We start from the raw sequence: 53,622 nt of genomic DNA, 5'->3' as shown, positions 1-53,622 counted from the left end.
AGTTTGTTTTGGTTGGGTTTCAGATTATTTGAATGGTAAATAATGTATTGTGTCATGAATTACATTGTAAATAAGAATAGAATGTTTCTAAACACTTCTGCATTAATGTGGATGCTACCATGATTACAGGTCATGCTGAATGAATCTTGAATAATGAGTGAGGAAGTTAGAGGGTCAAAGATCATACCCTCCAAGACATGCTAACCTCTCACCTTTACCAATAACGGGAGGTTAGCATGTCTTGTGGATATGATCTTTGAACCCCTGCAACTTTCTCACTCATTATTTACAATTCCTTCAGGATTATTGACATGACTGTAGAAGTGTCTAAGAAATAAAACAAAATCTATTTTTCTGAGCAATTGTATGAGTATAAAATAATTTCCCAATTTTTGGAGCATTCAATATAGCTCAGTATTTGAATTTTTTTTTTTTTGTCATTATTGCTCATCTTTATCAAGGGTGTCAATTTCAGACCCCACTGTATATAGTCCTATGGTCTTGGTACTGGCTTATGGTCTTGTGCTCTTAAATCCACTTTCCACATCTGTCTAGTAACACCACACCTACTAAATGTTACATTATGAATTGAACGTGAACATTAAACAAACATTCATTGGGATTCTGGGATGTCATTTCCTGTTCCTGTCCCAGGTTAGTTATCTGAATGAACGTATGGAGCGGGATGAATAGGTGTCCTCTGCTCTGGGTTCTGCCACTGAAATGACAGGAACTGATAGACTGAAATGGCTGCAGGCCATGAGTTGCTCAGAGGACAGATGCTTGGTCGATGAAGGTAGCCAGAGTGATGTTTCTCTGGGAGAGGCCCCCGCAGTCATGTGTGCGATCTGGACCTGGTGGAGAGGATAAGAGACTGCAGGAAAGACAGGGTAAATCAAGTCAAAGTTTATGCAGGTGGAGACCTTAGTGAAATGCTTACTTACAGGCTCTAACCAACAGTGCAAATAAGGTATTTGGTGAACAATGGGTAAGTAAAGAAATAAAAACAACAGTAAAAAGACAGTGAAAAATAACAGTAGCGAGGCTATATACAGGCACCGGTTAGTCGGGCTGATAGAGGTAGTATGTACATGAATGTATTGCCTAAAGTGACTATGCATATATGATAAACAGAGTAGCAGTAGCGTAAAATAGGAGGTGGTGGGTGGCCGATATGCGGGGGGGGGGGGAGTGGCGGTGGCACTGGTTGGTCGGGTCAATTGAGGTAGTATGTACATGAATGTATAGCTAAAGTGACTATGCATATATGATAAACAGAGTAGCAGCAGCATAAAAGAGGGGTTGGGGGGGAACACAATGCAAATAGTCTGGGTAGCCATTTGATTACCTGTTCAGGAGTCTTATGGCTTGGGGGTAAAAACTGTTGAGAAGCCTTTTTGTCCTAAACTTGACACTCCGGTACCGCTTGTCATGCAGTAAGAGAGAACAGTTTATGACTGGGGTGGCTGGGGTCTTTGACAATTTTTAGGGCCTTCCTCTGACACCGCCTGGTGTAGAGGTCCTGGATGACAGGCAGCTTAGCCCCAGTGATGTACTGGGCCATACGCACTACCCTCTGCAGTGCCTTGCGGTCGAAGGCCGAGCAATTGCCGTACCAGGCAGTGATGCAACCAATCAGGGTGCTCCCGATGTTGCAGCTGTAGAACCTTTTGAGGATCTGAGGACCCATGCCAAATTGTTTTAGTTTCTTGAGGGGGAATAGGCTTTGTCGTGCCCTCTTCAAGGCTGTCTTGGTGTGTTTGGACCATTCTAGTTTGTTGTTGATGTGGACACCAAGGAACTTGAAGCTCTCAACTTGCTCCACTACAGCCCAGTCGATGAGAATGGGGACGTGCTCGGTCCTCCTTTTCCTGTAGTCCACAATCATCTCCTTAGTCTTGGTTACGTTGAGGGATAGGTTGTTATTCTGGCACCACCCGGCCAGGTCTATGACCTCTCTATAGGCTGTCTCGTCGTTGATCAGGCCTACCACTGTTGTGTAGTCTTCAAACTTAACCTGTCTGGGAACCCCTCGCCAACAGCCAATGAAATTGCAGGGCGCCAAATACATAAACAGAAATCTCATAAATCAAATTTCTCAAACATACAAGTATTAGGCACCATTTTAAAGATAAAATTCTCGTTAATCCAGCCACAGCGTCTGATTTCAAAAATGCTTTACAGCGAAAGCTTATTAGGTCACCACCAAGTCACAGAAAAACCCAGCCATTTTTTCAGCGAAAGAGAGGAGTCACAAAAAGCACAAATAGAGATTAAATGTATCACTAACCTTTGATGATCTTCATCAGATGACACTCATAGGACTTCATGTTACACAATACATGTATGTTATGTTCGATAAAGTGCATATTTATATCCAAAAATGAAATTTTACATTGGCGTGTTATGTTCAGTAGTTCCAAAACATGCTGTGATTTTGCAGAGAGCAACATCAATACACATAAATACTCATTAGAAATGTTGATAAATTCAAGTGTTATGCATGGGACTTTAGATAAACTTCTTAATGTAACTGCTGTGTCAGATTTTAAAAAAACTTTATGGAAAAAGCATAATCTATCTACAATACTCAGAGCCCAAAAGAGCCAAAAGAAATAACCGCCATGTTGCGCAGTCAACATTTAGTCAGAAATAGCATTATAAATACTCCCTTACCTTTGATGATCTACATCAGAATGCACTCCCAGGAATCCCAGTTCCACAATAAATGTTTGATTTGTTCGATAAAGTTCATCATTTATGTCCATTTACCTCCTTTTGTTAGGGAGTTTGGTTGTAGAAACATATCAAACTATGTATAGAATCAATCTTTAGGATGTTATCATAAATGTTCAATAATGTTCCAACTGGAGAATTTCATTGTCTGTAGAAAAGCAAGGGAACGAGAGCTACCTCTCATGTGAATGCGTGTGACTGAGATCGAGGCTGCTGGCAGACCTCTGACTCATTCCCCTCTCATTCAGCCCCCCTTCATAGTAGAAGCCTCAAACAAGTTTCTAAAGACGGTTGACATCTAGTGGAAGCCTTAAGATGTGCAACATAACCAATATCCCACTGTAACTTCAATAGGGGCTGAGTTTAAAAACTACAAACCTCAGATTTCCCACTTCCTGTTTGAATTTATTCTCAGGTTTTTGCCTGCCATATGAGTTCTGTTATACTCACAGACATCATTCAAACAGTTTAAGAAACCTCAGAGTGTTTTCTATCCAATAATAATATGCATATATTAGCATCTGGGACTGAGTAGGAGGAGGTTTACTCTGGGCACGCTTTTCATCCAAAAGTGAAAATGCTGCCCCCTATCCCAAAGAAGTAAATCATGGTGTTGGAGTCATGCCTGGCCATGCAGTCGTGGGTGAACAGGGAGTACAGGAGGGGACTGAGCACACACCCCTGGGGGGCTCCAGTGTTGAGGATCAGTGTGGCAGATGTGTTGCAACCTACCCTCACCACCTGGGGCCGGCCCGTCAGGAAGTCCAGGATCCAGTTGCAGATGGAGGTGTTTAGTCCCAGGATCCTTAGCTTAGTGATGAGCTTTGCGGGTACTATGGTGTTGAACGCTGAGCTGTAGTCAATGAAAAGCATTCTCACATAGGTGTTCCTTTTGTCCAGGTGGGAAAGGGCAGTGTAGAGTGCAATAGAGATTGCATCATCTGTAGATCTGTTTGGACGGAATGCAAATTTGTATGGGTCTAGGGTTTCTAGGATAATGGTGTTGATGTGAGCCATGACCAGCCTTTCAAATCACTTCATCGCTGCGGACGTGACTGCACCGGTCGGTAGTAATTTAGGCAGGTTGTCTTCGTGTTCTTTGGCACAGGGACTATGGTGGTCTGCTTGAAACATGTTGGTATTACAGAATCAATCAGGGACATGTTGAAAAGGTCAGTAAAGACATCTGCCAGTTGGTTAGCACATGCCCGGAGCACACGCCCTGGTAATCCATCTGGCCCGGCAGCCTTGTGAATGTTGACCTGTTTAAAGGTCTTACTCACGTTGGCTACGGAGAGCGTGATCACACAGTCGTCCGGAATAACTGATGCTCTCTTGCATGCCTGGAAGCGAGCATAGAAGTGATTTAGCTCGTCTGGTAGGCTCGTGTCACTGTGCAGCTTGCGGCTGTGCTTCCCTTTGTAGTCTGTAATAGTTTGCAAGCCCTGCCACATCCGACGAGCGTCGGAGCCGGTGTAGTATGATTCAATCTTAGCCCTGTATTGACGCTTTGCCTGTTTGATGGGATGTCGGAGGGCATAGCAGGATCTCTTATAAGCTTCCGGGTTAGAGTCCCACACATTGAAAGCGGCAGCTCTAGCCTTTGTCTCAGTGCAAATGTTGCCTGTAATCCATGGATTGTGGTATGTACGTACAGTCACTGTGGGGACGACGTCCTCAACGCACTTATTGATAAAGTCAGTGACTGATGTGGTGTACTCCTCAATGCCATCGGAAGAATCCCGGAACATGTTCCAGTCTGTGATAGCAAAACAGTCCTGTAGCTTAGCATCTGCTTCATCTGACCACGTTTTTATAGACCGAGTCACTGGTGCTTCCTGCTTTAATTTTAGCTTGTAAGCAGGAATCAGGAGGATAGAATTGTGGTCAGAGTTACCAAATGGAGGGTGAGGGAGAGCTTTGTACGCGTTTCTGTGTGTGGAGTACAGGTGTTCTATAATTTCTTTCCCTCTGGTTGCACATTTACATGTTGATAGAAATGAGGTAAAACTGATTTAAGTTTCCCTGCATTAAAGTCTCCGGCCACCAGGAGCGCCGCCTCTGAGTGAGTGGTTTCCTGTTTGCTTATTTCCTTATACAGCTGACTAAGTGTGGTCTTAGTGCCAGCATCTGTCTGTGGTGGTAAATAAACAGCCACGAAAAGTATAGCTAAAAACTGCAATTTATCACAAGATACTCTACTTCAGGCGAGCAAAATGTAGAGACTTCCTTAGATTTCGTGCACCAGCTGTTTAGACCGCCCTTGTCTTACCGGAGTGTGCTGTTCTATCTTGCTAGTGCAGCGTATATCCCGCTAGCTGAATATCCATGTCCTCATTCAGCCACGATTCCGTGAAACATAGGATATTACAGTTTTTGATGTCCCGTTGGTAGTATAGTTGTGACCGTACCTTGTCTAATTTATTGTCCAAAGATTGCACGTTGGCAAATAATATTGACGTAACGGCAGCTTTCACACTTGCCTTCTGCGATCCTTACGAGGCATCCCGCTCTGTGTCATCTGTACCTGCGTCTCTTCCTCTTGCAAATAACTGGCATGTTGGCCTTGTCAGGTGTTCGTAGAATGTCCTGTGCATCCTTCTTGTTGAAAAAAAAATCTTAATCTAATTCGAGGTGAGTGATCGCTGTCCTGATATCCAGAAGCATTTTTTTTTGCTGTAAGATATGGTTGCAGAAACATTATGTACAAAATAAGTTACAAATAATGCGAAAGGACACATAATAGCACAATTGGATGGGCGCCCGTAAAACTGCTGCCATTTCTTCCGCCGCCATCTTACTGATAAATGGACATATGCCTGTTATTCAAATGGACATACACCTGTTAAAGCTATAGTGACATATGGAGAGACAGCATCACTAGTTGTGAAAGGGATAACAGGTTTGTCTATATCTCTTTTACCCCAGGCAATCCTAGTGGGCTTATTGAAATACCTCGTTGTACACATTAAACCACTCAGGGTGATGGTCCATTTTCTCTGCTTTTGTAGAGCCACTCTGGACATGAAGCCAAAGGCCTGTGAGATAAAGTATCACACTGTACGTGCAAGTCTTCATTGTCACTGTTACGCCCTGACCATAGTTTGCTTTGTATGTTTATATGTTTTGTTTTGTCAGGGTGTGATCTGAGTGGGCATTCTGTTGTATGTCTAGTTTGTCTGTTTCTGTGTTTGGCCTGATATGGTTCTCAATCAGAGGCAGGTGTTAGTCATTGTCTCTGATTGGGAACCATATTTAGGTAGCCTGTTTTGTCATTGTGGGTTGTGGGTGATTGTCTGTTATGTTGCTTGTTAGCACAGTGTTTTGATTAGCGTCACGGTTGTCACTTTGTTGTTTTGTAGTGTTCCGTTTTTTCCATTAAAATGACGAACACTTACCACTCCGCATCTTGGTACTCCGATCTCATGACGACACCCGTGACAGTCACAATCAAGTGACGTTTTATACCCTACAGCCATTAAATTGATCCTAGATCAGCACTCAGACACTTTTTATGAATATATTCAAGCTTTTCTGACCTGTTTGAAGTCTTTGAAGATGAACTCTTTGTAAATGGCATCCCTTCCCACCACCGCCGCCACCCACTGGGTGTTCCGGAGCAGGGGGAGTAGACGCTCCCTCTCCTCCTCACTCAAACCCTGGATTTTACTGGCCTGGGACGAGCAAAGCAAATATTCACTGGCTGCCTATGTGAAGGTTGGCAGTTGCACAAATGCAAACTGTGATTGGTTGCGTAGAAGCCCGTCTGGAGTTAGTGTTGCATTGCATTCCTGGGGCCTGTTCATAACATTCAGATAGAAATGCGTTGTGTAGAAGCGGTACAATGATCTGTTTATGTAGAATTGGAGATTGTTTTAATATTTTTTTTTATAGAATTTGTTTCTGCAACATTCTGAACGTGTCACCCTAATTGAAAACATCCCTGGTTTTCAAAATGGTGGGAGGCTCCATTGCTTTCTCCTCATCACTTCAATGGAATTCCACAGCTCTTTACACATGTGCTATCACATGAGCTTTAAACTAAGTTAATTCTGAAAGGTACTTAAAAAAGGAAGGTATTTGTAAAAGGATTTGTCAATGCCTCCAAATGATCGGTCTTGGTGTCGAGCCAACATGGAGACAAAGCAAAGAGATTTTAAAGGAGAATGCCATCAACCGGTATCTTAGCAATATGCTAATCTTCTTTATCACTATCTGTGAAGCGTTGACAGATTTGGGAAACAGCACATTGACCACAGGCAGACAATAACCTAAGGCTTCATCTCATTCAATGACTGGCTGTATAGACTCTGTTCCAGTCAGGACAATATGTTTTATTGCAAAAAAACATTATATACACTTTTGTTATAAGACTCACTCAGTATTCTGTTTTTCAAATACTCATATGGCCCAATCAATAACTCCAATTGCTTAATTATCTATTGAAAACAACACAGTACGCCTCACAGGTGTGCCAGACAGAAAACATGTGGCTCATAACATAAAGAAGCTACAATACAAAGAAATTCACTCACTGTGGTTTTTGGCTGTTCTCAGAGAGACTGAAGGCTCTGCTTCACTTGCACTAAGGCAATCTGCTATCACAGTTAAAAGCAGCTGGAATGCAAGCAGGGGTCCTGTTCTAGCTGTCCATGCAGAAGCCTGAACAGAAATACACACTGCTGGTCTTCGGCATGACCATAATCTTAAATCCTCTACACTGTTGCCCATAACAACACCATTTCACTAGCCTGTCATTATGTGATAAATTTGAAAAGGGCATCCATGTTATCTCTGAAAGGATATTGACAGATTATGGTCTCAAACAGCACCTTTCACTCTAAACAAAAATGACTGATTGATGTAATTCACGAATGTAGGTCAGTGTGTAACATTCAATGGTTTAGTCTACGCTAAGCTTATGAAGAGCCATATGTCAGAGAGATTCCATGGTTCTCTGTCCCTGTGTCAGGGTACAATGAGGGTCAAAGGTTAATGAGTTTCCCTACTGTGAGATGACCCTGTGAACTCAGCTGTAACGAGGCACTCGGGAAATTAGCTAGTTAAGGAAATGAACAGAGGGAGATGACAAATGATCAAGGTTAAAGGCCTGAATGAGTGTAGGAAATGAATATGGTGCTTCAGTGGTTTGCTGTGGTTTGCACTGCAAAGGGTTTGTTGATGTGCGGACATTGAGTGGCTAGACATTGAGGTAGATGGGTTTGGGCTGGGGGTGGTAGGGTCAAATCAAATCAAATTTTATTTGTCACATGCGCTGAAAACAACAGGTTAACTTACAGTTTCAAGAAACCCCCCCTCCAAAAAAATGAACAGTTAAGAAAAACAAATAATTAAAGAGCAGCAGTAAATAACAATAGTGGGGCTTTATACAGGGGGTACCGGTGTCAAGGTAATTGAGGTAATTATGTACATGCAGGTAGGGTTATTAAAGTGGCTATGCATAGATAATAACAGAGAGTAGCAGCAGCGTGGGGGGGGCGGTGCAAATAGTCTGGGTAGCCATTTGATTACCTGTTCAGGAGTTTTATGGCTTGGGGGTAGAAGCTGTTTTATAAGCTTCTTGGACCTAGACTTGGCGGTCCGGTACCGCTTGCCGTGCGGTAGCAGAGAGAGCAGTCTATGACTATGGTGGCTGGAGTCTTTGACAATTTTTAGGGCCTTCCTCTGACACCGCCTGGTATAGAGGTCCTGGATGGCAGGAAGCTTGACCCTGGTGAGGTACTGAGCCATACGCACTACCCTCTGTAGTGTCTTGCTGTCGGAGGCCGAGCAATTGCCATACCAGTGTCATGACGTTGGCCTGGGGGATAGGTTTATGACAGTCATAAATACTTCTTCCCCCCTTTTCCCTTCTCTAACCTACTGAGATTACATTTAAAAAACCCTTGGTTAACATAGAGATTCTGGGAACATCAGTAGGTGGGGGGAAATGAACTATATTCTGGTAATCCGAACAATTGAACATATGCGGTGGTACTTGAATATGAATATGATGTCAGTTCGGTTGTCATTTGAGACATTCTCATCAATGATAAGATGACATAAACTCTACAGTGGAAAGTCTATACATCAGACTTATCAGATTCACATGGAATTGTTGTTCAATTTAAATGTTTGAATATTAAATGATTTGTGATGGGATGAAATGTGATTTTAGCTTCTAAAATGTGAGATGTGGGTTTTCATAAGTTAGGGCTGCTCACTCAGTGGCCCGCACACGTGAAGAGACAGAGGTTGTAAACTATGACACACACCCCGTTTCTCCCTTCCTATATAAAGCCTTGACAACAACATAACTTCCTGTTCCAATGAGGTAGGATGACGATCCTCATCAGAATAGTTCAGATAAAACTACAGAACGAAGCCAACATCAGCATGAGCTTTGGTTGCGAATGGTATGAACTTTGAACTCTTATTCAAGACAGAAGTGATACCTCCTAGCCGTTGAGTTAGCGACCGCAGCTGCAAACGCAGGTTAGGAAGGAACGGACAGAGTATCCCATCTACCACACAACAACGTTACTTCAACTTATCCAAGTGACCACCAGAGACATTCTTCAAAGGACAGAGGACTCGGTTTGGCAACACGGTCTTCCATCTACCACCAACCTACTGAAGCGCAGCTAAGAGTAAATATTTATTGCATTTTCCTTTTCCAAATGGGCAGTAATTTAGAATGCATAAGATACTGTAATTACGATAGCACAGCTTCGCCTTTGTTCCAGTCTCCCGCTCTTTCGCTCAAACCCAGCGCCTTTTCCTTTGTCTAACAAGCTGTCATATCTGTTCCGCCCGCTAGGGACGTTTTCCTTTATGACGGCAATTTGTAATCAAGTTATGATTTAAATATGTGTATGTGTGATTCTGTGTGATTATTTAGGTATTTAGTAAATAAATAATTAAACCCAATTTTGTATTGCTGATTCAACTTGTTAGCCAGGATTCTTGCAGATAACAAAGAATTTACAACTTTCAGATTGAGACTGAAGTAAGATGACGATTAATGTTGACTGCTATTGATGTAAAATATGACTAAATCTTGAGTTTATTCGGAAGATAACAGCTCTATAAATATTATTTTGTGGTGCCCGACTCTCTAGTTAATTACATTTACATGAGCTCAATCAGGTGATATTAATTACGGATAAATTATTTTATAGAATAGCATGTCATAGCAATTAATCCGACATAGCCAAAGACACGACACCAGGCAATGATGCAACCTGTCAGGATGCTCTCGATGGTGCAGCTGTAAAACCTTTTGAGGATCTGAGGACCCATTTTTTCAGTCTCCTGAGGGAGAAAAGGTTCTATCGTGCCCTCTTCACGACTGTCTCGATGTACTTGGACTACGTTAGTTTGTTGGTGATGTGGACGCCAAGGAACTTGAAGCTCTCAACCTGCTCCACTACAGCCCCGTCGATGAGCGTGTGGGCGTGCTCCGTCCTCATTTTCCTGTAGTACACAATCATCTCCTTTGTCTTGATCATGTTGCACCACACGGTCAGGTCTCTGACCTCCTCCCTATAGGCTGTCTCATCGTTGTCGGTGATGTGTCACTGTTGTGTCATCAGCAAACTTAATGATGGTGTTGGAGTTGTGCCTGGCCATGCAGTCATGAGTGAACAGGGAGTACATGAGTGGACTGAGCACGCACCCCTGAGGTGCCCCTGTGGCAGATGTGTTGTTACCTACCCTTACCACCTGGGAGCGGCCCATCAGGAAGCCTAGGATCCAGTTGCAGAGGGAGGTGTTTAGTCCCAGGATCCTTACCTTAGTGATTAGCTGTGAGGGCACTATGGTGTTGAACGCTGAGCTGTAGTCAATGAATAGCATTCTCACACAGGCGTTCCTTTTTTCCAGGTGGGAAAGGGCTGTGTGGAGTGCAATAGAGATTAGATCATCTGTGGATCTGTTGTTGTGGTTTGCAAATTGGAGTGGGTCTAGGGTTTCTGGGATAATGGTGTTGATGTGAGCCATGACTAGCCTTTCAAAGCATTTCATGGCTACAGATGTGAGTGTTATGGGTCGGTAGTCATTTAGGCAGGTTACCTTAGTGTTCTTGGGCACAGGGACTATGGTGGTCTGCTTGAAACATGTTGGTATTACAAACTCAGACAGAGAGGGTGAAAGTGTCAGTGAAGACACTTGCCAGTTGGTCGGCGCATGCTCTGAGTACATGTCCTGGTATTCCGTCTGGCCCAGCAGCCTTGTGAATGTTGACCCGTTTAAAGGTCTTACTCACGTCGACTGTGGAAAGCGTGATCACACAGTCATTCTGAACAGCTGATGCTCTCATGCATGTTTCAGTGTTACTTGCCTCGAAGCGAGCATAGAAGTTATTTAGCTCGTCTGGTAGGCTCGTTTCACTGGGCAGCTCTCGGTTGTGCTTCCCTTTGCAGTCTGTAATAGTTTGCACGCCCTGCAACATCCGACGAGCCTCGGAGCCGGCGTAGTACGATTCGATCTTTGTCCTGTATTGACTACAGTTGCAGTACTGAGGGCTGTTTGAGGGCTGTTTGAGCTCTTCTTTCCCCCCCAAAAAGAAAATGAGTCTTAGAATGTGGCTCCCTCTCATCTGTGTATCTTTGGGTGTAAGACACACCCTGGGATTGTACAGCAATGGAATCTATTTATTTTTTTAAAGGAACTGACTCAGTATGGAGGTGGTGTCAATATCGACTGGCTACCATACTAACAGTGCACACATTCATGTTCATATTGCATGAGTTTCAAATGGGTGGATAAAACCTTTGGGTAACATGTCCTATGAGTGCCCTCTTCATAATGCATTATAAGCATAACTTTGCATGTGACTGTTTATGCTGTCTTATCCTCTCAATCGGATCCCAAAGAGACTCCAAACAAAATGAGACAACTCTACACGCATGCATGCATAGTGCCCTTTGAACCCTGTTTATATCTGTAGCTGTCATAAAGATGAGTTGCAGTGGAATTGCTTTGTTGTAGGAAATGGAGCCTAGAAGAATCCTCACGCAGATCCTATGTGTGTTCTTTCTTACAACTGGACGAAATGAAGGAAAGCTTGACGCAAAGTCGTGTTCAGGTGAGTGTTTTTAATTCAGGAGTAAGGGTGTTAAAGGTGGTCTTATTTTGCTGTCCAACAGAGAATGTATAGGACTGCATTTGTTATGCATTTATAGAAGTACTGCAAACTCAATCCATGTAACTGAATCACAGACATAAACAATTCCTATACGAACCGCTGTACATACAGTTGAAGTTGGAAGTTTACATACACCTAAACCAAATACATTTAAACTTTTCACTATGTCTGACATTTAATCCTAGTAAATATTCCCTGTTTTAGGTCAGTTAGGATCAATAGTTTATTTTAAGAATGTGAAATGTCTAAATAATAGTAGAGAATTATTTTTTTCAGCTTTCATTTCGTACATCACATTCCCAGTGGGTCAGAAGTTAACTTACACTCAAATAGTATTTGGTAGCGTTGCCTTTAAATAGTTTAACTTGGGTCAAACATTTCGGGTAGCCTTCCACAAGCTTCCCACAATAAGTTGGGTGAATTTTGGCCAATTCCTCCTGACAGAGCTGGTGCAACTGAATCACGTTTTTAGGCCTCCTTGCTCGCACACACTTTTTCAGTTCTGCCCACAAATGTTCTATAGGATTGAGGTCAGGCCTTTGTGATGGCCACTCCAATACCTTGACTTTGTTGTCCTTAAGCCATTTTGCCACAACTTTGTAAGTATGCTTGGGGTCATTGTCCATTTGGAAGACCCATTTGCGAACAAGCTTTAACTTCCTGACTGATGTCTTGAGATGTTGCTTCAATATATCCTTCCTCCCTCATGATGCTATCTACTTTGTGAAGTGCACCAGTACCTCCTGCCGCAAAGCACCCCCACAACATGATGCTGCCACCCCAGTGCTTCACGGTTCGGATGGTGTTCTTCGGCTTGCAAGCATCCCCCCTTTTCCTTCAAACATAACGATGGTCATTATGGCCAAACAGTTCTATTTTTGTTTCATCAGACCAGTGGACATTTCTTCAAAAAGTAAGATCTTTGTCCCCATGTGCAGTTGTAAACCGTAGTCTGTCTTTTTTATGGCAGTTTTGGAGCAGTGACTTCTTCCTTGCTGAGCGGCCTTTCAGGTTATGTCGATATAGGACTCGTTTTACTGTGGATATAGATACTTTTGTACCTGTTTCCTCCATCATCTTCACAAGGTCCTTTGCTGTTATTCTGGGATTGATTTGCACTTTTCGCACCAAAGTACATTCATCTCTAGGAGATGGAACCCGTCTCCTTCCTGAGGGGTATGATGGCTGCATGGTCCCATGGTGTTTATACTTGTGTACTATTGTTTGTACAGATGAACGTGGTACCTTCAGGCGTTTGGAAATTGCTCCCAAGGATGAACCAGACTTGTCTACAATTTTTTCCTGAGGTCATGAGGTTCTTTTGATTTTCCCATGATGTCAAGCAAGGAGGCACTGAGTTTGAAGGTATGCTTTGAAATACATTGTCACGCCCTGACCTTAGAGAGCTTTTTATGTCTCTATTTTGGTTTGGTCCGGGTGTGATTTGGGTGGGCATTCTATGTTCATTTTTCTATGTTTTGTATTTCTTTGTTTTGGTGGGGTATGGTTCTCAATCAGGGACAGCTGTCTATCGTTGTCTCTGATTGGGAACCATACTTAGGGAGCCCTTTTCCCCACCTGTCTTTGTGGGTAGTTGTCTTTGTTTGTTGGCACTATAGCCTTTAGCTTCACGGTTGTTTTTTTGATTGATTATTGTTTTTGTTGGCGGCATAATAATTAAAGGAATATGTACCCTCACCACGCTGCACCTTGGTCCAGTTCATTCGACAGCCGTGACATACATTCAAAGGTACAAATTATGTCAATTAGCCTATCAGAAGCTTCTAATGCCATGACATAATTTTCTGGAATTTTCCAAGCTGTTTAAAGGCACAGTCAACTTAGCGTATGTAAACTTTTGACCCACTGGAATTGTGATACAGTGAATTTTAAGTGAAATAATCTGTCTGGTAACAATTGTTGGTAGAATTACTTGTGGCATGCACAAAGTAGATGTCCTAACTGACTTGCCAAAACTATAATTTGTTAATAAGACATTTGTGGAGTGGTTGAAAATTTGTTTTAATGACGACAACCTAAGTGAATGCAAACTTCCGTCTTCAACTGTACGGTGGCTTCACTTTGCCAACTGTAACCAAAATGAGTTTCTACGTTTTTACATATTAGATCATTTTTTTTCAATGCAGCATCAAATTATCTCAATTAACTTTTCTATATTTACTGTACCACCCTATCCATGTTTTAAGCAACTTTTTTGCCATATCCAAAGTACAATGAAATGCGTAGATTTTACAATAAATATAATTTGAAAGAGGATTTGCAAACTGTCTTTTGTTATCAGCTATGACTCATGTCATTTAATTTACTGCATGGTCATCTTTGTGATAGGCATGTTATTTACAGTTAGTCTTCCTAACACCAGTCTCTACAACGACTTCGGAAAGAATTCAGACCCCTTGACTTTTTTTTGTTACGTTACAACCTGCTTCTAAAATATATATTTTTTAATTCCCCTCATGTCTTCAAACAATATCCCATAGTGACAAAGCAAAAACTGGTTTTAGAAAATGTTGCTAATAAAATATAGTTAAATATCAGATTTACATAAGTATTCAGACCCTTTAATCAGTACTTTGTTGAAGCACCTTTGGCAGCGATTGCAGCATTGATTGTTCTTGGGTATGACGCTACAAGCTTGGCACACCTGTATTTGGGGAGTCTCTCCCATTCTTCTCTGCAGTTCCTCTCAAGGTCTGTCAGGTTGGATGGGGAGCATTGCTGCACAGCTATTTTCAGGTCTCTCCAGAGATGTTCGATAGGGTTCAAGTCCAGGCTCTGGCTGGGCCAATCAAGGACATTCAGAGACTTGTCCCGAAGCCACTCCTGCATTGTCTTGACTGTGTGCTTAGTGTCGTTGTCCTGTTGGAAGGTGAACCTTCGCCCCAGTCTGAGGTCCTGACCGCTCTGCAGCAGGTTTTCATCAAGGATCTCTCTGTACTTTGCTCCATTCATCTTTGCCGTGATCCTGACTGATCTCCCATCACTGCCGCTGGAAAACATCCCCACTGTCACGTCTGCTCCTGCTCCTCCTCTCTGGCGTACGCCGTCGCCAGAGTACTAACCACCGGTCCTGGGATTCATCATTATGCACACCTGGCACTCATCATTACTCGCACATGTTAATCATTATGATTCACACCTAGACTCCATTACCTTCATCATCTCCTCCCCTTTATATGTCACTCTCCCATGTTCACTCACCAGTTGGTATTGTTATTGTGTATCGGCGTTCTGCCTTATGTTAGTGTTGTGTTCTTGGTTTTGTTGTTTTATTAAAATGTTTCACCCACACCTGCTTCTGACTCACTGCCCCATCATTACACCCACAGCACGATGCTGCCAACACCATGCTTCACCGTAGGGATGGGGCCAAGTTTCCTCCAGACGTGATGCTTGGCATTCAGGCCAAAGAGTTCAGTCTTGGTTTCATCATGGTCTGAGAGTCTTTAGGTGCCATTTGGCAAACTCCAAGCGGGCTGTCATGTGCCTTATACTGAGGAGTGGCTTCCGTCTGGCTACTCTACCATAAAGGCCTGATTGGTGAAGTGCTGCAGAGATGTTTGTCCTTCTGGAAGATTCTCCCATCTCCACAGAGGAACTCTAGAGCTCTGTCAGAGTGACCATCAGGTTCTTGGTCACCTCCCTGACCAAGGCCAGTCTCCCCCAATTTCTCAGTTTGGCTGGGCGGCCAGCTCTAGGAAGTGTCTTGGTGGTTCCAAACATCTTCCATTTAAGATTGACACTGTGTTCTACAGACATTTCCTTCCTCCTCATGGCTTGGTTTTTGCTCTGACATGCACTGGCAACTGTGAGACCTTAGAAAGACAGGTGTGTGCCTTTCCAATCAATTGAATTTGTGTAAATAAGGTGTTTTTGTTTTTTATTTGTAACACATTTACAAAAACGGCTAAACCTGTTTTCGCTTTTTCATTATGGGGTATTGTGTGTAGATTGCTGAGGATTTTAAAAAAAAAGGCTGTAATGTAACAAAATGTGTAAAAAGTCAAGGGGAGTGAATACTTTCGAAGGCACTGTATATGCCCCTGACTTGAGTGTGAGTCACAGCTTGCTGTGTTGTCACGTGGGTTGCATGTCAGCCAGGCTCATTTATAGTGTCTTAAGCAGACCCAGCGCCAGGATAAAGTGACTAAGGGGGGCAGTTGAAATTGGTGAGTGAGCACAATGTTCGGGGGGGGGGGGGGATACTTGGATTGGAATTACATTGAATTCTGCTTATATCACGCTATACCACAATAAACAAAGTTTAAGTGCTGTGACTCCAAGACCATTGACAGGTTGGCGCGAAATCTGTAGCCCATCTCCACTTCGCTGTATCAACACAATGGAGCGCGCCCTACATCCTAAAGCAAGGCCGTTTTCGTAATGAACATAGGCTGCAGGATAGACAGGGTAATTCACCTATTGCAAACAGCCAATGTGAATGCAGCCGTACACACAGCTGTCTTACCAAAAATAATGCTAACTAAATGCTGAAAGTAGTTGCCTAGTTAATCATGCATGCAAACCAAAATAATGAACAGCAGTTTGGCTTAGTATACCGACACAACTGCGAATGTGAACGAATGAATGTAAACGGATCAAAACAGTGGTACCAAGTAGGCATAGTAAATTAAATATCTCATCGAAAAAGCCATGACACAATCTATACTTGGGCTAGTTACATTAACCATAAACAAACACGGGAAATGGAGATCCAAATAACCAAAACAGCCTACTACAGTGAGATGCAGCCATGCTTCCTGAGAAATCGATCATTCCATTCCAAAATGTTATTGTGACATCCCCTTCAAATGCCAGTTGGATTAGTTGAGCTTTCCTCAGGTGTAGCATGTTTCTTCTGTGCTGACTGAACACATTTGTCAAAGTGGAAAATGAGTTCTCGCATGTAGCTGTGGATGCCCCTAAAGTCAGTCCATGTGTCAGTAAGCACGGTCGCCATAGCGGAGAGAGGCCCAGAGAATCGGTGCAGGATATCTAGTGGGGTGCATGTGTCCGAGCGACACTAAACTCAGCTTCCACCGAATCTGTTTTGCTTCGATCCAGCAGTGGTTTCACATTTTTCACATCTAGAAAGTCATGTCTCACTGGGTCAAGGTCACGCAGGGCTTCCACCAGTTGACTGTTGCGTTCGCTGAATCGTTCAGACATGTTTTCTTCCTTCTTTCAGCTAGTTAAGAACCTACCCAAAACTCTGTAGTGGTGAGGAGTGTGGCAGAGTTGAGTGAAGCAGCTTCAATGACAAACTTGACCTCACCCTTATAAATCATAATAAAATATCACAGGCGTAGGCGTATCACGTTATTCACTTAGCCGACCACAGATGAGAAGCATTTTTCCCCCTCTTTGTACGGAAACCCAAAGGATTCATACCTAACCACCCCAGTGACCTTCCATAGCCCCCCTACACACACCGACGTGCTCTGTCCGTTATGCTGACACAGCGAAGCTGACATGCAGATTTTGCGCCAACCTGTCACTCAATCATTTGACCTTTTTTTTTTGCTGTTTTTTTTATATAGGGACATACAACTCAAACGTTTTGCCCACTCGTGGCGCTGGGCCCAGTCTTAAAAAGCCTGTTTTATCTTTAAGATTCAGATCAAGCTTTTTAATGGAATTGTAAAATTTCAGTATCAATATTGTTATGAATCCATTGTATTTAGGACGGCCTGCATTGAAATTAGACCAGGCATGTCTTACGTTCCATAACCAGCTACCAACCGGAGTTGATGTCCTCTACACATCTGATTACTGCTACAAGGTACAGTGTCTATTACTACTACAAGGTACAGTGTCTATTACTGCTACAAGGTACAGTGTCTATTACTGCTACAAGGTACAGTGTCTATTACTGCTACAAGGTACAGTGTCTATTACTACTACAAGGTACAGTGTCTATTACTGCTACAAGGTACAGTGTCTATTACTGCTACAAGGCACAGTGTCTATTACTGCTACAAGGTACAGTGTCTATTACTGCTACAAGGTACAGTGTCTATTACTGCTACAAGGTACAGTGTCTATTACTGCTACAAGGTACAGTGTCTATTACTGCTACAAGGTACAGTGTCTATTACTGCTACAAGGCACAGTGTCTATTACTGCTACAAGGTACAGTGTCTATTACTGCTACAAGGCACAGTGTCTATTACTGCTACAAGGTACAGTGTCTATTACTGCTACAAGGTACAGTGTCTCATACCAGCTACAAGGTTGAAAAGGGTATAAAAAAAAGTCAACGAGAAATTCCAAGAGGTAATACGATATTTAGGTAAAAATGTAAAAAAGACAGTTGTGTATTTTAGCTCCATTCACAGGTGCACATGACATAGCATATCATGCTTCCGTATTTGTATGAAACAAAGAAAGTTATACGGTGGGTTCGACAGCAACATCATAACCAAACGTCACAAACCACAAACCACAAGCCTTCTCAGAATCTGCTTAGCCTGTTTTCTCCCCCATTGCAGTGTCTGTACCAGCCCCTGGTCAGTGTTATAAATGGTCCCCAGAATGCATCTGTCGTGGTCAGCACCGTCCTCACTCTGACACTGCAGTTACAACCAATGGGCAGAAACACAACTCTCTGCAGGTAATGTATTCATAGATATTGAGCGTATAATTAGGCATATGACTGGAATGGCATCTGCAATGCAATGCATAACAATTGCCATAGATAGTGTTGCCATCAATGAGCAAAATACAAGAATTTAGCATGATATTTGAAGGTTGAAGGTCTGTAATGTTCCCAGGTCTTGACACAGAGCAGAATATACTGCATTGGCATTCCAATGATTGCATTTGAAATCCATTCGGTTATTTACTGGGGTGGGAATGTAATCCTGACCTGCTTTCTGAGCCAGACATTTATGCTCCTGCTGAAACTACCTCGCCGAGTATTGATCAGAGGCCCCTTTTTGGGGTTAATAGGAGCTGACACTCCAATAATATAGGAAAGAGCCATTAAGCTTGCAAAGAAACATGTCTTGTGGAAACCTCAGAAGAGACGTTCTACAAGAAGAGGCGGTGGCCATATTTATAAACAATCAGACCTTTACAAGAGGTCAGGGCAGAGCATTCCATTTGGGGCTCACCCTTGAACGTGCTCCAAGGGATCTAGTTTCACACAACAAGGCAGGGGCAGGTTTCTCTTCTCCTCTTCAGCTGAGATCTAGTCTTGGGCTTCCTATAGATCAATGCTGAGGTCCCTAACCAGACTGAGCCACTATCGATTTCCTTTATCCCTTAAAAAAAAACACTCCATGTGATAGCTAGTATGTCATCCCCAAGATATATCATTAAGAGCTTGTAATGCACATTTTGGGGTGTTGAAACCGGAGATGTATAGGATACAGCTGATGGCTGCACTACTGGCTTATAGACACTAGGTGTCCCCACAAGCTACATTTATTTCTGTGCAGAAACCTCAGCGGGCATAGCGTGGAAAGGACCATTTTACCCCCTCAAGTGTACTGTAGCAATGTCCAGTGAACGTATGATACAGCAGACTAAAAGGACAATCAATCAAAAGCATGCTTTTTGGTGATGAATGTAATGATGAGTGTCTTCCCCTTATTGAGTGCATTGTTGTTGATACAGTTGGAGTCAGTTGTATGAAGAAGCTGCCCATTACTCTGTCTGGATCAAAGAGTCAGAATCTCCCATCAATGTCATTTGCTATCAGACTGTGGATGTCAGTCCAAGTAACATCTATTTCCGTGAGTTAACGAAAACAATTTCCTGTAATTTTGAAAACATAACATTTAGAACAGCACCATTGTTTTATATACTAGATAATAGATACTCGATTTAGAAAATTATTTGACAGAAAATGTGACAAATTTGACCATTTTCCAGATAAGATGATTTAAGATATGGACTGTTTGCATTTTTATTTACTTTTTGTGGCATCACAATTATTGAGTACAGTGGATGGTAGGCAAAATGACAATACAATTTTAAGTAGAAAGTACTAATGTACTTGTGACTCCTTCTAGGAGTCAGGCTAAGCCTGTGATTGGATCCTCACAGTTCCTAATTGAGACAGCAAAGAAGAGACATCAGCTGTGTTGTACACTTCTGTTGAGAAGTAAACCTCTCTCCTCTCATGGGACAAGATGCGTATCGATTAGATAAGATGGCCGTTCTTGAAAACGGATCAAAATAAAAGCTTTTCTGTTTGTTTTGGTCAGTGCTCTGAGCAGGAAAGAGATTCTGGGTAATACATTAGGGAGCGTGAAGGGATTAAGCCGTAATGGGATTTTGAAAGCTTCTCTCTCTATAATGTACACTCCACTTAACAATACTGCAGATTGTGTTGTAGGTCGGACTGTTAAGGCCAAGTAGCCATTATCTGGCAGATATGTGACTAGTGTGACTGCATCACCCCACATTATGATCAGCTTCCATTTACTACACTGTCCTGTGATTATAGTCAGGTCCCACAGAGCTCTCTCAACTTTAAGTAACAGGCTGGTCGTCAACAGAAGCGAAAGGCAGAGGGAGCAGGTTAGAGTTGGCCTTTTGCAATTTAAAAAGTTAACTTTATACTGAGTTGTGACTTGCGTCTGGGCCTTGTGAGGTACAATTATGTTTGAAATACAGTATATGTGATAGAGAATGTGTTGCGGTGCTGTAACTCTGCGTATATGACAATTGTGACCAGGTCTCATGAGCTATAACACCATAAATATTACAGTGGACATGCAAGTCCACTCTATAACGTTGTTAGCACTGTATTGCACATACATTACCCCAGACCACAAGTCACCTGCATGGTTAATCTAAGCCATATTGCTTCCTGAGTGGTTTGTGGTATAGTGACCATTAACAAGCATTCATCTAACTAATATACATGCCTCAAGGTCATTTTAGGATCTAATTTCCATGTCTGTTGCGGTTTCAGTGTTGAGTTTAAATGAAACTGATCCTGAATCTGTAAGTTATTTAGCTGACAATGAAGATGACTCTACTGTACATATGTAAAGCGATTTGATTATTTTAACCAGGACATGATTTCCTTTCATATCACATTTCTATGTTGAGGATAAGGACTTTACCCTCTCCATGTTTTGAGAGTTGCGAAGGTCTTTTTCAGAAGGGATCCCGTGCGCAGTCTTTGTTCAGAGCGGATGTCACCGTGTGTATTCAACCTAGGATTAAAACGGGCTCCGTGTTTGTTTTTCCACTCTACGACAAACAGGGAGCACGGCATTTCCTGTCCCCTCTGCTTTGAGTCCTCTAATTACATAGCTGTTTTCATATTCTATAGGTCAATGACACTTGTTTGGCCAATTTATTTATTTGTGTATTATATGGCTATTATCTTTCAATTTAGCACATTAACCTTTCCAAGAAGGCAATATCACTATTCTTTCCGTGGCCCGGCCCCTGACATACACTGAGTGTACAGAACATTAAGGACACCTGCTTTTTCCATGACACAGACTGACCAGGTGAATCCAGGTGAAAGCTAGGATCCCTTATTTGATGTCACTTGTTAAATCCACTTAAATCAGAGTAGATGAAGGGGAGGAGACAGGTTAAAGAAGGATTTTTAAGCCCTGAGACATGGATTGTGTTTGTGTGCCATTCAGAGGGTGAATGGACAAGACAAAATATTTAAGTGGCTTTGAACGGGTTATGGTAGTAGGTGCCAGGCATACTGGGGAGGGGGGGGGGGGGGGGGGGGTTGTACTCTACTGTCCCTTAGATTACATAGATTGACTGCTCTGTGATGGATTGGTTTAGAATTTCATATTGGGCTGGGTTTGTCTCTTGAGGGATCCCCTGGTCACCTGGTTGGGTGACAGTAAGCCACTGGGGAGCTTAGAGACTGACAATGCCGAGAAAATCGTTTGAGCTGGCCTGGAAGTGGTATTTAGCCCTCGTATCCCTAGTCAGATCCTGTTTTGATAGAGGTGTATATAACTCTCCTGACATGGACATCCAGACTGGGCAGTGATGTAACACAGGAAGTTGTTGTCTGGTTTCTCTCTTCAGTTCAGTCAGAGATGATTTGGGTCATTTAAAAACTCTGTTCAGTTATGAACTCATTATTTGTAATAGTTTTATTTACTAGGATTATTTAAAAAAAATCTGTTTTATTATTTTTTGTATGTCCCAAATTTGCAAGGGAGATCCTTTCCCCCGCTTCCTATTCGCAAGTGCCCTCCACTGACTCATCCTCTTTTTGTACAGCTCTGTTGGTGGCAGCTCTTCTACTGGCACTTATTAGTCTCCTATGTGTCCTTGTTCCCTACCTGTACAGGTACTGTATTTGAAATCATTTTTACAGTGAACTTTCTAAATACATGTCTGCTTTGATCGGAAGCCAAACTGACGTGCTGTGACAGTTGAAGCTCCTTGTTTTCTGTTTACAGGAGGCGTTGTACGACGAAGCTCATCAAGACCATTTGTCACGAAGGACCACAACATGCAATGGATGTAAGTGTAATATTCACTTCTCACAACGCAAATCTCAAATTAGGATTTATGTTTCTCCATACAACACATTACGTTTCCACATCCAAAACATCACTTATCTTATAGAATTCATTGTCCTCTGGAATCTAAACTCGACTTCAGCTTTGATCTACCAAATGCATTGAAATGTTTTCATGCACTTTTTCTATTAAGTTTAAGAGGCATATGAAATGAATGAAAGCCTCCAGACTCTGGTCACTAAGCCATTTGTGAGATACTAATATGATAATTGATACAAATGTTAGCAGAGTCAGCAGACCTACATTAGTGATAGATCAAGCATTGTATCTATCATCTTGTCTTGGTCCATGACGTGACAGCCTGACAGGCTCCTGTGTATTTTTGGAGATCATGAATAGCTCCTCTCATCTTCTCGAGGAAGAGGCCTTCATCTCCCATATGCTCTCATGATGGCAGTCAGATCCATCATACAGAATTAGTGCTAGTGTCTTCCTGCTCTGGCCCTCCAAACTGCTGCATTGGAGGCCAACAGGCCAGGGTATTCAAACTGGGAGGGCAGCAGGCCAGAGTAATCCAAGCCTGCTCTTTACAAAACAAGGAAGTAGTGGCCAACTACTACTCAGCAAGGCTAGAAAGGAGGATAGAGACATACAAGTCCAACTGGATCAATCTGACTCATTTCTCTACTCTAACTACAAATTCAAGTTTACTTTGGGTTTGCTACACACTAGCGGAGGCGATAATATCAAGTAAGCATGATTTGACTATGGATTTCAACCAAACAAAAATCATGTTTTTTGCCAACAGTGAAACATTACATATTTATTTACGTATTTATTTATTCAGGTGTGACTTATGTAGTGTGCATAGCTGTATGTAAGTCATAGCTGATTGTACTGTACTCGCTAGCTTATTAAATGGTTATAACAGGTTATTACACCGGCTTGTACTTTGGTATAAGGCCTAAGAAATGTAAAGTAGCACCCCCAAAAATGAAACCTTTTGTTCAGGATGAAACCCAAGGTTGTGGGGACGAGGTTAACACTGCCCAGCCAAAACCAACACGACTGCGCTCACTGGACACTTTCAGAGGGTATGTACATGGCATTGATTGTTTCTCTCTATCGCCACGTATGGCTTGTTTACATGCTAATTGATTTCAGGCTAATCATAGGCATGCTGAAGTTATACAGAACACAAACGTATGTATTGTATAACAACATATTATACGGGTCACTGTCTGGTTGCATGGTCACTTGAGCCTTTGTTTTCAGGCAATCGCTTTGGGCATGATTCGTAATATCTTGTTGTCTATCTATGGTTGAGAACAGCGTATTTCTGTTGGACAGGAGTGGTGTGATTTAATCTTGGATCCCTGCTCTACTTAATAGTGGCCTCGGGGCAAACACAAAGCACGCCTCTCTGGAAACAGGAAGCTGGTGTGGGTTTGACCTCCCCTTCGCCAAATAATTGATGTAATAACACCATCAACATATCAGCACATATTCACTGAGCCATGGATCTACAGCTGGGATAGAATGGAAAGGGCTTTCCAGAGCCAGGTTTTTAGTATCGTTGCAGACTTCTCCATATCTGCTCCCTTCATCTGATGCTTTTGTAAATGTTGAAATCTCCTTCACTGTGTCTGCTCAAGCTGACTTAATATTAATTTTGGTCCGACTGTATATCTTCAAATCAACATATCAAGCCTTCCTCAACCGGGAAAATGAAACTGCTCATCATCACGTTGTTTCAAAATGTGTTACCAGGAAATGACCATGATGTAGATACTAGTGATGGGGGGAAGAAAATCAATAGTTACATATAAAAAATATTTTTGGGGAAATTATATGATTTATCGATAATTGAATCCAGGTATCGATTTGTAAAAATCCCAACGCTACTGTAGACATCCTAACGCTACTGTACTGTAGGTAGTGTAAACTAGCACCAGTTGGCTGTACCTGCGCCAAAATGCCTGCATTTTTCATCCTATAGCTTGATCTACGTCTTCTTTTGAAATGGTGAGCGAACATGTTTTCAGCACTTTTATTTCCCTGACTGATCAGAACTCGTTTTCTCATGGCTCTCTCTCTCTCTCTCTCTCTTTCTCTCTCGTGTCCCTCTGCAGCAGACATATAGTGAGCAATATGTTTGGAACATCAAATCACAATTCAAATGCGGGATTCAAATCACAACACATGCAGAATTGTGAGAATCGCAATACATACTGTATCAGCACCTAAGTATCGTGATAACGTCGTATCGTGCCAGTCCTTGGCAATTCCCAGCCCCCAGTAGATACATTACCGTATAATAAATCGTAGTAATAAATCACATTTTCACATGCTCTAGAGAATACAAGTACAAGCTAAAGGCCCAATTAGAAGCTTGTGAAAACAAGTGTTCTTACTACTGTTCCCTGACACTAACCAGTAACTTTACTCTGGGCTTTTCACACATAATCAACGACAGACCTATCTCATCAGAAACATATCATAATGTTGAAATGTAGTCTAACATATGTCACTGACGGTAACATTTAGTTATATGTCACTGTGATGACATGTTCCTGTAGTTATGGCTCTTACTAGAAGACAGAAGGACTCTGGTGCTAGTGTGGATGGGGGACGTACAACATGGGTTGATTCATAACAACCTCCATAATGCATTTATTCAATATCATTCATCAGCATTTTTCAAAATAAAAGTATTTTTTCATTACAGAACGAAAAGTTATCAGTAAAACTGAAATAGATCTTCATGTATCCATTGTGCAACTGATATTTTTAGTTCCACAGCCACAGTACCCAACCTGTGTGCTATCCTTATAGCACTTGTTTCTGGCTGTTATTGGCAGAAAACATAATGTAGGCCTAACAGGAAGTTTACGAATGGTGCTCCAGACCAGAAGGCGCTGTAGGCCAGGTAGGCCAGGCACTCTGTTTGTATCAGATCCAACTTGTCCCAGATGTCGTCACAAAAAAAGTTCCTAATTCAATATGCTAATATTGATAATTCCAACGGCTGTTTACCCAGTGGCATCTTGCCAACTTGAAAGATCTCAAGAGAGGATGCAAAACACAATGCACACTGTCACTGACCGCCAACCCCATGCTGCTCCCAGCCTGTTACGTGAAGCGTGTGACAGAGGGCTGGGTACTGTGGCCGTATCAAATTTCCATTGTACAATGCTGAAATGAAATAAGGATTTATTCCGAGAGACTTTCATTTCTGAAAACTTGTCGTGAATGATGTTGAATAAATGTGCTAAAACCTTTTACCGCAACACTCACAAAAGGTGTTACGGCTGGTTTCATAAAGATGTTACGAATGCCTTTTGTACGAATGTATGTTCTCTTCAAGTAAAGTTAACGGATTTTAATCATTATGTAATACAAGAGTTACATTTGCCTGAGAAGATACACCGCTGAAACAATCGGTGACGTATCGATGTGCTCATATTGGTTCCTGTATCAGTTGAATGATTCCTATACCTCGAGACGTGCTTTATCAAAGCTCAAGATTAAGGTTCCAATGCACCTTGGCTGGATGAGTTATGATCCAGAGGCCAGTAAGTAACAACTTTTCACTGAGGGAAAGAGGCATCAGTCATCTGCCATGAAGGCTGGTACATTTTTGAAGCCAAAAAAGGGGTTTCTTCTCCTCTGAAAGACTTTTCAGCTCATTCCTCAGACTCCACTACCGTGAGTTATAGAGAACAGCTCGACTTTGTTTGCGCTTTACATTTTTTGAAAAGGATCTTGATTTTAGTCTTGTGGCACTTCTAAAAGCCTTCAGCCGTTTCACTTATTTTGAAGATTGCGCTAAAGATTAGTTGTAATAAATTGAAGATGCAACAACAATTACAGCAAAACAGGATAGTGTAACTTACAAATGGAACCAGGGGGCTGAGCCAATAACATGTCTCATTAGAATATGACAAAATAGCGACATTTAACCTTTGTCACCTAAACTCATGTCATATAGCATGGTTAGGGTTAGGGCTACCCTGTTAACATTCTGGCATTCATATAATGAATAACAAAGATAGTTACAGTGCATTCGGAAAGTATTCGGACCCCTTGACTTTTTCCACATTTTGTTAAGTTTCAGCGTTATTCTAATGGATTAATGGATTAAATAAATGTTTTTTTCTCATCAAGCTACACGCAATACCCCATAATAATGAAGCAAAAACAGGTTTTTAGAAATGTTTGCAAATTTATAAAAAAAAATAAAAAAACAGAAATATCTTATTTTCATAAGTATTCAGACCCTTTGCTATCAGACTCAACATTGAGCTCAGGTGCATCCTGTTTCCACTGATCATCCTTGAGATGTTTCTACAACTTGATTGGGTCCGCCTGTGGTAAATTCAATTGATTGGACATGATTTGGAAAGGCACACACCTGTCTTTCTAAGGTCTCACATTTGACAGTGCATGTCAGAGCAAAAACCAAGCCATGAGGTCGAATGGATTTTCCGTAGAGCTCCGAGACAGGATTGTGTGGAGGCACAGATAAGGGTACCAAAACACAAGGGCCTCCCGGGTAGCTCAGTGGTTAAGGTACTGCAGCGCCAGCTGTGCCATCAGAGACTCTGGGTTCGCGCCCAGGCTCTGTCGTAACCGGCCGCGACCGGGAGGTCCATGGGGCGACGCACAATTGTCCTTGTCTCATCGCGCACCAGCGACTCCTGTGGCGGTCCGGGCGCAGTGCGCGCTAGCCAAGGTTGCCAGGTGCACAGTGTTTCCTCCGGCACATTGGTGCGGCTGGCTTCCGGCTAGGTTAGGTTGTGTATCGGAGGACGCATGACTTTCAACCTTAGTCTCTCCTGAGCCCGTACGGGAGTTGTAGCGATGAGACAAGATAGTAGCTACTACAACAATTGGACACCACGAAATTGGGGAGAAAAAGGGTACCAAAACATTTCTGCAGCATTGAAGGTCCCCAAGAACACAGTGACCTCCATCATTCTTAAAATGGAAGAAGATTGGAACCACCAAGACTCTTCCTAGAGCTGGTCGCCCGGCCAAATTATGTAATCGGGGGAGAAGGGCCTTGGATCAAGAATCCAATGGCCACTCTGACATAGCTCCAGAGTTTTTCTGTGGAGAAAAATGCTCCATCAATCAGACCTTTATGGTAGAGTGGCCAGACGGAAGCCTCAGTAAAAAGCACATGACAGCCCGCTTGGAGTTAAAGGACTCTCAGACCATGAGAAACAAGATTCTCTGGTCTGATGAAACCAATCTTTGTCCTGAATGCCAAGCGTCTGGAGGAAACCTGGCACCATCGCTACGGTGAAGTATGGTGGTGGCGGCATCGTGCGGGAAAGTTTTTCGAGGGAAAGATGTAATGTATCCTTGATGAAAACCTGCTGCAGAGCGCTCAGGACCTCAGACTGGGGTGAAGGTTCACCTTCCAACAGGACAACGACCCTAAGCACACAGCCATTTAAAAAAATATATATACTAACCTGTTTTCGCTCTGTCATTATGGGGTATTGTGTAGATTGATGAGGGAATTTAAAAAAAAATCTATTTTAGAATAAGGCTGTAACGTAACAGAATGTGGAACAAGTCAAGCGGTCTGAATACTTTCTGAATGCACTGTACGTGCACCAATGTTATGAATAGACTTGATCGATAGATGGATGTTTACTGAGGGGACAGTATACTTTTCATTCTGTGCTTTGATATTTGGCCACTGAAATAAGCAGCATGACATTTCCTCTCAAGTACGAGACATTTGTTATGACTAGATTGGGTTTCCATGTACTTGATGTGGCTAGCGATAATGTAAGTAACTCAATACTCAATAGTGATTGAGTGTAGCCATCCATTTGCTTGTAGAGGCAGTGTATAGAACTTAAAGCCTAATTGCTGATGCATGTAAAGAGATCAAAACCCCCAAAAATGTGATGGTATTATCGTCCCAAGCGCATCCACTGTGGATATAATAAGTCTTAACCCACTGATTTTTTTCCCCCACGTTTTGTTGCGTTACAAAGTGGGATTGAAAAATATTTAGTTGTCTTTTTTTGTCATTAATCTACACAAAATACTCCATTGTCACATTCTGACCCTAGTTCTTGTGTTATTTCTTTGTTGTAGTTGGTCAGGACGTGAGTTGGGTGGGTATTCTATGTTTTGTGTTTCTAGGTTGGGTTTCTTGTTTGGCCTGATATGGTTCTCAATCAGAGGCAGGTGTTAGTCATTGTCTCTGATTGGGAACCATATTTAGGTAGCCTGTTTTCTGTTGGGGTTTGTGGGTGGTTGTTTTCAGTCTTTGTGTGGCTGCACCAGATAGAACTGTTTCGGTTGTCACTTTTGTTGTTTTGTAATTTGAAGTGTTCAGTTTTTGATTATTATTCGATTAAGATTAACACTAACCACGCTGCGCTTCCACCCAAGACAGCCGTTTCATCCATAATGTCTGTGAAAAGAAAATGATACAAATGTTTACAAATGTTTACAAATTAAATAGCTAAAATATAGTCATTGCATAGTCACCCGATTTGTTTGGTCAAGCCTGCAGGAGTAAAATGTGGCTTAACAAATCACATAATAAGTTACATGGACTATAATAATCAGGGTTCCTCTGTGTCCCATACAAACAACATTTGTAAGGTCCCTCAGTCAAGTATTGAATTTCAAGTACCGATTCAACTACAAAGACCAAGGAGCTTTTCAGGAAAGAAACTGCTGTAATCAGCTGTAATCACCGCAAAATGTGTTTCTAACATGTATTGATTCAGGGGGTGAATACTTTATCATTAATCGTAAAATCTTTTTTTGATTTTTTTAGAATTGTAGTATTTTGTGTAGGTTGTTGACCAAAAAAAATGTCAATTAAATCCATTTTAATCCCACGTTGTACTACTTGTGTTATTTTTATCCAATGATAACCACTGTATTAGTCATGACGTTGTGTCTGTCTAGAAGCTAGGTGGCGTTTTGTTGTCATTCACCTGTATCTGGCGGATGTTCGTCAAACTGTTTATCGCATAATCGTTATTACTATGCTGAGAAGCTTCAACTATTCCGTTTGCTGATAAAGTGGTAAAAATGACCACAATCAAGTCTATTCAAATTAGGTGCTTTAACCTGACAATCATTGGAATTTGAACTAAATGAGTGAAGCGCTCATGTTTTGCATTGTAAAGTAGCTTAATAATCACAATCTTTTGCCCTCTGTCACAAGCCAATTTCATAAGGCATTGGAAGGTTTAGGAATTGGTAATTTAATCTCACTAAGATGGTTCTCTCAAAGATGTAGGCCAGAGAGTCAGACACCAAATGCTTTTAATTTATAAGATTGGCAATAAGTCGTTATATTGCAGCAATTTACACAGGCTTCATCGGGAAAATGACTTAACCTTTGTCTCTGTCTCTATGACAACTAATGGACGTTACACGTTACAATCGGAATGAGGATGCATGTGACGTGTGTTTCTGTGCATGTGCGCATGCGTGCCTGCATGCGTGCATGCGTGTGCATACGAGCATGAATGTATGTGTGCGTGTATGCCTGTGTATATGCATGTGTGTATGCAACAGAGTTCGCTTGGCTTTAATATCCCTTTTGAGATGATAGTGCCAGATTCAAATCTTGTATCAGCAGGTTAGGGCTAAAAGGAGCAGTAATGGCTTCTGGTGTGCTTCTTAATTGAATCTGGGCGGAAAAACAAGCGAGGCTCAAGCTGAGGTAGACACAGTGCCTCTTATCAGATCACCTCTACTGGGAGCTTTGCTTTATGGTCCTCAAATAATGTTTTATTTTTTTCCATTAACGTTACTCATGAATCAAAAGCAGAAATGGTATTTTATAGCTGGTGAAAGGAGTGAATCTGCCATTGAGAAAGCTACGGCACTATACCTATGAAGCAAATTTGTGCAATGTAAATGTAAATACCCATTTTCTGAAATGTGACGCAAACACCCGTCTCCCGTAGCAGCTGATTCAGTGTGGTATTTCATCATGTATGCTGTGTTTCAGCGGCCCTCGCGAGCACTAAGTTATAAGTGTATCATAAATTAGAGTCAAAGTCTTTAGTCAGCAGTCCTGCACGAGTAGATCTAGAGGACAAGTGTTCATTTCCTGAGTGATTCATTATGCTTAGATTGCATTACCTTGTATTACGTTTCGGTGGGTGAAAATATACAGTGGTGGAAAAAGTTCCCAATTGTCATAAAGACATCTTAATAGAAAATGACTCAAGTAAAAGGGGTAGTCACCCAGCTAAAGGCAAAGTATAAATCACTTCAAATTCCTCATATTAAGAAAACCAGACGGCACACTTTTCTTGTTTCTTATAGCGAAGGGCACACTTCAACACTCAGACATAATCTACAAATAAAGCATGTGTTCAGTGAGTCCGCCAGATCAGAGGCAGAAGAGATGACCAGGGATGTTCTCTTGATAAGTGTGTGAATTTGGATGATTTTGCTGTCCTGCTAAGCATTCAAAATGTAAAGAGTTCTTTTGGGTGTCAGGGGAAAATGTATGACGTGAAAAGTACATTATTTTCTTTAGGAATGTAGTGGAGTAAAAGTTGTCAAAAATATAAATAGTAAAGTAAAGTACAGATACTGCAAAAGTATTTTTTACATAAGTACTTTACACCACTGAGAATATACACACCCTTGGCCTTTTGATCTTTGACTCAGAAGTCATGTCTTTATTAAAAGTAAATGATGTAAAGCAGAGTAGTTATGTACTGTACCAACATTTTCTTTATAATTTCATGCCAGGTGTCAATGTCCAATATTAACAATGCCAGCCTACCAGCTGGCATTGTGTTCAACTGGTTATATGTTCAACTGAAATCTATATTTTTTTTCAATATTCATAGACTTTCCCTGACAATCATGGTTTTTGTGAACTATGGAGGTGGAGGGTACTGGATATTTGAACACGCGCCTTGGAATGGTTAGTATACAATTCTAACATACATCACCACACCATGCACACCAAACTCTCTCCATGATCAATTCTACTGTAAATTCAGGCTCAAACCAACAAGGAGGGCAATGGTGTAATTTCTTATCTAGGCCATCAAGGACCCTCCCAATGGATCAATAACACTAACAACCTAGGGGAAGATGAGGAGGGAGGGTTGCATGTTAAATCTTAATGGAGACTATTACCAAGTGCATCTCCAACAGTATTTAAAGGCAAACTCAATTTAAACTTCATAATAGCCCCTTCATCACATCGGCTGAATCGTATAGAGTCCAATGGAAAGTTGATGGATATTGATATAACTACGTGGCTCCGTCATGGAGGTTTGGACGTTTATAAATCACTCAGTCTGAAAGTCCAACTATAAAAGCAACAAAAAAAACGACTTCAGGCGTTTGAATAAATTATTATTAATCAAAAGGCCAGGCTGTTTTGGAGTGGAGCCCAGTTTGTATTGCTAGTCTTGATTATCTGGACAGAAGACCGAGAACTATAGATATTTAGTAGCGTAGTGGGTATACTGTAGGTTTTGTTTCTCACAGTTTCTCAGACTGAATGGCCACATTTAATCATGCACTTTATGACAGTATGAATGCGGTCTGTCTGTGTCTGTCTGCTTGGTCTATCCATCTGTATTGATCCTTGTGACCTACACGCATGTCTCTTTGTTCCAGGTCTTACTGTGGCTGATCTTGTGATGCCTTGGTGGGTTTCACTGCAACGACTGTCAGGATCACTGTAGAATTATTACAGGCACGAGCAGAGGAAGCTCTAACACACGCTTCGAGCTAATTATGCTCCTACGTTGCGAACACGGTCAAGTAGTTCACACCGATCACGCGATCTCTGATTAGCACTGCACAGTAATTAACACCTCAATGACGCGTGTTGCGTTACCTTTTGTTTGACCAATTTGATAACTCATTGACAGTGTGTGGTTAGGACTCCTTTGCTCAGACATACAGACACTTGTTTAAGACTGAACATGATTGAATCTTATGCACTAAATTGTTTAGTCCCAAATGTTTATTGAACACAGAAGGGTATTGTGCAGTGATCAGGAACTTTACATGGGTGGTGTGTATCACTGTAACAGTATAGCCTATCTACAGTGGGGGGAAAAAAGTATTTAGTCAGCCACCAATTGTGCAAGTTCTCCCACTTAAAAAGATGAGAGAGGCCTGTAATTTTCATCATAGGTACACTTCAACTATGACAGACAAAATGAAAAAAAAATCCAGAAAATCCCATTGTAGGATTTTTAATGAATTTATTTGCAAATTATGGTGGAAAATAAGTGTTTGGTCAATAACAAAAGCTTATCTCAATACTTTGTTTTATACCCTTTGTTGGCAATGACAGAGGTCAAACGTTTTCTGAAAGTCTTCACAAGGTTTTCACATACTGTTGCTGGTATTTTGGCCCATTCCTCCATGCAGATCTCCTCTAGAGCAGTGATGTTTTGGGACTGTTGCTGGGCAACACGGGCTTTCAACTCCCTCCAAAGATTTTCTATGGGGTTGAGATCTGGAGACTGGCTAGGCCACTCCAGGACCTTGAAATGCTTCTTACGAAGCTACTCCTTCGTTGCCCGGGCGGTGTGTTTGGGATCATTGTCATGCTGAAAGACCCAGCCATGTTTCATCTTCAATGCCCTTGCTGAGGTTTTCACTCAAAATCTCACGATACATGACCACATTCATTCTTTCCTTTACACGGATCAGTCGTCCTGGTCCCTTTGCAGAAAAAGAGCCCCAAAGCATAATGTTTCCACCCCCATGCTTCACAGTAGGTATGGTGTTCTTTGGATGCAACTCAGCATTCTTTGTCCTCCAAACACGACAAGTTGAGTTTTTACCAAAAAGTTATATTTTGGTTTCATCTGACCATATGACATTCTCCCAATCTTCTTCTGGATCATCCAAATGCTCTCTAGCATACTTCAGACGGGCCTGGACATGTACTGGCTTAAGCTCGGGGACACGTCTGGCACTGCAGGATTTGAGTCCCTGGCGGCGTAGTGTGTTACTGATGGTAGGCTTTGTTACTTTGGTCCCAGCTCTCTGCAGGTCATTCACTAGGTGTGGTTCTGGGATTTTTGCTCACCGTTCTTGTGATCATTTTGACCCCACGGGGTGAGATCTTGCGTGGAGCCCCAGATCGAGGGAGATTATCAGTGGTCTTGTATGTCTTCCATTTCCTAATAATTGCTCCCACAGTTGATTTCTTCAAACCAAGCTGCTTACTTATTGCAGATTCAGTCTTCCCAGCCTGGCGCAGGCCTACATTTTTGTTTCTGGTGTCCTTTGACAGCTCTTTGGTCTTGGCCATAGTGGAGTTTGGAGTGTGACTGTTTGAGGTTGTGGACAGGTGTGTTTTATAGTGATAACAAGTTCAAACAGGTGCCATTAATACAGGTAAGGAGTGGGGGACAGAAGAGCTTCTTAAAGAAGAAGTTACAGGTCTGTGAGAGCCAGAAGTCTTGCTTGTTTGTAGGTGACCAAATACTTATTCTCCACCATAATTTGCCAAAAAATTCATTAAAAATCCTACAATGTGATTTTCTATCATTTTGAATGTCATAGTTGAAGTGTACCTATGATGACAATTACAGGCCTCTCTCATCTTTTTAAGTGGGAGAACTTGCACAATTGGTGTCTGACTAAATACTTTTTTGCCCCACTGTATAAAAGTTATCCGGAAATGGCATTAGACCCTTTGACCAGCAAGATTATCTTTTATCCTTCGGTATTGTAACTAATTAAAGTGATATTACACTCCAAAATCAAAGTTTGTCCAATTTTTTATTTGTATTTTTTTTACCTCAAAATTATTTTGTAGATTCAGCTATAAGCCACAATACAAAATGAATGGACAAGATAATCATCATGTCATTTCTAGACTTGCAGTGCTTATCTTATACATTCCTTTGGGGTTGAAGCACAGCTGGACAAACACAGTCGAAGGTGTGGGACATAGATGTATCTTGATATTAGAGTGCTTTTGAGGTAGGACAACATCTGGCAAACTTTGATCTTCGAGTGCAATGTCCCTTTAATTGAGTTGTCTCCGAGTACTGTAATGTTTCACTGTGTGTGTCATTCAGGTTTGTGTTCATCATTGGGACGTCTGTAGTATTGGCCTTCACCTCCATGCAGAAAAGGGGAGTTAGCCGTCGGCAGCTAATACGCAAGCTAACATGGAGAACTGTGGTCCTCATCCTTATCGGCTTTTGTTTCATGAACTACTCTCCAAAGGATGGATTATGTAGGTACACACTTTTTTTACAATTTTTTTTTGATTTACCAAGGAACGTTGTGAACCCTAAATCATAACCATGCATGCACCAGAAACATATGGGAGTAATGAAACATGCAATAAGTAATTAAAGTTATGAAACTCTTGCTATTGAAGCAGTTCAGGAGCTGAATCTGTAGCAAGTCATTGCAAACATTCCCCACCAGTATCTTCCTGTTTCCATATGACCTTACCATGATGAGTTTGGAAAACTATTGTTTAGATACCATTAGATACACTACATGACCAAAAGTGTGTGGACACCTGCTTGTCGAACATCTTATTCCAAAATCATGAGCATTAATATGGAGTTGGTCCCACCTTTGCTACATCCACTAGATGTTGGAACATTGATGCAGAGACTTGCTTCCATTCAGCCACAAGAGTATTAGTGAGGTCGGGGCACTGATGCTGGGCGATTAAGCCTGGCTCGCAGTCTGCGTTCCAATTCATCCCAAAGGTGTTCAATGGGGTTCAGGTCAGGGCTCTGTGCAGGCCAGTCCAGTTCTTCCACACAGATCTCGACAAACCATTTCTGTAGCATTGTCATGCTGAAACAGGAAAGGGCAGTCCCCAAACTGTTGCCACAAAGTTTGAAGCACAGAATAGTCTAGAATGTCATTGTATGCTGTAGCGTTAAGATTTCCCTTCACTGGAACTAAGGGGCCTAGCCTGAACCATGAAAAACATCCCCAGACCATTATTCATCCTCCACCAAACTTTACAGTTGGCACTAAGCATTGGGGCAGATAGCGTTCTCCTGACATCCGCCAAAGCCAGATTTGTCCGTCGGGCTGCCAGATGGTGAAGCGTGATCAAGTGGAGGCTGCTGTGGGGAGGACGGCTCATAATAATGGCTGGAATGGAGTAAATGGAATGGCATCAAACACATGGAAACCATGTGTGTTGATGTATTCCACTCCATGAGCCCATTCTCCCTAATTAAGGTGCCACCAACATCCCGTGGATTCATCACTCCAGAGAATGCGTTTCCACTGCTCCAGAGTCCATGTGGATGTCCATTAAGGCAGCCCCCCGCATCTGTCTTATTCAGAAATGTTTGGTTAAATGTGGAAGACACATTTCAGTTGAAGGCATTCAGTTGTACAACTGACGAGGTATTCCCCCTTTCCCTTCCAATGGCGGGAAGCTTTATACCACTCCAGCCGATGCTTGGCATTGCGTATGGTGATCTTAGGCTTGTGTGTGGCTACTCTGCCATTGAAACCCATTTCATGAAGCACCTGACAAAAAGTTATTGTGTTTCCAGAGGCAGTTTGGAACTCTATAGTGAGTTCAGATGAGGACAAATTATTTTTATGCACTACGAGCTTTAGCACTAAGCGGTCCCATTCTGTGAACTTGTGTGGCTCTGGCGGGGCAAACATTTGATGAACTGACATGTTGGAAAGGTGGCATCCCTATGACGGTGCCACGTTGAAAGTCATTGAGCTCTTCAGTAAGGCTATTCTACCACCAATGTTTCTCTATGGAGATCGGATGGCAGTGTGCTTGATTTTATACACCGATCAGCAGCCGGTGTGACTGAAATAGCAGAATCCACTCATTTGAAGGGGTGTCCACATACACTATATGTATACAAAAGTATCTTCATTACAAACTGTGGAGTTCAATGTTTCCTAGTGTAACAACTCTCGTCGGAAGGAGTGGGCCAAAACGCAGCGTGGAAAGTGTTCATGATTTTTATTAGCAAATAACACAAACAAAATAACAACACGAACGCGAACAGTTCTGTCAGTTACAGACACTAAACAAGACCCCACAAAACCCAAAAGAAAAATGACAACTTATATATGATCGCCAATCAGAGACAACGATAAACAGCTGCCTCTGATTGGGAATCACACTCTGCAAAAAACAAAGAAATAGAAAACATAGACTTTCCCACCCGAGTCACAACCTGACCTAACCAAACATAGAGAATAATAAGGATCTCTAAGGTCAGGGCGTGACACCTAGATCTTGTTCTTGGTCGCCATGCTAAATTCTGGAACAATTGCAATGTTTTTCTTATGTAAAGCCCCTGTTGGATTATGATTATGAAGTCTGACAGCATAGGGTAGCGGGCAGCGGCTGGCTGCCAGAGACGTGACAGGGTTAAATGAGGAAAGCTGTCGGGACAATGTGGAGTTATTACTGTCCACGAGGGTCAGAACGGGCGCCCATCACACATTAGCTAACCCTGGCGCTAATGGACTTTCCTGGGTGGATGTCTCTGTAACCGGGTTAAAAAATATATATTGTTATTGTTCGCAGTGGGGAACACAGCATCAGGGGACATTTAACAAAAACAGGATTTGAGCAAAAACAACCAGTGTTGCTGTAATGGACATTTTCAACAGATAGTGTTACATGGTGCCAGCTGTAGACTGTAGATGCCATGTAGTGTAAAACCTCTCATAACAAGATCATGAGTTTTACCATCCACCACTGTAGACAGTGTTGTTTTGCCGCTGTCTCTCTCCACCCTCCCCATGATGCCCTTGTCATGTCTAACCCTGGGTTTTATCTAATAAGGAAATGGAGGTGCTTCGATTCGTTCAATATGCATACTGCTCTTGTGGTCACATGAACACCTTTGATGTGTTTTTACCCATTCAAAATGACCAGCCGCTGGTTAAAATGGGAAGGTTAGCTTTACTGCCGATATACAGGTTGGTTTAGCTGTTATGAGGTGATTGCATGTACACTAATAGCCTAACTTATTGCGGGGTTTGGATACATTTCCTGTATTCAACTTTGATTCAAGTCCCACTCCATAAAATGTCCTTCCATTTGATTCTTCATCACTATGCTTTATTTGATTCAGGAACCCATTTATTTCCACTTTGCAATAATTCGCCACTTCCAACTGGAAAAATTCTCTGACTTTTTGAATTTTCATATTTAACAAGCTTATACTCAGAGTATATTGATTAAAGCCATTTGAGGGCTCCTGAGTGGCGCAGCGGTCTAAGGCACTGCATCTCCTGACCCTGGTTCGATTCCAGGCTGTATCACAACCGGCCGTGATTGGGAGTCCCAATTCCTTTTTCCCATATTATAATATCATACTTTTCCCATCTCAATTTCTACCATGGTTATGCATAAGCACATTTCAATTTACCCTTATCCATATTAGCCAATTCCCACAAGTGTAACGGGTTAATGCTGATGCATGACTCATAGAGACCATGCAGTAGCCATAATGATTAACTTCAAAGTAACTTTTGTGGATGTTTCATGCTTGCATATTGAACTTGATAATGATGAGTGTTGTGAGAGATAGCAGAGACAAGAGACCAATCTCATAGGAGTGTAACCTACGGACTTAACAAACGTGTTATTAGTCACCCAAAGCGCTTCCTCTTTTCCTGTGGAAAAATACATTTCCGCTTCTTATTTGATTTGTCCAGATCAATGATTGGGATTATATATTTTTGGGATGATCTTTGTGCCACAAAGATATTTTCTATTAACTAATGTGGAGATTACCATCAATATCTGAACTGAAGGCCATTCATGTCCTCCCCAATTTGCCTGGGCCTGGAGATAACTGGGAATCTTTGATGAGCCTTCCACCTCCCGGACACGCACCTCAACATCCGAAGACACCCATTTCCACCCATATCCTCCCTCATGGAACAGAATTATTGTGGTCGCCCAGCTGTCAATGGTTGATACTATTCCTTTCCTGTGCAAATAGTAGCTTAAGTCATCAGAAATAGTTATGCACCGTTTCAAGAATGTCTGTATTTCATTTTGTTATTGCATCAATGCTCAGTGTATAGCCTATAACTCCAGTGTAAAAGTATAACTCCAGTGTATAGCCTATAACTCCAGTGTAAAAGTATAACTCCAGTGTATAGCCTATAACTCCAGTGTAAAAGTATAACTCCAGTGTATAGCCTATAACTCCAGTGTAAAAGTATAACTCCAGTGTATAGCCTATAACTCCAGTGTAAAAGTATAACTCCAGTGTATAGCCTATAACTCCAGTGTAAAAGTATAACTCCAGTGTATAGCCTATAACTCCAGTGTAAAAGTATAACTCCAGTGTATAGCCTATAACTCCAGTGTAAAAGTATAACTCCAGTGTATAGCCTATAACTCCAGTGTAAAAGTATAACTCCAGTGTATAGCCTATAACTCCAGTGTAAAAGTATAACTCCAGTGTATAGCCTATAACTCCAGTGTAAAAGTATAACTCCAGTGTATAGCCTATAACTCCAGTGTAAAAGTATAACTCCAGTGTATAGCCTATAACTCCAGTGTATAGCCTATAACTCCAGTGTAAAAGTATAACTCCAGTGTATAGCCTATAACTCCAGTGTAAAAGTATAACTCCAGTGTATAGCCTATAACTCCAGTGTAAAAGTATAACTCCAGTGTATAGCCTATAACTCCAGTGTAAAAGTATAACTCCAGTGTATAGCCTATAACTCCAGTGTAAAAGTATAACTCCAGTGTATAGCCTATAACTCCAGTGTAAAAGTATAACTCCAGTGTATAGCCTATAACTCCAGTGTAAAAGTATAACTCCAGTGTATAGCCTATAACTCCAGTGTATAGCCTATAACTCCAGTGTAAAAGTATAACTCCAGTGTATAGCCTATAACTCCAGTGTAAAAGTATAACTCCAGTGTATAGCCTATAACTCCAGTGTAAAAGTATAACTCCAGTGTATAGCCTATAACTCCAGTGTAAAAGTATAACTCCAGACAGTTGGAGCTTTTGTACTGTACATGTATTTGTTGCAGTTCTTGTTGCAAGGCTTATGAAGATATGACAAAGTCACAGCCCAGAATATAGCCATTTCTCTGTGTTGGCGACACTGGCTGTATTACAGTGTTCTGGTCAGTGTTCTAGTCTATGTCATTCTTTGTGTTACAGTATCTTGGTCTTGGCTGAGAATCCCTGGAGTCCTCCAGCGTCTGGGATTCACCTACTTCATACTGTCTCTGATGCAGACTTTCTGTGGCATGAGAGAGATCCCACTGAGCAGGGTGAGACTCTGACTTTGTCAAGTTCGTTTTCATCAGTAATTACACTCTGGAAAGCAAACGTATAAGACCATAGAAAGTGTAGGTGGTTGCTACGCGCAGGTTTTTGCATTATGTAACACTTGGCAAGCTAGGGTGCTATTCCCTAAAATGCCATCCTGCCGACTACGCCAAGTTTAATGTGGCAATTACATGAATTTTGCCTGGTCTAACTGTAGGATCGCTGGTGGGACCCTGTCCAGGATGTGGTCTTGTATTGGCCAGAGTGGATCTTCATTATTCTCCTGGAGACATTATGGCTGTGTCTCACCTTTCTATTGCCTGTGCCTAACTGTCCCACGTAAGTCAAATGCCTGAATACACACACTAAAAAGGTTTTTCAGTTTATCATGTGATTATCAATATAAAGACCTTGATAGATTATCACTATGTGATGTACCAAATCCAATAAACAATTATCTCTACAATATACAGTAACTACATTATGGTGTCCAGATTATGACAAAGTCACACATCCATGGGATTTGGATGGGTGACTGTCCTAATATGGAGACCTTTTAAATGATTTTTAAGCCAAGGAGTGATGACAATGAATACAATTATTTTCGATATTTATATGTGCTATGGTGATATGATATTTGGACCAGTAAACTGGGGTGATGCTGTGGCTGTGGTTGTGTCTGTGGCTTTAACTGGGCAGGTGTTAGTGTGCACTGTGCAGCATGTGTTGTGCTAGCTAGCTGGTGTTATAAGTCACTGTGATTTAAGGGTCTGTGGTTGTTGCTTCAGAGGGGATAATTAGCCAATCTCAGTCTGTCATGTACATTTAGACCAAGGCAGAGGATCCATCTTCCTCACTCTCCTTCCTCCCTGTCTCTGTCCTCTCTGTGCTCCACTTCTATTCCTCCTTTTCAGTTTTTCTGTGCTCCTCTCTCCTCTGTGCTTGACCCTGCCTGGCATTGTTGTGCCTCCCAAGGCAGCTGAGTATGTTTGACTAAATGTGGATTATGAAAACCATTTTTACTATTGTCCTTGTCTTTCTCATCAACATACACTGTACAATATGTGTGTTGTGATTAGATGTACAGTACCAGTCAAATGTCTGGACACACTAAGGGTTTTTATTATTATTTTTTACAATTTTCTACATTGTAGAATAATAGTGAAGACATCAAAACTATGAAATAACACATGGAATCATGTAGTAACCCAAAAACTGTTAAACAAATTCTTCAACGTAGCGACCTTTTTCCTTTATGACAGCTTTGCAAACTCTTGGCATTCTCTCAACCAGCTTCACTTGGAATGCTTTTCCATCAGTCTTGAAGGAGTTCCCACAAATGCTGAGCACTTGTTAGCTGCTTTTCCTTCACTCTGTGGTCCAACTCATCCAAAACCATCTCCATTGGGTTGAGGTCAGGTGATTGTGGAGGTCAGGTCATCTGATGCAGCACTCCATCACTATCCTTCTTGGTCAAATAGCCCTTACACAGCCTGGAGGTGTGTTTTGGGTCATTGTCCTGGTGAAAAACAAATCATAGTCCCACTAAGTGCAAACCAGATGGGATGGTGGTTTGTTTCAGAATGCTGTGGTAGTTTTGATGTCTTCACTATTGTTCTAAATAAATAAAAGCCCTTCAATGAGTAGGTGTGTCTAAACTTTTGACTTGTACTATAGATGTAGAAGTCTGATCTAGGATTTTGTTTCCAAAAGAGGTTATTTAGGGGCAGGTGGGATTGGGGATAATGGCCTTTATCCCAACTGTACTGGGGGAGCAGCTGGGTACATTGACAAGTGGTTATTGGGAGATAACATCTACCATTGGCCAACATGCAAGGTAAGGAGTATTACAGTTTTCTCTCTTCTATTTTTGATATAATATTTAAGATTTGAACACTTTTTAGGTCAGCAAATGATAAAAAGATCAACTTAACGTAGGGAATCTAATGGCAAGCACATTGTTACAAAACAAATACAAAAAATGTTTTCACATTAGTGAAATTGTCTTTACATTAACCTGCTCCATGGGAAATGGCTTGTTAGTTCTTCTCATGTTGTGTTTTTCAGGCAATGTATCGTACTACCCAGCCCTTTGACCCAGAGGGGGTTCTGGGTACTATCAACTCCATTGTCATGGGATTCATGGGGATGCAAGTAAGCAGTCCTCAAGTGTTTGAACCAATATTTTTGTACCGTTTTTACCAGATATGTACCTCAGTCGTAACTTTTAAAAAAGGCCAAAGGTTTAAGGCCCTCTTACGCATGTGTTTTCACGATATTTAAAAACTTGAATAACAAAGGTCATGTATGGATATTTCATTCCTTTTTTCATTTGTCTTTCAATTTTTTTATGATTTGTCCCTGCATCATAACACTAAGGTTGAATCAGTAGTCTACTAAAATGGAGGTTGTCTCAGGGACATTTTCCCGCCTCATGTCTGCACAGCTGCTCTCCGTTATTGACACAGAATGTCGTCCCGAAGGTGAGGACGGAGTTTGGGGGTCTTTAGGGTGGGAGCCTTTGAAACAACTCTTGCACTTTGATGGCGACAACGTCGTGTTAAACAGTTTTCGCAGTGGGAAGTTGCCATGCGAAAGCAGCCGCATAGCGCAATTCCCTGTGGGCGGTTAGCGCTGAGCCCTTCAGTCAGCGAGTCTTAGACGACACGCCAGGTGTCCACTCCCCTCGCCTGTGTTTGCCCATGCTAATGTCCTCAGCTGAGACATATTCATCATCACCAAATTAATCAGAGACCGCCAGTGACTTACACGCCACATCTGGCACCAAAGGGATATGAGAAATATGACCGCAATACCAGGGACACACAACAACCACATCCACTTTATGGGCCAATTTAGTTAACCGACTACATCTAACCTGTTTTAAAGGATTTTCTCCTTCAAAGTATCAGTAATGATTAAATGACCTGTATTCCTAGCCTGCTTATCAGTGTCCTTTATTTCCACAGGCGGGAAAAATTCTCATTTTTTACAGGAAAAAGGATGTCAGCGTCCTCTCCCGATTCCTAGTATGGGCCATCCTCCTGGTATGTACTGTAAAGCCTCCCACATCTGTTTAGAAATATTACTGGCATGTTTTAGTCTCTTTCTGCATTACTTTGGGATAAGTCAACACCACAGCCCACGAGATATGTAATCACTTCCTTTCAAATAAAAATACCAAAGACCAAAAAAGACTAAAACAAATGCCTATTGGTGGTTATATCTTAGTTTATAAGGGAAGTCACTTGACGATGTGGCACTATAAAGAAATGTAAGTCATTTGGCGTTTCACTTTTTAGTCACTAGTTAGTCGTAACAGCTCATTAGCAGTCTGTCTGTAGTAGGTATGAGATCTCTGTGTATGTTAAAACAACACAACCATGTCTGTTTCCGGGCAGACACAAGTATCTTCTGTCCCAGGGGATAGTCTCTGTCTCTCATTGCTTGTGTGTCTCTCATTGCTTGTGTGTCTCTCATGTGTGAATTCAGAATTTACGAATCCTGGATATTAGTTACATTAAGCTCCGACATCATGGCAAAGAGCTCATGTTCTCCTCTCTGTTTACTATGCTCTGTTGAAGTGTATGGTTGTACCCTACCCTGAGATTCAATTTACGTTAGCAGATCCTGGTTTTATGCTACAGTATAAACCAGTATTCCTCACTACTGGTACTCAACAACTTTTGTCCCAGTCTAACCATAATATTGTCAGCTAACATCTGATTAGAAAAATCTACCAGTCATCAAAAACTAAAATAAGCTGGATCCATTGTTTGAGTGCTGAGTTGGAACAAACGCCTATACGCTTCGGTCCTCCAGGACCAGAAGTGAAGTACACCGGTGATATTGATGTAAAGATTAGTCATTATGAAATCATTGTGATTCTTACATACATTGACGGGTAATGTTACTGTTTTGGTGGGATAGTGTGGGTGGTCTCAAAATAAGAAAGGGATACAAGCTGGCCACTATTTCATTTGGGGGGGGGGGGGGGCGGACTTTATCCCGTGGGGGAAACTGTAAGTGTTATGTGAAATGTCGACCACTCTTTTCATCTGTTTGACCCTCCACTCAAACGAGATCCCATGTAGTGATTTTACGTTTAGCCTAATCATATGGACTATGTTAATTATGTCAAGAATGGGAGGGACAATGCATGATGCAGAGCTGGCAGAGTTACATGGCCTTGGCTGTAGTTAGAGGTTCCATGTTATGGTGGAAGGGAAGGGATCTTGAGTTCCAGGACCCGGTGACCAGGGGTGGTGATGGAGAGGTTTTAGCTGGATCAGAAACCCTTTGAAGTCTCAACAAGGCAAGGAAAAACAAGGAACCAAACAGACTCCGGATGGGAATATCTTGAGGCCTCTATAAACACTGTAAAATGGAGGAGGCTATTTGCCTTGTTTTAGAGTTTTATTAAGTCTTATTATAAGTATTCAAATTTGCATAGGTTTGATTTTCCATTATATCATAAATTAATTATTCTTTGATGTAGATAGTTATATTTGATTTCGTAGATTATGTTAACATGAAGCAATTATTTTGATAATTATTGAGAACAAAACAGACCCCAATTTCAGGTACAAACATACCTTTTTAAAGCAGATTGTATAATGGGATTCAGATGCACCACCCTATAAAAAGGGGAATGTATTTGTGTGTTCTGTGAAGCAGTTCAACATCATCACAGGCCCCATCAGAGGCATTTAAATGTTATCTTCAACTCCTATGACAAATCTGTCCATTATGTTTCTTGGGTTGAATCTTATTGACTGTTATTATAGGGCGAGTAGCTTGGGCAGCCAAAATAAATTAGATCAATTTTGTACTTCCCAGAGGCGCAGGGTGATAAAGTAAGCCACCTTCATGTAAAAACATTACCGGCCAATGTTTGCTCGATTTTGATATTTCTGTCGTACAATTTACCAGTTAGCACTAGCAGCCATAACAATATTACAATACTCTGTACTGTATGTTATTGTTATGTTGGAGGTGTCCTATAGAATAGGCAGATATATAATATGTTGTCTTCAAAAGCTGTTTGCAGAAATAGTGATTCAAATAAGACACTGCCAATGGCAGTTGGAAGCACAGCATCGATCTGTTTTCTCATGTCAAAGAAGCTGAGGGTGTAATGCTTGTTCTGTAGAGGTGTCTTTTCTGACTTTTTCTCTGGGTATCTCTGAGATGCAAACATGCTACAAGCTAAGTCATTGCAGTAAGGAATTCTTTCGAAATAATATTTAAAAAAGGGAAAATTAATAAACGTACAGAAAGATCAGTGCGAAGGCCAAATTAAAGAGTAAGAACTTTTTTGAGGCTATCTTTTCAGTCTGGAAAAACCCCAGGGCTTGATGGCATACCGGTAGAGGTATATCAAGCCTTTTTTGAAATACTAAAAGCTCCATTGTTAGATTGTTTTAACTACTCCTATAGAAATGGTAGTCTGTCAGGTACTCAGCAGGAAGGTCTGATTTCTCTATTATTAAAACAAGACGCAGATGGCAAATATAAAGACCCAGTCTATCTCAAAAACTGGAGGCCCTTACACTTCAATGTTGTGATGCAAAAATACTACCAAAATGCATAGCACTCAGAATTAAAAAGGTTTTAGGAGGTATTGTTCATCCTGATCAGACAGGTTTTTTACATGGACAATACATTGGAGATAATATACAACAACTACTAGAAATAATAATAATCATGAAACATCTAAAAAGCCAGGCCTGGTATTTATAGCAGATTTTGAAAAGGCATTTGATGAAGTAATACTGTATTTGATTGATAAATGCCTGGATTTTTTAAATTTCGGTGATTTTCTTATAAAATGGGTAAAAAAAATAATGTATAGCAACCCCAGGTGTAAAATAGTAAATAACGGCTATCTCTGAAAGTTTTGAATTGTCAAGGAGTTAAACAAGGGTGTCTGCTGTCACCATATCTATTCATTATGGCCAACGAAATGCTAGCTATTAAAATCAGATCCAATAACAACATTATAGGATTAGAAATCAAAAGGTGTCCATGTATGCCGATGACTCAAGTTTTATATTAAGTCCGCAAGCTAGATCACTGCAATGTCTCATTGAAGATGACTTGTCATTGAAGATAACTTGTCTGTACTCTGTGGACTAAAACCTAATTATGAGTGTACAATATTACGTATTGGATCTTTTAAAAAAGACAACTTTTACATTACCCTGCAGTTTACCTATAAAATGGGCTGATGGTGAAGTAGACATACTTGGTATTCATATCACAAAATATATAAACAAGCTCTCCACAATGAATTTCAATAGAAAACATATTTCGCTTTATCTGGGACGCTAAACCAGACAAAATAAAGCGTGCATATCTATATAATGAATATGAATTGAGTGAGTTGAGATTATTAAATATAAAAGCACTAAACCTCTCTCTAAAAGCTTCACTTATTCAAAAGTTTTACTTGAACCCTAAATGGTTCTCAAGTAGATGACTAAGAAAAGCCCATCCATTGTTTAAAAATGACCTTTTTGCCTTTGTGCAGATTGCCATGTCTCATTTTCGATTAATTGAAAAGTATCTCTCTTTTTCAAACAGGCATTGCAGAGCTGGCTACAATTTCAATTTCACCCCCCTGAAAAGATAGAACAAATATTACAACAAATATTATGGCTGTACTCAAATGTACTGGTTAATAAAATACCTGTATTTATGGGAAAGATGTTTGAAAAGGGTATTTGTTCTTAAATGATATTGTAAATTGGAATGGTATAGTTATCAGAATTGTACGGGAAGGTCTGCTCAATCCAAGAGTACAACCAATTGATTACAGCATTACCCCAAAAATGGAGGAGGCAGGTGGCTGCTGGAGGAGGTAGGGAACTGGTCTGTCTGCCCAATATAAAGGATCAAAACTGGCGGATAAAAATAAAAATAGCAAAGTATACCAGTTTCATTTGAGGACCAGGATGTTGACAACTGTGCCATACAGATTGCAAAATAGTTGGGAAGAGATTTTTTATGTCCTGATTCCATGGTACAGGGTGTATGAGTTGATATATAAAACAACGCAAGATTCAAGACTTTGTGCTTTTCAGCTAAAAGGATTATATAGAATTCTTGCCACCAACAAAATGTTGAAGATTTGGGGCATAGAATCATCGAAGCTCTGCAGATCTTGCTGTGAGTAAACAGAATCAACAGACCATTTATTTTGGTATTGCCCTCAGGTAGCCTGTTTCTGGTCTCAGGTTCAGGAATGGCTGAAAATGCATAGCATTGATCTAAAATTGACCCAAGAAATAGTACTGTTAGGAGATCTGGAGAGACCAGGTCAGTCAATTACTAATATACTAATACTCTTAGTAAAAGTATTTATCTTCAACTTGCAATCTGTGGATTCTATTCGATTAGATAAATTGAAATAGTACATTAAACATCACAGCATAGTTGAAAAATATTTGTTGCATAGAAATCCGAAGAGGGTGGCCAGCAGAGATAGGTGGGATGGGCTGAGGGTTGGGATGTGGAATTGGAGACTAGTTGGAGTGGACTTCCTGTGCGGGAGATTGAATAATGTTTTTTGCATTGTTGTTTGCTGTTTTCTTCTGTCTTTTTTCTCTTTAGTTCATTCTCTTGGTTGTTGGTGCATTGGGGAGTTCTTGGGGGTGGAGAATGGAATTAATAGTCTTTTTTATTTTTATTCTTGGGGTGGGGGGGGGGACTGTGGGAGGGGTCTTGAATGGTTGAGGGACAGCTATTGCGGAACTGTGGGGGGGGTCTTGGAGGGTTCGGGTTCATGTTTTTTGGCCTGGTGGGAGATCTGTCAACGTGCCCTTCAGCAGGGCATTGACCCTGGATGCTTCTGTGTGTCACTCTGAATGGAAGTCTGTTGGGTGACTGGTATGGTGTAGTTGTTGAGTGGTTTCACTGCAAGTATATTATACGTTTTGGATATTCAATTAAAAATGTAAAATTAAATAAAAAGTCATTGCATTTTGGTTTTGGGTTGATGATTCACTTTTTATTGGAATTCTAGCCCATTTTACTTACAGTCACATGGAACAGTGTTACGTGTCTTTCCCCACATGGATGGTGAAAAGAGTCAGACCGATTGACCAGCTCTTATTATTTACTTGTCTGATAAGATGTGACCTTCTAGGAGAGGTAAAGCTGTACTTCAGCAACCTCTTGTATCAGAAATATGCTCTTGACATTGGTAGTTAGTCCTTCCTGGTAAGGAGCTAATTGATACAGCCAGCCAACAACAGATACTCACAGACCAGAGGCAGTTTTCTACACAGAATTCACTTCAGGCAGACCAGGGACAGTATTATACACAGATAACACAGTTGGCGGGCGAAACATTACGTTTTAACCTAAAAGTGAAATAAACTCCTGTGTTTTTCTTTTTTGAGCGAGAATTTTGCTTATTCTTTCTGATACACAGATTCAGCTACAGACAGACAGTTCACCGCTAGGAGGGACAGATGAGATGTTTCAATGGTGTTGTTGTGGCATGAATTCTCTGTCTGACTGAGGGTGCCTTGATATTCCGGGGCGGCCGTGCTTCCTCATTCCAATAAATAGCAGCCAGAGTTAATTCAAGCTCAACGATCAGGGCTGGGGAGTGAGAGATTGAAATTGAGCGATTGCCCCACATACCAGCCCACATTCTGCCTGCCTGCATAGCCTGGAGACTCAATCTAGCCACAGCCAGGCTATTTCCACACCATCGATTCTGTCATCTATACAAATGATGGATATCCACCTAACAAGCATGTTTAGGTTCGGATCTACAGGGTTTCTTAAAGGAATGCACAAGCACAACAAAAAAATGGAAATAAAGCTTAATTATTCATATAGGTATATATATATATGATGCAATAAAGGTGTTTATTGATATTTGATATGCATATTTATTTATAAGAATTGGTAGACAGAAGCATTATTCTTCTAGGCTACAAATGCTTTACCCTGAAACCCAGTACGAGCTGGGAGAGATTCAGCTATGGTAGAGGTGGATTTGAAGCGGTTGGTTTGCAGTTCTTTCGTGAGGAACCTTGTTGATCTGAGGCTCAGATAACCAGTTAATCTGACTGACTCGCTTGACTCTGTTGGCCCACGTTTTAGCAGACCCAATACTGCTGGCTTTATCGCCTGCATCGATTTGAAATCTGTTTCATTTCCACCCTCAGGGAATCTCAGCAGCCATCCTTTCTAAGTGCACGCGAGACGAAGGATTTATACCTGTCAATAAAAACCTTTGGTAAGTGAATCCTGACCCTCTAAATCCAGTCACTTTTCCTCACAAAAGAAAGGATGAGTTTCCAGCAGGCACAAATCAAGGCCTGCTCAAACACGCGTTTACTTACCTCTAACGACAGATACGGCTGTAACTAATCACCCCGGCTGTCAGAGCGTGTGAGGCAAGCCGGGCGATACATCCTCCGACAAGATCACTCTTCTTTACAGCCAGGAGGAAAACAGGCTGTTTTATACTCCCTCCCTACCCCCCATCTTGGCAGGAAAACTGTCCCCTGGCCAGCTCTCTGTAAAAGGTTCTACCTGGAAACACAAAGGGTTTTCCTACAAGGAGAGCTGATGAACCCTTTATGGTTCTAGATAGCCCCTCCCTTTCTAAAAGTGTAGAGGGACAATATGGAGTTCAGGGGACAATATTAGCATGAAATTCACACACAACTCACACAGCGCTCACTGTATTCCCACAGAGTATAAAAAGTAGGTGAATTCAATGTCTAGACTTTCCCATCGGATGCACAAATATTTGATGAACATTTCAATCACGGTGATGATTTTGCGTGAAATGTAGTATGATTACAGCCATATATGTTGCAGCTGACGTGTTTCTTCCACGCTCACCCTGCATGTAATATGAATATGAATGAGTATAATGTCATGTCAGACAGAGAACCGTTTCATCTATGATATGTAAGCAGAATCTCCCATGATTCTCCCACACGGGCTTCTTCTCTATAGCCAAGCTCGTCCTTAGCCATTATACCTGCCCTGGTTTTATAGGCAGTCCATCATGCTCAGGTTTTTGAGCTGTTGAGTATGAGTCCCTGCCCGGAATGTCTGAAAGAAATTAACTCCCGGCCTTAGTCTTTTTTTGACCCTCCTTCAGATGAGATAAAAGATGCCTGCTGCTGCAATGATCTGGGAGGTGGCCATTTTACATTAGATCGAAACATTCTTGCACTTTGGAACAGACGGGGACGTGACTCGCCGGCATGGCTCCATGGGTCGCGAGTCAAGGATCCAGCAACTGACGCTAATGCATCGTACTAGCCTACCATACTGTACTGTACTGTAGCTTAGCATCAGCAGCCAAATCTATTCTGCATTTATATGGCTACGCTTTGTACTGGTCATCCAAACTCTTAATCACAAGTGCCAAGCATCCCCATGGAAAAGTGTACACGCAGTGCACTCCTCATACAGGTGTAAAAAAACAGAACAGTGCGTACATAACAGAGTGCATTTTATTTCAAGAGAAGCCAAGAATTAGAATGACTATCTATTTGTGCACTATGCAGCATACAGTAGATAGAGTCAGGTGCAACTTTTACAGCTGTATAGCTTGTACAATAAAGTGTATATGTGTTGTGCGTTCAAATACTGTAGGTCTCTGTCGTATATCACCTGTATGGGCTGCTTCTCTTTCCTCCTGCTGGGAGTCATGTATTTCGTCATGGACATTAAGGGCTGGTGGGGCGGCCAACCCTTCATTTACCCAGGTAAGTACACAAGGAAGATGGCACAGAAGTACATTGCTAAGACATCAAGGAACAAGGCAATGTGTTACAATCCAGCGGGTCAACTGGTCAAAACCGGTTGAAATGATGTCACCATAATGATGTAATTTCAAACAGTTTGTGATGATGTCATTTCAACCTGTTTTTCACGCTGGGAATGAATGACAACTTTCCTAATGGGAATAAGTTGCTGAAAGGCTCCCTGCTTCATGCAAGCACTTTTGATAACCATGCCTTTGTTTTTGGATACCTTGACTTCCTGTCTCTGTGGTGGTCTGCAGGGATGAATTCCATCTTTGTGTACGTGGGCCACTCTCTCCTGGGGTCCTACTTCCCCTTCAGCTGGGAGATGCGCTTTGTGGACAGCCACTGGGAGAAGCTGTTCCAGAGCCTGTGGGCCACCTCTCTCTGGGTCCTCATCGCTTTCCTGCTATACAGGAAGAAGTTCTTTCTCAAAATCTAATAGTGCCACAATCCAACTCCTTTCATTCAGTGTTTGCTTTCTTTATTGTTTATTGTTTATTGTTTATTGTTTTACTGTAAAGTGTGTTGTGATTTTAAATGCACTTTAAATACAGTTTGTTTTGATCTGATGTGAAAGTGTATGTGGATAATTCTGTTATCTATGTAATTAATTAAAATCTGTACAGTGGTATGTTGTATGTGGTAGACCTAACCACACTACACTTTTAGAATTAGTAGTATCTTTAGGAACCATGGAGATCCTCAAAGAACCCATATAGCTCCTCAAGGTGCCATTGCTCGTCAATGGTTCATATTTGCACCTTCGGTTAGACCAGGGGTTCTTGGAGGAACATTTAATGGTTCAATGTAGCAAAGGGTTCCTGGAGGAACCCTGGAGTGGAGGCGTGGCTTAGTAGGGGCATGGCTTTAAGATAGATACTTTTCTGGCCACGTGTTAGAGTAATTGTCATTCCTGTTTATCTGTTCTGTTGTATTGTCGTCACGTCAGGGTTAAACACTGACAGTTGTGTAGCTTCAATGAAGTTCCTCAAGAGCCTATGCAAATCCCAAATTTGGAATAGTTAACACTTTGTTACTATATGTAATCAGCAGTGTTAATATTATATGCATAAATAGTCAAGGAAATGTTAAATTTGCAGTGTACAAACTTAACATGATGAACAGGAATTACATTTACACTAACAGGTGGCCAAAAATAACTATCTGAAAGCCACACCTCCAATCTGATAGACTGGCACCTCTACAATATATTTTTAAAAAGGTTCAAAATCTAACCCCTCTCATCACAAAAAGCTTCTGTTTTGAACCTTTATACAGGGGTTCATTGAAGACCATTTTCAGAGGGGTTCCTCAATATATATATTTTTTTAATCTATTCGTATTTCAAAAAACTTCTGGAAAGTTCTTGGTTGTGGAGTTATATCAGTTGGCCTTGCACGAGCAAGAAAACGCTTAGTTAAGAACTAGGCCTAGATTGTTCCAAGCACTCAGCTATACCTGTATTGTAATGGTCGGTTAGCTAAATAGAATTTGATTGATTGATTGACGTTGTCTTGTGGGATTGCCATGTTCCATATCTGCATTGCTGAGATACAAAAGGGATGTTAAGATTTAACTTCATTCCTGAGAGGACTGTTCTGAGTCAGCTCTGGGTAATTGCACTCTAAAAAAAATATTATTTCACAATGTACGGTTTTATAAATGAACATGAAAAAGTGCTAAAATGGTTTAATAAACATAATTTCATCATTTGCATGTTGAATAGCTGTTCATTTTCATTCTGTCTGGTAGCCCTTTCCTGCAGTCAAATGACCAAATCTCCCTCTAGTGGCCTCATAGGTGGAATGTTATAATTTTTTTACATAATTATAAATTATATTTCAGTCTTCTGTGATGTATATAAAGTGTTGCAAACTCAAAATGTAATACATTTCAACTCTATATCTGATATGGTACATATTTTTTTAAAGCCCATAACGATATGTGTGAGGTGTATACTTTTGTTTCAAAGTAGATTTGTTTAAGACTACCAAGAAACACTCTGCGACCCTGATTTAGCCCACTGCAGTAAATTAAATTGGTTGTAGTACTGAGTGTGTATGGTCTACAAAGATTCATTTCATCTTGTAATGAAGTAATGCAGTATTTTCCATCTGGGGGTAGTTGTGTAATCTTTTTAATAGCAGGTATGATTTGGTGTAACATGGCGTGGTGGTTTTGGTAATTGGTTGTTGGTTGTTAGTTCATATCACAGGAGGAGCATCTTGCCTTCTTGAGCAAAGCACAAGACTGTAATTGCCTCGCAAAACACACTGCCTAGTGTGTAGTTGTAGAAATGCTTAACATTTCAACATAAGAAAGGAGAATCAATATGCATTCCCCACACAATAATGAACGAATAAATACATTAATTAGTGAGTCGGTGAATTAATGGATGGATGGATGGATGGAAATCACAACAAAATAAAAGTTCAGTATTTCAAAGTCGATTTGTAAAAATGTCACAATCTCCAAAGGCACATGCCTTTCTATGAATCTAACCTGATGCCATGCTCACTGTAGGTTGACGTTTATTGTCATGAATCTTGCTCTAGAGACAGAACTTAGCGATTTCCGCTGTCATAAATTCCATGAAAACAAAAATGAGCATTTTGGTCTTCATTTAAGGTTAGGGATTAGGGTTTGCAGTGTGGCTTGACGATTGACTTTTGATTTATGACTTTGTGGCTGTGCCAGCAAGGGACTACCCTGCAGAGCTGCCTCCAGGGCAAGATTCATGAAAATAGATGTCAACCTGCATACTAACTCTCCAGAAAGTAAAATCTCTGATAATGTTGTGGTTCAACATGCCATGAGATTGCTGATGCATTTTCTTCTCACAATATGAATTCACATTGACCATGCAGTACCAGTCAAAAGTTTGGAAACAACTACTCATTTCACGTTTTTTCTTTATTTGTACTATTTTCTACATTGCAGAATAATAGACAAAACATCAAAACTATGAAATTACACATATGGAATCATGTAGAAACCAAAAAAGTGTTAAACAAATCAAAATATATGTTATATTTGAGATTCTTCAAAGTAGCCACCCTTTTGCCTATTGTTATTCTCTCAACCAGCTTCACGAGGTAGTCACCTGGAATGTGTTTCAATTAACAGGAATGCCTGGTTAAGAGTTCATTTGTGGAATTTCTTTCCTTCTCAATGCATTTGAGCAAAATA

The 53,622-nt window shown here is 41.2% G+C and overlaps 1 protein-coding gene across 1 annotated transcript; it reads left to right on the top strand.

The window, feature by feature from the left end:
- The first annotated feature begins 11,730 nt into the window (after positions 1 to 11,730).
- LOC139409456 (heparan-alpha-glucosaminide N-acetyltransferase) lies at positions 11,731 to 50,872 on the top strand. Its single transcript, XM_071154632.1, has 18 exons — positions 11,731 to 11,824; positions 17,590 to 17,687; positions 18,397 to 18,518; positions 19,526 to 19,644; positions 22,127 to 22,196; positions 22,309 to 22,372; positions 23,383 to 23,465; positions 31,233 to 31,309; positions 32,017 to 32,047; positions 34,449 to 34,609; positions 39,533 to 39,645; positions 39,861 to 39,982; positions 41,357 to 41,480; positions 41,711 to 41,797; positions 42,613 to 42,690; positions 48,829 to 48,899; positions 50,279 to 50,391; positions 50,691 to 50,872. Exons 1-18 carry the CDS (start codon positions 11,731 to 11,733, stop codon positions 50,870 to 50,872), a joined length of 1,809 nt encoding a protein of 602 aa, XP_071010733.1.
- Positions 50,873 to 53,622: the final 2,750 nt, after the last annotated feature.

The sequence above is a fragment of the Oncorhynchus clarkii genome, chromosome 1 (assembly GCF_045791955.1).
Source record: "Oncorhynchus clarkii lewisi isolate Uvic-CL-2024 chromosome 1, UVic_Ocla_1.0, whole genome shotgun sequence".
Classification (NCBI taxonomy): Eukaryota; Metazoa; Chordata; class Actinopteri; order Salmoniformes; family Salmonidae; genus Oncorhynchus; species Oncorhynchus clarkii.
The sequence above is the reverse complement of the archived record's forward strand: the minus strand, read 5'-3'. Positions and strand labels throughout refer to the sequence as shown.

What these genes read in the sequence shown, in the direction of transcription:
- LOC139409456 (XM_071154632.1), top strand. Translation starts at nt 11,731, where the DNA reads ATGGAGCCTAGAAGAATCCTCACGCAGATCCTATGTGTGTTCTTTCTT. An exon ending in TGACGCAAAGTCGTGTTCAG is followed by an intron (nt 11,825 to 17,589) that starts GTGAGTGTTTTT and finishes CATTGTATTTAG; the next exon opens with GACGGCCTGCATTGAAATTA. An exon ending in GCTGATCTTGTGATGCCTTG is followed by an intron (nt 32,048 to 34,448) that starts GTGGGTTTCACT and finishes TGTGTCATTCAG; the next exon opens with GTTTGTGTTCATCATTGGGA.